This window comes from Lottia gigantea, assembly GCF_000327385.1.
Source record: "Lottia gigantea unplaced genomic scaffold LOTGIsca_43, whole genome shotgun sequence".
Taxonomy (NCBI): Eukaryota; Metazoa; Mollusca; class Gastropoda; family Lottiidae; genus Lottia; species Lottia gigantea.
This window is the reverse complement of record NW_008709504.1, coordinates 967,967-1,028,798: the sequence shown is the minus strand read 5'-3', so window position 1 is coordinate 1,028,798 and position 60,832 is coordinate 967,967. Positions and strand designations below refer to the sequence as shown.

General features: G+C 33.1%; 9 protein-coding genes across 9 annotated transcripts in view; 5 read left to right on the top strand and 4 right to left on the bottom strand.

Moving 5' to 3' along the window:
* Positions 1–3,648: 3,648 nt before the first annotated feature.
* Positions 3,649–4,355, bottom strand: LOTGIDRAFT_69719 (hypothetical protein; the record flags this gene model as incomplete). Its single annotated transcript, XM_009060500.1, has 3 exons — positions 3,649–3,781; positions 3,881–3,951; positions 4,284–4,355. Coding segments are annotated over 3 exons (276 nt in total), but the record flags the coding sequence as incomplete, so codon positions are not given.
* A 1,971-nt stretch (positions 4,356–6,326) lies between these two features.
* LOTGIDRAFT_217928 (hypothetical protein) lies at positions 6,327–12,945 on the top strand. The gene is made up of 9 exons (XM_009060566.1): positions 6,327–6,459; positions 6,612–6,798; positions 6,972–7,106; positions 7,356–7,499; positions 8,111–8,314; positions 8,461–8,657; positions 8,815–8,885; positions 11,551–11,637; positions 11,731–12,945. Exons 2-9 carry the CDS (start codon positions 6,660–6,662, stop codon positions 12,260–12,262), a joined length of 1,509 nt encoding a protein of 502 aa, XP_009058814.1. The 5' UTR covers positions 6,327–6,459; positions 6,612–6,659; the 3' UTR covers positions 12,263–12,945.
* A 2,039-nt stretch (positions 12,946–14,984) lies between these two features.
* Positions 14,985–15,260, top strand: LOTGIDRAFT_123347 (hypothetical protein; the record flags this gene model as incomplete). Its single annotated transcript, XM_009060565.1, has 1 exon — positions 14,985–15,260. A coding segment is annotated over one exon (276 nt), but the record flags the coding sequence as incomplete, so codon positions are not given.
* A 1,395-nt stretch (positions 15,261–16,655) lies between these two features.
* On the bottom strand, positions 16,656–23,458 carry LOTGIDRAFT_191932 (hypothetical protein; the record flags this gene model as incomplete). The annotated part of the gene is made up of 4 exons (XM_009060564.1): positions 16,656–17,381; positions 17,606–17,693; positions 17,911–18,017; positions 23,322–23,458. 4 exons carry the CDS (start codon positions 23,456–23,458, stop codon positions 17,198–17,200), a joined length of 516 nt encoding a protein of 171 aa, XP_009058812.1. The 3' UTR covers positions 16,656–17,197.
* Positions 23,459–23,974: 516 nt separating this feature from the next.
* On the top strand, positions 23,975–27,729 carry LOTGIDRAFT_233771 (hypothetical protein). The gene is made up of 8 exons (XM_009060563.1): positions 23,975–24,316; positions 24,785–25,134; positions 25,264–25,755; positions 25,882–26,046; positions 26,195–26,443; positions 26,680–26,922; positions 27,284–27,325; positions 27,432–27,729. The coding sequence occupies exons 1-8, from the start codon at positions 24,217–24,219 to the stop codon at positions 27,546–27,548; spliced, it is 1,758 nt and encodes a 585-aa protein (XP_009058811.1). The 5' UTR covers positions 23,975–24,216; the 3' UTR covers positions 27,549–27,729.
* Positions 27,730–27,900: 171 nt separating this feature from the next.
* On the bottom strand, positions 27,901–31,945 carry LOTGIDRAFT_217923 (hypothetical protein). The gene is made up of 5 exons (XM_009060562.1): positions 31,760–31,945; positions 31,489–31,510; positions 29,448–29,706; positions 29,031–29,248; positions 27,901–28,571 (listed from the first exon to the last, which is right to left on the bottom strand). The coding sequence occupies exons 1-5, from the start codon at positions 31,780–31,782 to the stop codon at positions 28,389–28,391; spliced, it is 705 nt and encodes a 234-aa protein (XP_009058810.1). The 5' UTR covers positions 31,783–31,945; the 3' UTR covers positions 27,901–28,388.
* Positions 31,946–34,497: 2,552 nt separating this feature from the next.
* LOTGIDRAFT_164069 (hypothetical protein) lies at positions 34,498–35,725 on the top strand (the record flags this gene model as incomplete). Its single annotated transcript, XM_009060561.1, has 3 exons — positions 34,498–34,603; positions 34,757–34,911; positions 35,306–35,725. The coding sequence occupies 3 exons, from the start codon at positions 34,498–34,500 to the stop codon at positions 35,723–35,725; spliced, it is 681 nt and encodes a 226-aa protein (XP_009058809.1).
* A 7,666-nt stretch (positions 35,726–43,391) lies between these two features.
* Positions 43,392–44,375, bottom strand: LOTGIDRAFT_164067 (hypothetical protein; the record flags this gene model as incomplete). Its single annotated transcript, XM_009060560.1, has 4 exons — positions 43,392–43,492; positions 43,754–43,837; positions 44,046–44,132; positions 44,234–44,375. The coding sequence occupies 4 exons, from the start codon at positions 44,373–44,375 to the stop codon at positions 43,392–43,394; spliced, it is 414 nt and encodes a 137-aa protein (XP_009058808.1).
* A 6,640-nt stretch (positions 44,376–51,015) lies between these two features.
* LOTGIDRAFT_123253 (hypothetical protein) overlaps positions 51,016–60,832 on the top strand; it is a gene marked incomplete at both ends in the record, with an annotated part of 26,684 nt that continues 16,867 nt past the window's right edge. Inside the window, 7 exons of the mRNA XM_009060559.1 lie at positions 51,016–51,105; positions 51,388–51,539; positions 51,669–51,825; positions 52,644–52,731; positions 52,859–52,909; positions 54,453–54,511; positions 55,338–55,409. Of these exons, the coding sequence (XP_009058807.1) occupies positions 51,016–51,105; positions 51,388–51,539; positions 51,669–51,825; positions 52,644–52,731; positions 52,859–52,909; positions 54,453–54,511; positions 55,338–55,409 (669 nt within the window). The remainder of the gene's footprint in view (positions 51,106–51,387; positions 51,540–51,668; positions 51,826–52,643; positions 52,732–52,858; positions 52,910–54,452; positions 54,512–55,337; positions 55,410–60,832) is intronic.

The window sequence follows — 60,832 nt, the reverse complement described above, 5'->3', positions numbered from 1 at the left end:
GCAATTCATTCCCCCACCAGCTGAAAGTGGTATGTCCAAGTTATCCAATTATGTGAGTTCAAAGACAACTGACTTGAACAATGAAAGCATGAGAACTAAGGTGGAAGAGGTGAAAAATGTCAATAGACGAAGAGGTGCTTCCAACCCTAACGTGATAAGGGTGGCTTTGGATGGTCGGTACAATTGTCTGACCATAGGACACAGCAAGAAACCCGGAGCATCCCAATCAATCGGCATTGCTTGTGAGACAAACACAGATAAGAAATATATCATAAGTGCTGTGTTGCAAAATAAACTTTATTGGAATGGAGCGTGGCTAAGAAACACAGGCATTACTGTCAACTGTCCAGGACACGAGGGATGCACAGCAAATCTGACAAGACATGCACCTTTTTTCTGAGAGAGAAATGGGGAGAATAATTGGTGAAGATTTATCTATTCAAGGGGTGCTCATCAAATTTGCCACAACAGACGGAGATTCAACGTCAGCTACCGGAATTGAAGAGGCAATGAGAACTTTACATCCTATGTGGAAAGTTGAAAGACTAGCTGACCCAGCCCATCTTAGTGCATCTCAGTTTCGCCAATGTTTTAAGGTTAATTTTAGCGACGGAATGTTCAGAGGCAAAACAAAAGTTGAAAAAACAAATCAAAAGAAAACTTTGAGCCAGGACATAAAATCTAGGTGTAGCCTTGTGATCAAAGAGATGTACTCTACTTACTGCGGAGATGTGGACAAACTGAAAAAAACTGAAAATACTACAAGCAACTGTTATGTGCTACGATGAAGACTGTTCCAAGTGCCGTTCCAACTCCGTGGTCTGTAGTGGCGGTCACAGCAACAACTGGTGGAATCGATCCATGTTTCTGGCTTCAAACAACTTAACGAGCCTGGAAATGAATGACAATGATAAGTTTCTGTTAAATGAACTTTCGAAAATAAGATTAATTGAGGAAGCCATTGACAAACCAATAAATCGATCCATAAAAATTTTGCTTCCAAAGAGTGTCAAATATGGAAGAAATGCTATGGGGCAGCTATCATCGACTATTCTTCGATCAAATATTGGGATAAAGGAGGCAACACAGAAAAAAGCAGAGTTTATAGGGTCAAAATAGTCCCCTAAGAGTTAACAAGCACTAAGCAGTATTAAGAAAAAATCAGTGTTCCATAGAGATTATGAAACAAGACCAATGAACAATGAATTTGCAAAATATAAAAACTTCAATTCAACTGACAGTGGGTACAGAAAAGGACAATTAGACAAAATTTTACCTAGTGCTTTGCAGCAGTTGGATGATTATTCACATTCGAAATGATATTTAAATGTATAATTTGCCTTGAAATGAAAAAAAAAGAAAAATCAGTCTTTTTCATAATAACGTGTTCTCTTTTATACTACAACTCCAAAATCTGGCAACATAAGTGTCAAAGCCAGCACTAAACTAAACTAAAAAATAAATGACCTTACCAGACAGGACTCATATAAAAATTGAAAGAAGATTTCTTAAAATAGCCTGGACTACATTCCTATACAATCATTTGCATAAAATGTTTTAGTGGAGTGAGTTCATATGAATGTAGTCCAGGCTATTTTTAGAAATCTTCTTTCTCTCCCCCTTTTGGGGTTTTCGCATGCCTATTTTTGGGTAATTTTTGGTCTAGATTTGGAATGTCTGAAATTGCATTATCTTTCAGATTTGGTGAGATGATGGAAGACCTAAAGGCTGAAGGCTAATTCTAAAGATAGCTTGCGTTGCAAGGTAACATACGCCCACTGGCAGCTGTCAGAAATAATAAAACAGTCTTTAGTGACTAAAGTACGAATTTTCTCATATTGAAGAAATTATTTATGCTGAATAATTCCACAAAATTTTTTAAAATCAAAACTGCAATAACCCAAATACAACAAACAATTAAATCACACAGCTCTAATCAAGGGCAAAAAACAACTTTTGACGCGTGTTTACAAAGTCAAGGGCAATAACTCAAAAAATGTTCATCAAAAATATCTCTTGTTAGAACTTGTCCGAAATCTTATCAATTCCAATAATCACACCAAGTTTCATCAGATTCGGTTGAAAACTGTAGCTTCTATTGTGCTCACGAACAAATTTTGAAGCGTTTTTACAAAGTCAAGGGCAATAACTCGAAAACCATTCATCAAAAATGCATCAAGTTAGAACCTGTCCGAGATCTTATCAATTCCAATGATTACACCAAGTTTCATCAGAATCGGATGAAAACTGTAGCGTCAATCCTGCTCACGAACTATTTTTATTAACAAATTCTGACGCGTTTTTACAAAGTCAAGGGCAACAACTCAAAAACCGTTCATTGAAAAAGCGTCAAGTTAGCACTTGTCCGAGATCTTATCAATTCCAATGATCACACCAAGTTTCATCAGAATCGGATGAAAACTGTAGCTTCAATCCTGCTCACGAACTATTTTTTAACAAATTACGACGCGTTTTAACAAAGTCAAGGGCAATAACTCCAAAACCGTTCATCGAAAATGCGTCAAGTTAGAACTTGTCTGAGATCTTATCAATTCCAATGATCACACCAAGTTTCATCAGAATCGGATGAAAACTGTAGCTTCAAACCTGCTCACGAACAATTTTTAACAAATTCCAAGGCGTTCTAAGTCAAGGGCAATATCTCAAAAACCGTTCATCGAAAATATGTCAAATTCGAACTTGACCGAGATCTTATCAATCTAAAGCATCACAGCAAGTTTTATCAAAATCATACATAAACTGTAGTCTCTATAGTGCTCACAAGAAATGTTGATGGACGGACCGACGGACAGGGGCGATGACAATATACGACCACATATTCATGTGGGTGTATAAAAATAGTCGTTTGGTAATGTGCCAAACTCTAGCGGATGAGTATAACCGGTAGTAGTCTACTTTCAATTTTAGTAGCTCCAAATTTTTTTATGGTCATCATATATTGAATTTTTTAGGAGACATTGAGAATTGGTCAGGCTTTCATTCGATATATTGGTAAGCTTCCAACAAATTTCTGGAAAAAGTTGTAGAAGGTTGAATTTCTTGTTTTAACATGGGAAGAGATGGCAAATGAATTAGTGGAGTGAGTCCATATTTGAACGTAGGTAACTCTATTTTACACAATACAAAGAAGGTAGAATAGGGCAAAGAGAATAAAGAGGAGAGTGTTTTTATAGAAATATTTATTATATTATAAAGTGACTTGTATTTCTATATCACACATTGTATCTATTGTCTCTAATTTCATTAATTTATTTAATTTCACCAATCAACCATTAACAATCACTGATATCATATTCTACCATTTACTATCCAATCAACCTCTTCTAGCTATAGCATTCTAAAGAGAAATAAAATATAGTTATATATAAGATGTAATTCTGATTCAGTTTAACAAGAAGATATATAACTTGTAATAGAGACATACATTCCTTTCACTGTCATTATTTCTATCATTACCTGACAAACAACAATAAAAACAAATACTATACTTACTAATCTAGCCCTTTCAACAAATACTATACTTACTAATCTAGCTCTTTCAGCAAATACTATACTTACTAATCTAGCTCTTTCAACAAATACTATACTTACTAATCTAGCTCTTTCAACAAATACTATACTTACTAATCTAGCTCTCTCAACACAAGATGTAAAGGCCCCCACTTCTTTCCAACAGTTTAAAGTTTGTTGAGGTTTGGAAGAATAACAATTATAAACTTTCCCCTGGATATCATCACATACTGGGCTTCCCGTTTGCTTTCTGAAAACAGATAATAACAGAATAATTCATTTTAACTTACATGTACTGCTTCTTGTAATATTTTATTTGTAACTACTATAATATAAGTAAATAACTTACAAGAATTTCTGTTCTACTTCTTGAACAGCCTTGGCAAACTGCTCTGTTGTTATTTTCTGTAGCTGGGCATTCTGAAATAAGAAGACAAAAACAAGATTGACTGGAAAGTGTGGTTCATAATCAATTCTGACTGGTATTTATTAATAGTCCTAATGTTCAATTAAATTAGATTAGATAGATAGATAGAGATAGAGAGATAGGATAGATAGATAGATAGATTAGATAGATAGATAGATATGATAGGATAGATTAGATAGGTAGGATGGATGGGATAGATAGATAGATAGATAGATAGATAGATAGATAGATAGATAGATAGGATAGATAGGATAGATAGATAGATAGATAGATAGATAGAGATAGGATAGATAGGATAGATAGGATAGATAGATAGGATAGATACCTTGGCTTCAAGCTGTTTTAATTTTTCTTGATAAAAAGCTTCAACTTCTTGAATGGCTTTTTTTGTATCTTGTGATGGTACTGGATAGTAGACTGGTCTATCAATCTATCAATAGAATATAACATACCACTCATTATCATTAAATCAACAATGATTTGATTTGAACACTACAACTTTTCATAAAGGACTATAAAGATAGCTTGCGTTGCAAGATAACATACGCCCACTGGCAGCTGTCAGAAATAATAAAACAGTCTTTAGTGACTAAAGTACGAATTTTCTCATATTGAAGAAATTATTTATGCTGAATAATTAAACAAAATTTTTTAAAATCAATATCAATAACCCAAATACAACAAACAATTAAATCACACAGCTCTAATCAAGGGCAAAAAACAACTTTTGACGCGTCTTTACAAAGTCAAGGGCAATAACTCAAAAAATGTTCATCAAAAATATCTCTTGTTAGAACTTGTCCGAGATCTTATCAATTCCAATGATCACACCAAGTTTCATGAGAATCAGTTCAAAACTGTACCTTCAATCCTGCTCACGAACTGCTTTTAACAAATTTCGACTCATTTTAACAAAGTCAAGAGCAATAACTCAAAAACCGTTCATCGAAAATGCGTCAAGTTAGAACTAGTCTGAGATCTTATGAATTTCAATGATCACACCAAGTTTCATCAGAATCGGATGAAAACTGTAGCTTCAATCCTGCTCACAAACAATTTTTTAACAAATTTCAAGTCATTCTAAGTCAAGGGCAATATCTCAAAAACCGTTCATCGAAAATATGTCAAATTCAAACTTGACCGAGATCTTATCAATCTAAAGCATCACACCAAGTTTTATCAATATCAGATAAAAACTGTAATCTCTATAGTGCTCACAAGAAATGTTGACCGACAGACCGACGGACAGGGGCGACGACAATATACGACCACATATTCATGTGGGCATATAAAAACTGTAGTCTCTATAGTGCTCACAACAAATGTTGACGGACGGACCGACGGACAGGGTCGACGACAATATACGACCACATATTCATGTGGGCATATAAAAACTGTAGTCTCTATAGTGCTCACAACAAATGTTGACGGACGGACCGACGGACAGGGGCGACGACAATATACGACCACATATTCATGTGGGCATATAAAAACTGTAGTCTCTATAGTGCTCACAACAAATGTTGACGGACGGACCGACGGACAGGGGCGACGGCAATATACGATGACATATTCATGTGGGCGGATAAAAACACTGTCAGAAGATAAAAAACTTCAGTGACTTACATAAACTTCTTTAGCTTTATTTGGTTTAGAATCTGTAAGAAAGAATGATGATATTACAAGTTATTATTAAGTTATTGGTAGACATGTAAATATAATTTCTAAATCTTGTTTTTATAGTTGAATGAAATATTGAAATGAATTAAAATGTTTGTGTTGAAATAAAAACAAACTTAACTTTATTAATGACAATTATAATTAAAACTGTACCAACCTGGTTTCACTTGAGGTTTGCTCTTTCCCTTGCCATCTTGTTGTTGTTCCTGTTGTTGTTTTGGAGGTGACTGCTTGGGGTTGGGTATGGACTGAACTTCAGGCTGGCCTTTTAATCTTCTTACTACAGAATCGGACACCTGGTGTTTATAAATGGAATATTAATTTTAAAGAATACAATTATTAACATTTTAAACGAATATATACAGTTTATATGAAACAATAAAACTCAATGTCAACAATCATGATGAAACTACTGGTGGCATTGCCGCAAATACCTGAAATAGAAAAAAAAAAAACAATTACTGCTCTCGGACTCGCCAAGTTTCTAGATATCAAAAAAGAAAGGGGACAATTGAAACTGTTACAAATGAAAGCGTTGATATTTTTCTTGACGTGTTATTGTTTATGTTAAATTCTGAACAGCAGAACATACTTCAATAACCGAGTCTTCTACAATTAATTTTCGTGTACTTTCGCCAGCTCCCATCTTGAACGGAAACGGAAGTTCCTCGCTGTAGTATCTGACGCGAGTATGAAGTGTCAGACTAAAAATATAATTTTTTTTGGCATATTTCGTTTTAAAAACTGATTTATTGGTGTGACTGGGAACTTGAATTTATAGTTTCTTGGAAATTTAATCTTTTAAGATTACGTTTACTATGGTAAGTATCCAGAAAGCTACTAGAGATGGTAAAATTTATAGGCGAAACGTTATAAACGCCCCTCCCCTCTAACTTGTCAAATCTGAAACTGTCTGTGTCTTGTAAAATTCTCCAAATGAATGATTTGCTGTTTGCTATATTGTTTATTATAGATCATGATTTTTATCTACAAGTGAAGGGAATTAAGAAAAAACTAGAAAATGGCTGACACAGGAAATATTATGGAGGGATTTCTATGTCCAATGTGTATGAAAGATTTTGGAACTGTTTCTCAACTACAAGAACATTTTGAAGTTGCTCATTCTTCGGAAGATAAAGCTGTTTTTCAGTCGTTAAAAGGTAAAAATTGGTTTTGATGTTTTTTTTCTCCCTGGTACACCAACTTAGGTTTTGAGGTAATTTCAATGGTGATTCTAGGTGATGAAAGCTTACTAATTTATAACTTATTTTCAACAAATATTATAAAATCTAGTATGATTGTCTGTTTATAGGGTAAATAATTGTATTTACAGGGTTTTTTGATAAAGCTAAGAAGAGAATATTGGGTGATCGAGAAAATGAGTTTGGTGAAAATAGTTCAAGTGATTCCAGTCCTAATTTAAATCTTTCTGGATTCGATCCAACATGGTGGGAGTTTCAAGAGCTGGGTAAGTTTTACCAAGTAGACAAGTGATTGAGTACTGGCAGACGACAATTACTGGCTACTCACTAAACTATCTCAATGTCCTGGCAGTTGACAATTATTGGATGAGCTAGTATAGTGGACTAAGATCCATGTGATGTACCAGTACTCAGTAGACTGCTAGGTATAAATCTATCTGAATACAATACAGTACAGAGCTGGAAAAAATTATATTCTGATGTGTGAATAAAACATTGGAAATTATTTATTTCAGGTTGCGTTCGGAATCATACCGATGCCTTTAAAGCGGTACGCGATGCCAGGATTGATCATTTCGTGGTAGAAACTAACAAACTTTTAATTAGATTAGATAAATTATTGGACCCAGAAGCACCGAAAGAGGCCAGTAAAAGAAAGGGTATAGTAAACATGTTTTCAGACATTCTTGGTATGTATATATTCACACCAGAATATATAGGCTTGAAACTTGCTAGCATGGTGATGGTATACAGTTAGATAATTTACCTATAGAAAACTTACTAACAACTAGCTAACAACAAATATTTTATATATTTGACTGGATGGATTGTTTCTAGTTTAAAACAATCAGAGTTTATTTGTTTGGCTTTTAGAGGTTATCAAGTTTGTGCATGTATTTTGGTGTGAAGGACTATTAAATTTATTAATCATGTCTGATGATTTCCACCTTATTTAAAGAATTTGAAAAGATTAAACCTGTGATATTTATATTGATAACAATTTAGTATTTACTAATCAAACTAAATATTCCATAAAAACATTTATTTATTGATTAATTTAATATTTGTGATGAATATTTATAGAAACTATTTGAGTATTAATCTCAATGAGAAACCTATTGACATACTTGAAAAATTTTAACAGAATTTTAATGTCAAATAGCTGAAACTTTATTTTAAGTTTATTTAGAAAGGATTCATAATCTTTTCTATTCATAAATTCTTTTACAAACAATAGGAGAATTAATCAGATCCACTATTTCTCTTGCAGGATTTGAGAAGTCTGTGGTTCCGTGGGTACCAGATGGAGCGGTGCCATGTTGTTTATCTTGTGAGGAATCGTTTAATATCATGCGAAGGAAGCACCACTGCCGTCTGTGTGGGGGAATTATGTGTAATAAATGTTCAGAGTTTTTAACTTTAACTTATGCTCGTAAGTTTTTTGTTTTTACTGAATATTTTCTGGCTCTAATAGGTATATATATATATATATAAATATATATAAATAAGTATAAATATTTGTGTATTATATGCTGTATAATATAAATATTATGTTTCCGGCAAGTTAGTTCATCTGTTTTTTTTTTTATTTGAAATTTAATATTATTTTAGAGAAGCTAGTCAACCCAGCAGTAACGTTTGAAGGAGAAAGTGGGTTTTTAAAACGTTCCGACAGCAGTACCAGTTTAAATTCTCTGATGGGTCTGGAAGCCGAGGGCCACATGAGAGTTTGTAAAACTTGTCGTAAATTATTAGAACGAAGAGATCAGATGGTGGAACAGCGAAATATTAAACCAAACTTCGTTGTTTTATATGAGGTCAGTGTTCAGATTTTTCAGGTTTTGATAATATTTATCAAGATCAAGTTTTATTTCAGTTCAGTAATAAATCAAAAAGATTAGTGAACTTGTTGATGGCTAAATACCACAAACCCTGGCTGATAAATTCTCTTAAATTATTTTATGTTTTTTGCAGAAAATGCAAGAATGTATGAGTAATGCCAACGATCTGATACCCCAATATTTACCCATGGTTGATTCTTTAAGGTAAGAGTTATATTCCCCAATATTTACCCATGGTTGATTCTTTAAGGTAAGAGTTATATTCCCCAATACTTACCCATGGTTGATTCTTTAAGGTAGGCTGCCATTTTCTTGTTTTCTATAAATTACCTTTTTATGATTAACTATCAATTAAAAACTGTATAGAGTTACCTCCCTTCAATCATTCAGCTCTCTATAACCCCGGTGGTTTAACTCTTACAACAGGAGAATGTTACCTCTTGTTTCTACAATATGTTTTACTGTGAGACTATGACCAATTGTTATCAAGCTGTAGTATAATAATAATAATAACTAGAACCGTTAAAACGGTACCGAAGCAGTGCGCATCCAACCTGATACATCGATAAAACGTTGCATTTTAAAGTCACAATGGGATTTCTACGTTCTGTAGTGAAAAGGCGCATGAATTTGATACCATTCAGTCGAATTTTTTAAATAGCTGTAAAGTTAAAAGTTCAATTCGCACAACAAAAATGAAAATATGTTTGGAAAGGTCTCGTAAAGTACAATAACTTGTGTTACGGTCAAGAGGACAACAAAGGTCAAATAAAAGAGAATATAAGCCTTAAAAGTGTTGAATATTGCTGTTTTGGGACGTCTGTAAAAGCGGAAATATATGTCAGACGTCAAAGATAAAAGTATGAATGGACAATTGGACATCATAGATCAATGAACTTTGACCTTTTATAAATTGTAAAACCTATTCCCTTTTTTAAAGTAAAAGGCCCAAACAAAATGTAACTCTATCACTTATTGTCCCATATTGTGATTTATTTTTATGTAAAATTTCGATGGTGACAAATGTAAACTTTGCGAGTTATAACAATTTGAAATATGTAAGGTAAAAGTAACCCGGATTTGCCACGCCCACTTAAAAAATTTTGTGTTGTCTGTAATAATGTGTACAATGCTAAATAATGTTCAAAATTTCAAGTGTTTACAATTATTAGCTCATGAGATTCGTAGTTAAAAGTATTTTTAAGGCAACGGTGACTGTCGGTGGATTATAGACACTGTTAAAATTACGCACAGTTACTATAGAAGTCAATACAAAATTTTCAAATTCTAAAAAGCACAATTTTATTCAAAATACCAAGTGTTATATATCATTTGAAAGAGTAGATTGCGTGTAATAAGGACATAAGAGAAATTTTCATGTAAATTAGGTCAGAGCTCTTCAAAGTTAAAAATCGCAATTTTCAATTGGCTGTAGAACCGGAAGTAAACGATGCACAACAAAAGTGATATATCTCGTAATGGGCAACAACTTTTGTTCAGGTCAACAAAGGTCAAATAAAAGTAATATGAGCCTTTGAAGTTTCGAAAATTGCTGTTTTCGGACGTCTGCCAAAACGAAAGTATTTATCGGACATCAAAGATCAAATTAAGAATGGTCATCCTAAATCAATGACCTTTGACCATACAATGGTTAAGGTCATTTATGTTAAAGATCAAAAAAGAAAATTTTTAAAATTGTTAAACTTATTCCCTTTTTTAAAGTAAAGAACGCAAACAACTGTAATCTTATCACAAATTGTCGTAAGTAGTGACCTATTTTCATGCAAAATTTTTAGGGTAACAATTAGAAACTTATGGAGTTATGACCATTGCAAATATTTCAGGTACAGTAAATGCACACCAAATGTGCCACGCCCACTTTAAAAATTTTAATTTGTGTGTGATGATGTGTACATTGTTAAATAATGTTCAAAATTTCAAGTGTTTACAATCATTAGATCATGAGATAATTAAAAGTTTTTTAAGGCAACGGTGACTGTCGGTAAATTATAGACACCGTGATTTTACGCACAGTTACTATAGAAGTCAGCACAAAATTTTCAATTTTTAAAACGCGCAATTTTGATCAAAATATCAAGTGTGATATATCACCAAAAAGGAGATTTCATGCACTCTAACAATATATAAGAATTTTTGTCGTATGTTAATTAGGTCACGTGACAGAGCTCTTCAAAGTTCAAAATCGTGATTTTCAAATGGCTGTAGAATCGGAAGTTAACGATGCACAACAAACGTGAGGATATCAACGGATATATCTCAGAAGGGGCAACAACTTTTGTTCAGGTCACAAGGTCACCAAAGGTCAAAGTCACTAGATATGAGCCTTAATAGTTTTGACAATTACGGAAATAAAAAAAATACAAAGCCCAAATTCAAAAATCGGCTTCCCATGTTTTGTTAGCAATCGATTGTAGTTTACATAAACATCAAATTTATGCACATCCAATTTTACCCTGAGGCCCCATTATGAGTTTTACAAAAATGAGTCATTTCAAGATGGCATCTTACTCAATACTTCCGGGTCAAATTTTTTCATTCCGAAATATTTACAGGGACAATTATAGCTATTTGCAAAAAGAATTTTTCAAATATCTACAAAATTTCGTAAGTTAAAATTTCAAGTTTGGGGGCGAATGACGTCAAAACCGGAAGTGATATCTAAATTTTTAAAGCAGATTTTCAATTGCAATCAAAATGTCTATCTACATGTAAATTTTCAGATCGATTGCAAAAAAATTGTGGAAGTTTAAAAAATGCTCTAAATAAAATCTCCAAAAGTCAGCAACAAAAGTCAAGTCAATTTGAAAACAATGCAGTGTGTTCGAATAATATTAAAACTATATTGCAGCATGGGAGAAGCTACATACAGTTTAAAAGAAGCTGAATTATTACGAACTAAATTGATTAGATTATATGACGCTGTGGATCAGATCAGGTAAGGATTATCTTTTTCTATTTAGAAAGATTATTTACAGGAGAGAGATTATTTCTCTTACAGTGGATTGATTGAGATGTTTATATATTTCAGTAAGAAGATTCAGAATCTAGAAATTAAACCTGATTCTCCCAGTGCCTTTAAACAACAACAATTACAGAAAGCTATTCGAATGTCTGCTAGCGGATTTATGCAGGAAAATCTAATGGGTTTACAGGCTCTTCCTACTTCAGAACAATATCAAGAACTTCAAGCTAAACGCCGGGCTGAGGTTCAACGAAAAATTGCTGCCGAAAGGCAAGCAGCCATGGAGGCTCAAAATCGTGAACGTTTTAATCAAGAAGAAAGTGAAAAACCTGGCAAAATTTTATCAATCGGTAAAAAATTAGGACACGTTCGGAATGACTCTCAAGATAGTGTAGGTCGCGGCTGGAAACCAACTGAAGAAGGTTCTAAAGTGAGTAAAGTGGGTGATCCAATGCTTCAACAAATGGAGATTATTCGAGGTTATATCAAACAGGCCAGAGAAGCTAAACGGTGGGACGAGATGGAAATGTTAGAACATAATTTAAAAGATCTTAAAGATGAATATTATCGTCAACAAGCTCAAAACTTTCAATCGTGATCATCCTGTCTGTTTTTGTTTTAGGGTATTCTAGTTTTAATAGCTTCAAGCAAAATTTGATAAATACAAGCTGATTGTAATTATTGGTTCAGGCAACCAATTAATACTGCACCTTATATTATCTCATGTTATATTAACTTGACGCCTGTAATATTGTGATTCTAATAGGGATTTTTGTTTTAATCTGTTTTATATTTTTACTTGCTATAACTATTATTGAACGGTTTGTTCATAAAAATTAAATAAATATAGAAAGTTCAAACAATAATGATATTATTGGTATGAATATTATAGCCATTATAAATAATTGTTTTCATGTTTTGAGTGTTATTGTAGCCAAGGGCATTAATTCAATTATGTATTCTGATTATCCAGGTTGTTAGGTTGCTACCCAATTTTATATATTCAGTATTTTAAACTCTATGGTCACAACTAATAATATTTTGCATTTAGTGATAGTAACATGCCTATTTAATCAATATCAATCACCCTGTTCAGACCTGTATTGACCTGTACATGTGTTGATGACTAATTAAGTGATACAGGTTGATACAGGAAGATAGCAGTATGAGTTCAATTCTATAAAAGGTTGTTCACTGATTGTGCAATTCCCCAGTCCTGTTTCTATCTTATATCTTATTGTATTTTTATTTGGTGCGAAATAAAACACCACTTTATTTCTTCAGAGTTATTGATACCATCTATTCTGAATTGAAGGTCCAGGTTTTAATGGAGACTTTTATCAATTTCCTCACAGGTCTTCATTATACCAAAATTCCTCTCTAACTATAATATCAGTCATACTTTATACCAGATTAATACAAACAATACTGTACATGCCATATGGGATAAGCGAACAGTTCCCTCCAATGATCGAAGCTGAGAGTAAAAAACTATACCCAGTGCTCAAACAGCTAAAGTCTAGCGGTCAGAATGTAAGAATGGTAAGAGATAAACTTTTTGTAAATGGAGAATTATTTGACTCTAACAGACATTGTAATTTGTTGCAACAGCAATACCCTCCTACAACCCCAATTAGACTACCTCAATGTGTTACCCGACAACAAGCCCCTACAACTCCGATTAGGCAACCAAGGCTAATCCAGACCCAAATCCAATGCAGCAATATCGAGGCCATTGGAGTAGGCAACAAGCCGCCCTTCGAAACGCCCTAAGCCACCAAGTTTGTCTATTGAGGTGCACCCAACAGTATTCTCAACCCCACATGAACAATAGGACAACACAGAGAGTTCCGGTTCAAAGCTACGTATATTATCTTGGAATGTAGGAAAGGGACTAAAATTAAAGAAGCTGAATGATGTAGAATTTAGAAAAGCTCTACGTTCGAATGATGTTATATGTTTATATGAGTGCTGGTAGGAAAAAAATAATGATGAGGATTGTATAGAACTATCAGATTATAAATCATATGTGTTTCCTAGAGTGAATGGTGAAGGGGGTGGGGTAGTTATTTTTATTGCAAACAATGTTGAATCCCAATGCACGATAATTGATAATATAGATCACACTATATTTGCTATCAAAATCGCAAGTTCCTCCCCTGAACATAAGGATATTGTGGTAATAGCATGTTATATCCCCCCAGTTAATAGTCCTTATTACCAAGATGCAGAATATTTTAAACTTCTAACATTATTAATTTCAAAATATAATGATGAATTTATTGTTATAGTAGAACTTCGAGTAAGGAAGATTTTATTTCAGATGATAAATTGAGTAAGACAAGTTTTGAGTTATTGGACAAAGTCTGTCCTTATATTCCAGATTTTAATATATCTCTTAAGGAAAGATGTAATATGGACGACGTTGTTAATCAGTACGGTAGAGAACTTTTGACCTTATGCAAATCCACAGGTTTACGAATTCTTAATGGTAGACATCAGGAAAAAAAATTTGGATCTTTTACATTTTTTAATTCAAAGGGTGCAAGTACGATTGATTACTTATTGGCCAATTCGTAATTTTATTTCTGGAAAGTTTAACGAATTTTCGGACCACTCTCCATTGAAATTTAGTTTTGAAAACCAAAAATGTATAGCAAAACAAATTAATAATGTTAATAATGATCCCTTAAGAATATTTAAATGGAACAATGATAATATTGATGACATAACGAGAGCTGTAAATACCAATCAATCTATACTCGATGATATTTGTTCAGTTTCAGACCTTAATCAGAGTAACATCGACACCAGTGTTGAACTTTTCTCTAACAAACTCAGTGATCTTATTAAACCCTTTTGTTCCAAGAATGTTAGTATGGCAAAAAAACATAACACAACTCAAAAACCATGGTTCAATGACTTGTGTAAATCAAAATATCACAGTTATAAAAGTTCATTATTTGCATTTAATAGAAATAAATCTAAAGACAATCATGATATATTGATACAAGATAAGTCACATTACAAAAAACTAGAAAGAAAACTAGGATGTTATTTAACACAAAATGGAAACATGGTAAATATCATGAGGAAAAAATAACCCAAAACTATTTTATAAATTGTTCCAAAAACGCAAATCAAGAGCTTCGTGTTGCATTCAATCGAAAGAATTTTATGATCATTTTAATAAAATGAACTCACTTTCAACCGATATCTGTATTAATGATGAAGTCAGGTATTTTGTAAATGAACATGATTCAAATCCAATAAATGCCGAATCTATCCACCCAGAATAAGACGAGTTTGTAACTGAGGAAGAAATAAGAATTGCTATAAATGATTTGAAACTGAACAAAGCTACAGGCATTGATAACATACCTAATGAAATTTTGATTTATTGTAAAAATGTTTTAATGTCAAGTTTAATACGTTTATTTAATAATATTTTAGATTTGGGATGCTATCCATCCTCATGGAATAAAGGTTGTATAATACCTGTTTTTAAAAAAGGTGATGTAAATAATCCAGATAATTATAGAGGTATAACGTTAGTTGGCTGTATTGGCAAGCTCTTTACTTTACATATTAAATAAGCGTATTTTAGATTACGATAAGAAATACAATATCTCCCCTACCCAATTTGGTTTTCGAAAGAAATTATCAAAAACGAATGCTATTTACGTACTCCAAACATTGATCAACAAAACACTTAGATCCAAAAAACGTCTTTATTGTTGCTTCATTGATTATTCTAAATGTTTTGATTTAATTCAAAGAGTAAATTTGTGGTACAAGCTAATCAAAGAAGGGGTAGATGGTAAAGTATTGAGAATTATAAGATCTTTGTATAGTAATGTCAAATGTTGTGTTAAGTCAAATGAAAGTATTTCAGATTTTTTTGATTGTAAGAATGGATTATATCAAGGTGAAATTCTTTCTCAACTTTTTTTTCCAATTTATGTGAATGACTGTGAGTCTTCGTTTATTCAAAATGGTGGCCCTTCATTAACTTTAGACACTCTTAATTTATTTCTTTTAATGTATGCAGATGACAAAGTGTTATTTTCAGAAACCATTACAGGACTTCAAGAATTATTAGACTCTTTACAATCATATACATCTAAATGGAATCTTACTGTCAACATCAACAAAACCAAAGTTGTAATTTTTAGGAATAGTGGAAAAATTAAACAAAATGAAGTTTGGTATTTTAATAATAATAAATTAGAAACTGTTGATGAATTTAACTACCTTGGTATGCTTTTAAACTTTAATGGAAAATTTCTAAAAACACAAAAAAGATTGGGAGAACAAGAGAGAAAAGCTCTTTTCGCTATTTTAAATATATGCAACAATAATTATTTTAATATTGAAACTATGTTACATGTTTTTGATTCTTATGTTAGTAGTATTCTTAATTATAGTTGTGAAATTTGGGGCTTTCATAAAGGTAGAGATATAGAAATTGTTCATTTATTATTTTTAAAAACTATTCTCACAGTAAAACGTTCAACAATGAATGCCATGATATATTACGAGCTCGGTAGATTTCCTTTGTATATAATACGATTTTGTAGAATTTTTAAATATTGGTTAAAGCTTTTAAATTCAGAAAATATTTTATTGAAATCCTGCTTAATAGATAGTTATAAACATAGTGATATTTGGCTTTTAAATATTAAAGAAAATTTATACAAAATTGGTCTTGGACACATTTGGGAAAATCCGCAACTCTATTTACATTCATTTTCACTTATTAAAGAAACAATTTTCGATAACTTTAAACAAGAATGTCATGAACTTATATGTGATTATCCAAAAGGTACATTATACATCAATCTAGTCAATAGATTCAACCATACCTCACCAAGCCAGTATATAAATTTCATCTTTTGAATATTGTAAAAATACGTTTATCTGTGAACTCCTTACGGAAAGATTTTGTCAATTCTGTTTATCAAATAATCTCAATGAGTTCCACTTTATTTTGCTATGTCCTTTGTACCATGAATATAGATGTAAATATATTAAACATTATTATTATAATTATCCCAATATGTACAAACTTATCAAACTTCTTTCGTCAAAAAACTCTTCATTATTGAAAAAACTATTCATTTATTTAAAATTATCAATTAATAAACGAAATGAATTTTTATCAAATATGTGAAGCTCTCTGTGTAACATTATGCATGTATATACGTTTGTGTTGTATGTATTTGTATATTTGTGTTTGTATTTGTATGTATTCTGTATATTTGTGCTTGTTTATTTGTTTGTATTTTTATCCGATGAGTAGAAATACTCAAGGAAAATAAAGAACATTTGTACAGTTGACAGACATCACTACACAATTAACTGATTAACTGATGATTTGACTGTAATAGTCAGTCTATTGGCTGGCTGTGGACTAGTGATATCTAAACAGAATTCCTTAATCACTAATTTCATGATGAAATTTGATTATAAATCTATATGATTATCTAAACTAACCCTGACCCTTAGTCACTAGTCTCTGATATCCAGTACATCACTGTGCCTCTTCTACATCCTTCTTCTGGTATTTATGTTTGCCTCTCATTTCTTTAGGAAGTGGAACCCATCCTGGGCAGGGAACATGTCCTGGAACTTCACAGATACAATATCTTGAACAACCGTAACCAATCAGATTTTTTGTATATGTTTTACCATCATCATATCTTTGGCTCTTATCACTGAAATTAAGAAATAAGTTTAGTATGGAGTTACTTCCCTTCTATAGCAAACTGTTTTTCTGATCATCAATAGCCTGTAGCACACTTGGAGCACCTTGCTGTGTGCAATGATGAACATTTTTACTTTCAACCAAATTACAGATTTTTTGTGTGAAAAATTGCAAACTATAATATTGTGATGAACTGTGAAAACTAAGTGTCTGTTAGATACAAAACAAACTAACGTGTTTCTTCCAGCAATTCTCTGAAGATGTTCAATAATTTCATCTTTACCCCTCGAATCACAATCAACTAACATTCTCTCACCGTTATCTAAAATTATATTACTCAAATTACTGGAAAATCAACCAAATTTATCAATCAGTAATCAGAAAATTTTATTACCACCTCTTTAGCTTGAATGTTTCAATTCTTTTATAACTATCAACAAAATATAGTGATAAAAACTTACCAAAATATAGAGTGATAAACACCTACCAAAATATAGAGTGATAAAAACTTACCAAAATAAAGAGTGATAAAAACTTACCAAAATATAGAGTGATAAAAGGTGTTGGTGTCATATTTTTAAAAGTAACAATCTGAACATATGGATGTGTAAACTGAAGTTGAGAAAGGTGCCAGTAGACAAACTCTCTGAAATAATTCAAACCACTCTAATATTAACATTCATTTTATTTCTGGCTTACAATATATAAATCAAACAAGACAGACTTGTCAGCCATAATATGACTCATAGTAAGACATGAAAATCTGTCTCATTGTAAGACATGAAAATCTGTCTCATTGTAAGACATGATAATCTGTTTCATTACAAGACATGATAATTTGTCTCATTGTAAGACATGATAATCTGTCTCATTGTAAGACATGATAATCTGTCTCATTGTAATCTGTCTCATTGTAAGACATGAAAATCTGTCTCATTGTAAGACATGATAATGTGACTCATTGTAAGACATGATAATCTGTCTCATTGTAAGACATGATAATCTGTCTCATTGTAAGACATGATAATCTGTCTCATTGTAAGATATGATAATCTGATTCAGTACAATGTTTCTAGTCTAGATTGAGGTCCATATTGAGTCTTTATAGTGTAATGAATAAAACGAATCTCAATGAAAGCACTGGTCAAGATACAGAGTGATCTCCTAAAAGGGCATGTAGTGGTTTCCTCCCTTTACAAGTTCCTCCCTAGTGGTTTCCCCCCAGTGGTTTCCACCTCTTTTCAATCCTAGTGGTTTCCTCCCCCATTCTAAGTGGTTTCCTCCCCTAATTAACTTATAATAAACTAATTAAAAACCTGTTAATCTTTATCAATTATTGTGATGGATTAACATAATATCAGGAAGCCACTGGAATAAATTGCATTGTTATTCTTCGATAGATATAACATTTTATCTAACTCTATTCAAATTTGACTTGTTCAACATTGCTGAATTGTGTTGAAATTACAATATTCTTGTAAGACCATGAATAATAGTAATATAAGTAATTTTATTTAATGTCACAAATCATTAAAATATAAATAAGCTTATATAAAGAATGAAAGGCATATGAGACACATAACAATTAATTTTTTTTTTTAATAATCCAATACACAAGTTAATATCCAGTTGAAATTGAACATTATAAGACCAAACCAATAATGGTTGCCTAAAAAAATTAACTCTTTATTTGTTTCAGGCAATCGTGTATACAACACATATAATTACTGAAAAATATAAAAAAAAAATAATTTGAACTAGAACTGTTTTAATAACATTACTGATGCAGGGCATGTTACGACATTCAGGTACATACAAAGATAGTCTATTGCAATTACATTGATGTAAATACTTTTCTGCATCTCTAAATTCAAAAATCCAAAAGTGCATAGAGTTTAATGTGTATTGACTAGGAATAAAAGAATATTTGTCAATTGATAAAGACTAAGTTTCATGAAATCCGGATAAGAAATAAGAAAATTGGTAATGCGCATGCACACAACAAAAATTGGTTATTTCCATTGAATTTGTAATTGGATTATACACATACCTAGCAAGTTTGATTAAATTCGGATAAGAAGTAAGAAAGTTTGTAATGCGCATGCGCACAACAAAAATTCAATATATCCATCAAATTTAGAATTGGATTGTACACATATATACCAAGTGTGGTGAAATTCGGATAAGAAATAAGAAAGTTGGTAATGCGCATGCGCACAACAAAAATTAATATTTCCATCAAATTTAGAATTGGGTTATACACATACATTCCAAGTTTGATGTAAATCGGATAATAAATAAGAAAGTTGGCAATGCGCATGCGCACTACGCAAATTCGATATATCCATCAAATTTAGAATTGGATTATACACATACATACCAGGTTTGGTGAAAATCGGGTAAGAAATAAAAAAGTTGGAAAATTAAGTGGGGGTATGCCTTTAATGTGCTTTCATAAGCCCAACTTACAGTATAACACGGTTCAATCCATCCTAGAGATTATTTATATACCTTAACTGGACACAAAACATTTTAAAGAAATATAGAAGGGAGGGTGTCTTTAAAACTACTTAAACTTTGATTTATATTGGGGTTGATAGCCGGGTTAATCTAATTAGCCGATTTATCTAATAATAGTCCCATGTTAAGTGAATGGGTTTTCGAATTTGCATGTAAGCATACATGTTATATATCACTGGAAAGCTCAAGATCTCAGCATTTTGAATCCGACAGAATTATTTCTCTACTTCTAATAGGGCACATGTTAGGACACTTTAAAGATGCAGACTCAACTTTCAGTGACACACATACAACCGGAACCACGTGTCAGACATAAAAAAAAATCATGTAAAAGCTGAAGTCAATAGTAATTTTTAATGTAAATATCAACGTCATCCGAGGCCAAGTTCCTTTGATAGACGCGTTAAAAGTTTGAAGGAAATTGCAACATTTCCTTTAATGTGACTTTGACACGATCAAATGCCATATAAATTAAATCCATTAATAATCTGAAAGTAGTATGTCGCTAAATCAATTAGGGTTTGAGATACAGCACTGCAAAAATGCCAAATTGACCATATTTAGACCCCTATAAAATCAGAATTTGTTGTTTGACCCCAAAGGTCAAAAGGTCATGAGAAGGTCAAGGACAGCCTTTATCACCATGGTCAATATAAAGGTCATCAAAGATCAAGGTCATGAGTTATAGGCCTTCAAACTTTGGAAAAAAACATCAGGTTGTACAAAAAAGGCAAAACCGAAAATCAAAATTATGCTTCCTAAGGATTGTAGATGGACATTAAACGTATCGTATGACACAAAAATTACGCAACTCAGATGAAAAATGGCCTCTGAATAGCAATTTCTGCAAAATGAGGCAAACCAAAATTCGTTTTACATTCAAGCTGGGATTAGCCACGAGTTACGAAACGCCACGAAGTCCGTTTTCCTGTACCTGTTGCTGTTTCCGAGAAAACCGGCCTGCGCTGGACAAAAAAAAAAAAAAAAAAAATCAATACGAAAACAAAGCGAAGCGAACGCCCTGCAAAAAAAACTAGAACTGTTCTAATAACAGTACTGATGCAGGGCGGGTTACGACATACGAAGATAGTCTATTGCAATTACATTGATGTAAATACTTTTCTGCATCTCTAAATGCAAATATCCAAAAGTGCCTGGAGTTTAAAGTATATTGACTAGGAATAAAAGAATGTTTGTCAATTAATAAAGACCAAGTTTCATGAAATCCGGATAAGAAATAAGAAAATTGGTAATGCCCATGCACACAACAAAAATAGGTTATTTCCATTGAATTTATAATTGGTTTAAACACATACCTACCAAGTTTGATTAAATTCGGATAAGAAGTAAGAAAGTTTGTAATGCGTATGCGCACAACAAAAATTCAATATTTCCATCAAATTTAGCATTAGATTGTACACATACATACCAAGTTTGCTGAAATTCGGATAAGAAATAAGGAAGTTGGTAATGCGCATGCGCACAACAAAAATTAATATTTCCATCAAATCTAGAATTGGATTATACACATACGTACCAATTTTGATGAAATTCGGACAAGAAATAAGAAAGTTGGTAATGCGCATGCGCACAACAAAAATTAATATTTCCATCAAATTTAGAATTGGGTTATACACATACATTCCAAGTTTGATGAAAATCGGTTAATAAATAATAAAGTTGGCAATGCGCATGCGCACTACGCAAATTCGTTATATCCATCAAATTTAGATTTCGATTATACACATGCATACCAAGTTTGATGAAATTCGGATAAGAAATAAGAATGTTGGCAATGCGCATGCGCAGTACGCAAATTGGATATATCCATCAAATATAGAATTGGATTATACACATACATACCAAGTTTGGTGAAATTTGGATAAAAAATAAGAAAGTTGGGAAATTAAGTGGGGGTATCCCTTTAATGTGCTTCTACAAGCTTTACTTACAGTATAACAAGGTTCAATCCATCCTAGAACCTATTTATATAGCTTAAATGGACGCTAAACATTTTAAAGAAATATAAAAGGGAGGGTGTCTTTAAAACTACTTAAACTTTGATTTATATTGGGGTTGACAGCCAGGTTACTCTAATTAGCCGATTTATCTAATAATAGTCCCATGTTAAGTGAATGGGGTTTTGAATTTGCATGTAAGGCATGCATGTTTTATATCACTGGAAAGCTCAGAATCTCTACATTACAAAATCGAAAGAATTATCGCCATATCTCTATTAGGGACCCAGATATAGCACTGTAAAGACTCAAAATGGTCCATTTTTAGACCCCTGTAAAATCGGAAAGGGTTGTCTGACCCCAAAGGTCAAAAGGTCATCAGATAGACAAGGTCACATATTATCATCGTAGTACATATGAAGGTCATCAAAGGTCAAGGTCATGAGATATACGCGTTCAAACTTTGAAAAAAAACATCCGGTTGTACAAAAAAGGCAAAACCGAAAATCAAAATTATGCTGCCTAAGGATTGTAGACGGACTTAAAACGTATCGTTTGACACAAAAGGTACGCAAATCAGATGAAAAATGGTCTCTGAATAGCAATTTCTGCAAATGAGGCAAACCAAAATGGCGGCCAACATGTTACTTTCGGTGCGGATTTTTTTAGTTTAATAAGTTTGTATTAAGACTGGTAATATAATGCATATGTTATTTTTGACATAACTCAATTCCACCGGAAGTGATACCACCGGAAGTACTAACATCGAAACCGGAAGTGATAAAAAAAATTTGAATGTGTACTTTTATGTCTGTATGCTGGCGGTCTACACCACGTAAGTTTCAAGTCAATCCGTCCGATAACAACCGAAATTGTATTTTTCGATTAATTTCGGCAAAAAAAGTATGCAACGAATTTTCGAAAATCGAAAATTTTGAACTGCTATCATTTGTCCGTACAAGAAATACGATGCAGAAAACCCGATCAAAATCGGTTGATAAACACGCCCTCTAGAGTCCATTTTCCGTTTGTTGCAACGTTGCGTAATGTTGCTCAGAAAGTTTTCGTTTTACATTTAAACTGTGATCAGCCACGAGTAACAAAACGCCATAAAGTCCGTTTTCCCGTACCTATTGCCGTTGCTGAGAAAACCGGCCTGCCGTGGACGAAAAAAAAAAAAAAAAAAATCAATTCGAAAACAAAGCAGGGCGTTCGCTTACGAACGCCCTGCAATAAGGGAAAATGTAACTACAGGTTTCTGTATCTAAAATGAAAAAAAATATGTTATTAAATCTAATTCTCCTTCTTTACATACCCTCAGCTTACATATACATATATAGGGGAGGAAACCACTGGGGGGAAACCACTAGGGTGGAAATTGTAAAGGGGGGAAACCATTATGGGAAGAACTTGTAAAGGGGGAAAACCACTGTAAGCCCCTAAAATGTAACATATCTGTAAAAAGCCCTTACGATATTCCCTTGCTGGTTTTACTTGGAACATTATAGTTGAGTGTCACAATTTGAACATTGTCTTTAAAATGAATTCTTCCACCTCGCAGGTAATTTAATGTTCGCCTAATGGCACCAGATCCTTTCATAAAAGGCATGGTGGCTGGTTCTGATAGTTATGGTAGTGGTAGCTTTGAAGGGATAGACTAAATAATTTAATTCCTGTGTAAAAACGACACACCAGCTGTGACAGTCAACTACGGTAAAAAGGTAGTAATTGGATTTTAGTTATCGGTATTTTTTTTTTTTAAATATTTGGTGTAAAGGGGAAAGTTTTAAGGCATTTTTTAAGAAAACATGTTCAACAAACTACACGAACCGCCATGACCGGAAGTTGCATGTTTTCAAGGTCAGATAACTCTTGTTTGACCTTCACATTTAAAATGACAGTATTCAGGTTTTTTGTTGATCACGTTTCATAGATTCAAAGTTTAAAGATTAATTTGACTTCTTTCGATTTTGGTAATTTTTAAGAGAGGTTTAAAATAGAATAATTTGTTTGTTTTTTAATATAAAGTAACCGCAATGTTTTTTCTGAAGATTAATTTTTGATAATGTGGCTTTAAGTTCCTCAATAATATTTCTCGATCAACCAGACCAGACAATTTCTATTCCGCGCTGAAAACTTGGAAAAGTTTGATGAAATTTCTCATTGAAAATTATTTTGTTTCATATTTTACTCTTCAGTTTTTAATCTTCTATCCATCAAAAACAATTCAATTGAATTCCGTTTGTTATTTTAATATCAAAACTATTTTTCCCGGGGAACTGGAAAAGGATTGGTTGGCATCAAAATAGCAGACGAAATTTTGGCATTCAGCAGTGATTCAGAACTCACGTGCCAGGGAAAGACGAAATGGCTTCCAAGGACATTACCAAAGTTGTTTTAGCTGGCACTGCGGTGGTTGGTTTGGTTGTGATTTATTATTTATATACTAAAAGATCAAAATTACAAGGTATGGGTAGAGATTGATTTTTTAGCCCCAGACCCAGGCTAGACCTAACAATTTTCAACAGAAGACTGAAGTTGCTTTTCCAGGCTCGCCTCTATTCCAGTTGTCTTGAGTTTATCTTGAGGTTTCCAAACCCCAGGGCAAAGCTATCAAGGAAGTAGAGTAGGGGAGGGAAGAGGATTGTTCTTTATAAAATTGTTATCAATGAGTCTATAGTGTATAGAATAACCTACAGAGTAAAATATGAACTGTAAGTTCTAAAACCACAGATAGATATAACAATAAGGAAACATTTAAATAAAATGACAATGTCAAAGAGCAAAGTCATATTATTGATACCAATTACATATATTAAATAGAGAACAAGGAAATTTCAACAAGATCCCCGTGTATTATAAAATTCCTGCTATGATTGTCAACTGACAATGATTAGAGTAGAAATATGAAAACTAATCTATAATGATATTCCAGATGGTGATAAAAAACAAGGCACTAAAACTAAAGAAAAATCGCCAGTAAAGATACCCCAGACTCAAACTGCTGATAAACAGGATGTTCCGGAGAAAAAACCAGAACTGGGTCAGACTAAACCAAAACCAGAATCAAAAATTCCACAGAAGATTCAGAGTAAGGCACAAGGTGTCGTGAAGCCATCGTTGTCTGAAGGAAGCCCTGCAGTATCCAAACCAGAATTAACTCACCATCAGGATGATATCAAGGCTGGAGGTGAAACTGTTACTATAAATAAGAAAGATCAGGAAATACAGAATACAGAACCAGTTAAAAAAACAGAATTATCAGCTGAACAACCAAAGGAAGAGGTAATAATATTGGTTTATTAGAACAATATTGTCACTTTTATTCTAGGTATAAAAAATATAATACTATGTCAAACATTTACCACATACCAAAATAATTGATATTGAATTTTGTTAATTTATAATCTGTAGATAGTAAGTCCTGTAGTAGAGAAGAAAAAAGAATCAACTGCAACTCCTGTAGCTGCTGTACAACCAGTCCCACCGCAACCTTCAACAGTAGAACAACAACAACTCATCCAGGAATCCGACAGACAAGTATATAATGCACACAATTCACAGGAAGTTTCTATCAAGAGTGAAGCCAGCATCATACTGAATTCTCCTCCTGTTTCTCAACAAACTGTCACTACTATAAATAAAACTTCTTCCACAGAAAACAGTACAGAATCTCCAGTAAAAACTGATGAGAATGGAATCGAAGCCCCACCACAAGCTGCCTCTAAACCTGGACTGGATGTAGAGAGAATTACCCAGGCTATACAACTAGCTAATAGCAACCCTGGCAGTATTGATAAAGAAACTCTTGATACGTTAGTTATGTTACTGAGACAGAAAGACATCCCCTTACTTCAAGCCTCGTTAGACTGTATCGTACGCTGTGGGGCTTACTCTCAAAATCAGGTCAGTTCCAATATTTATTTAGACAATCACCAACTGTATTCTAGCCGATAGAATTAGAGAGAAGATAAAATAACTGTAAAATAAGGCTTGTGGTTTGGTTTAAATCAGATTGTTTTATATTTTCAGAGTTTATTACGAGAGAGTGGATGTATTCAAGAATTGACGATATTATTGCAGATCCATGCCGTGGCAGCCAGAACTGGTTCAGAGACATCTCAGAAACTCCTGGGGTCTCTAAATAATGCTATCATTAACCTGTGTATGGATATACAGAACCAGGCCAGATTAGAGGTAATCTATCTATATATGTAGCTATAAATGATTGCTGAATCTTCCATCATACTTTACAGTGTTGACTAAACTAAGCTGAAGTGAATTCAGAGTTAAGATGCGATTTCTTGTGAAATATATGGTAACTTCAATATTCTGTATTATCTAGGTGTGTATACCAGTTCTGATAGATTTAATAACGTATGAGAGAAGTCCAGAAGATGTTCAGTTGATGTCGTTAAAATCTCTAACTAATCTCTCCACTACGCCGTCTTATCATGATCAATATATGGTAGCCATTCCTCGTCTCTACAGCATGATGGATGGTATAAACTCCAGTATTCGCCTACAAGCTGTTAAAGTTCTAGTGAATTTATCCTGCAACCCTGAAATCATCCCAGCTTTACTAGAATCCAAGGTAAATATAACATGACATTGTTTCTTCTAGGGGTATATTGTTATAAATTAAATAGTCCTATTGTTACCAACTATGTTCTATCAGTATACATTGTCAAATTTATCTTTTTTTTATTTACAGTGGAGTGTGGTGATCCATTCATGTCACCAGTTTTAGCATGTTTCTATTTGTTTTCTAGGCATTGAAATGATAGTTGTAATGTATTGGTATATTTTGGTATTCTTTCTAATCTACAGACACCCAGATTGTTGTTGAAATGTTTGGAACCACAAACAGATTCTATTCTCTTACTACGAGTTGTCACTTTAATGGTTAATCTAGTCTCCTGTATCAAGGAAGGAAAGATAACTGAAGAACAACTTCCAGCGCTTGATAATCCTGCCAATGCTGGTACTATCTATATGACGTTATTTGGTGAGAATGAGTCAGCAGAGTTGAAGATGAGAATACAGAATTTAACTCGACATTCAACTGATAATGTCAGTAAACAGGCTATTAGATTGGTTGAATATATCAAATAGATTACTATTAGTCAAAGGTCAAACTGAATGTTGATATGTCTTAACTCGAGTACTGTCTTCAATCTAAATATGTTAGATCTATGACATACTTGCACAGTATTTTACTTTCTTAAAGGTTAGAAAAACTTTTTGTTCTATCTTGGTCATATTATCTTTGTCAAATCAAATGTAAATCTGTCCATTATTGGTATACTAAGCTGTATGGAGAGAGGTTATCTAAAGCTGTATTTCATGTTACTATATATGTTATACAGTGTTTATTATATTAATATGTTAAGAGAATGAATATATAATATATCAGTGTGTGTTTATATTGTAGTGTGTGTGTGATTATATTGTAGTGTTTGTGTGTGAGAGAGAGGTGTGTTATTATATATCATGTAGAAAGTTGTATAACACAATTAAAATTAAACAACGATTTATAAGATGGAAAAATGCAAAAATATATAGTTAATGATCTTTTCTAGTCAAATAGTAGCCAGTGTGGCAGTTGTCATGATGGTTTGAAATTTAAAGATAGATTTTTTCTTCCATTGCAAGTTAGTAAACAATTTAGCCAAGTGATCTGTATGATGATTGGTTAAAACTCTAGGGGAAATACTTGAGATTATTGAAATTACTGATCATGAAACTTAAATTTCCGAGTTAGCAACACCTGTTTAATTGTTTTTATGTTTATTAAGTTATTGTATTAATGAGTTTGAAGATGAAATATTATTATAGTTTATTTTTAATAAATAGTGCCTATACTATACTATAAAACTGATGTTTGTGTATTTAAACTATCATTTAGACAGAGTTTTAAAAACTTGCTGATTTTATTGTGAATATAACAAGTAAAATATGTCTGAAGGACAAGTCATCTAAAGCCCAATGTTGGTTACTCTAACTATACATGACTGGTAAATCAAGAACCCTGATCAATAATGAAATACCAATGGTGAAATATTTTTATTGTTATGAGATAAACTATGAAGGAATGATAAAAACAGGCACACACGGTGATAAACATACAATATCATCTAAAACCATTGATTACCAATATTACAGAATATAAACTAAAATATTAACAACTTTATATATATGTGTGTTTTCTATAACTATTTGACTAGTTCAATATGTCATAGATATCTCCTGAATATAAAGACTGAACCTGTGTTTATCATAATAAAAAATGATAAACCTAATAAGTATTATACTATTATTCAAATTATTACCTAATAAGTAGATCAAATAATTAAAGCTTTAAATATCAAAATCTCTAGGAATAGAAATTATTCCTGAATCACTATTGGTTGAAAATACTTTGCTGCCATTTCTACTAATTAGATCATATGTACATAAATGTTGAAACAGAAACTATTTAAACAATTCCACTAAAGATATTCTTCTTTGAGCATATATAGATTAAAAAGGCACAGAATTTAATATCGTCCTATATAACCTTTAATAAATGGTAAACCAGTTCCTGTTTCTTTCTGATAGTCTACATAATGTTCTCCAAAAAAATTTAACAATGAGATTTCTTCCTCGTGGATCCTCTGTCTAAAAAATCTCCAGGAAACGATGGTATAACCTACTAGACATATCGGATTACACAGAATTATCTAAAAAATAAATATAAGTCTATTATTTTCTTTGATAAATACAGGCTTACAATCATACAAACTTCTGATAATTCTCAACAAACTGTATTCATTTACTGCTGGTTTGTTGGACATTAATTATAGTTTACATCCAAATATTCTGTTCTTGATAGGCTAAATGAAAATCTGTTTACCTTGCAGTGTGCTATGAGGGAAATGTTGCTGAAGAAGCATCCTTAGTATACTTGTTTTTAGGGGTCAGGGGTTATGTACATGCACAGCCTGTAGAAGGTTGGGAACTAGGCCTGTAGAAGGTTAGGAACCGGGGCTGTAGAAGATACGGCCTTCGTGTATTAAACACAGAGGACTTTTCTTTTTAGCCCCTCCAACATGCATCAATGACAAGATGGAAACCTGGTTGTTTAATACATGTATTAGACCTACCCTCCACATTGATAAAAAGCTAAATATAGAACTGACCTGTGTGCCAATACTCCAATAAAACCAACCAACATACGAAGGATGTCTAAAATATTGGTAAACACCATGCGTGACTAGCTGATGATCGTGTTGTTTGATATGTTGAACATAATGATTAAAATTACTTCTAGCTGTTATCATACTAGTTTTACGTAAAACCTCTCCTCCTATTACTAATATTAACCCTAGTATACTCAACCATTTAAACTGTTTTAACCCTGTAATAAGTAAAAATATATATATATTATGCATTCGAGAATCAATCTTTGTCATTAAAACTTGTTCATGTTTGAAACCATAATACAGGCACTACCAATATATATCCTGTTCTTGAAAATCAGCTGCTGACCTATTATATATCTATATATAAATTTATAAACAGTAATATCAAAGTTAGGTAGATGTTAATATACATACCAGGAAATACCAACCATTCCAGCGTGAATTCTGTCCAACTAGCCACGGCAGCTATTTTATATTCACGACTGTGGTCTAGTAAATATGACTCTAAAGTTAAAGATCTTGAGTTCGTCACTGACGTAGTGTAATATTCTGACCAATGAAAGAAGCTTAAAGCTGTTAGATACCAGCCAAAATGTGTCCATGTTGTATTGGAGAAGCTGATTAATAGACCTATACCAAAAGCATTTCCTAATAATCCAGCTCGCACGCCAATCTGTAATATATTAATAATATTAAAATATTAGAAATCATATGATTAAATCATGGCAGAGGGGAGTGAAGAACTTAATCTAATGCTAGCTGTCAGTCATTATGTCACATGACTGAGGAATACTTGTTCAATAATTTTCCCTTTCTGATTGGATGAAAGGCTGGGTTTGTTTCTAATAAGAATTGCAGCAAGTATCTAAACCAAGTCGAACCCTTAAACAATTCTTATGAACTACACCAGTTTTTCATCCGATCAGCATTGGCTAATTTTTCTAGTAAGTGGGATTTATTTCATGAAGAGTTTCTCAATCACGCATCCGCACTAGTAAAAGGATTTCCCGCACTGTTCAGTGTTCACAAAGGAAAGGAATGGAGTTTTACGTCCTACTTTTCTGCACCATGTGGGCTAATGAAGACGGGTCAGTGTTCACAGCAGAACTTCTTGCCATTAGGGACGCAGTAGTATGGCTGTCCGTCAATCACACGGAGCATGCCACGATTCTACCCAACTCGCTAAGCAGCCTCCAATCTATTTTTCTCACCACTTCTAATTGCAGGTCAGAAGTTATTTCAGAAATAAGAATGATCCACAACTACCAAACCAACAACGACCAGAAGATTGAATTAGTATGGGTTCCATCACACGTCTCCATTCCTGGCAATGATCAAGCAGACCATTGTGCCAAGGAAAGTCTGAGTCTGGAGGATATCAAGCCTGTAGAATACTCCTATTCGGAATTCTGCAGTATCGTATCTTCTAGGATCAACCAGAAATGGGCCGACATGTTACGGAACCTCGACACCGCAAGATACCAGATTGATCCGAAGATACCAAACCAAACCATCCATCTGTAGCCATCTGCAAAGTGGCAACCAGACTCCGGACCAACAACGTACTACGAGACCATCAGTTCAATGCCATCAAATGTCGCTACGGCCACGTTGCCACAAGGTCGCATGTCCTTATTCAATGCATTGAACTGAAACCCGCTTGTAAGGCACTGCTAGAGTACCTGGAAACCAACGGCATACCACTCACCATACAGAATGTTTTGGCTCCACCCACGGACCACTAGTATACGATAATGGAACTAGTCTTCCATTTTATAACCAAATCTGTCTTGAACAGATAGGCTAAGTTTTTATACTCAAAGTTTCTTAACACTTTTTAATTATATCCAATTAATTTAACAAGTTTCATTGCATCAGAGAACATCCTTCCCCCTTTTGTTGAAAGCTTCCCCCTCCCCCTCCCTCTTCCCACTTCCTTTTTTTTTTTATTCAGGTCTTCTAGTTTTCCAACAGATAACAGATAATCTAACCAAACCATTCGACTACCAATCAACAAAAAATACCATGATCAGAACGAGTTTGGAAGAATGAAGGAGACCGAGTAACTCATGCCACACCATCCAGTTCCGAGTTTCACCGCCATGTCATTCGACCCGACCAGGTCTAACGAAGAATCAACAACCAAACCAACAACACAGAATCATCCAATTTGATCCAATCCAAGCGAACGTTAACTTGTCATCTACCTACCTACCTCTCAATCACGTGACAGCTGGAGTCTCAGATTCAGGTGAAAAAACTCAGTCAATTTTTAAAGACAAAAACAGACTTATCTAGTTTCGACCAGATTTAGATAAACAAAACTCACTGGTTTAAACCAGATTTTAACATTTAAACTAGTTAGAACCAGATTTATCTGACCAGATTTAAACCAGTTTAAACCGCCTCGGTCACTCGACCACCGTCCAAACCAAAAACAATTCAGACAACTTACCTTGTATAAGTTTGGCGCGTCTCTATAAAGAAAATAAATAACTATGTGAGAAATAACAACGTAAACTAAGGATAGAACTGGTGGGAAGTTTTCCCACAAATAGTGTGTTGATTTGCTGATATGACCGAAAAGAAAGAGACACGCTACAGCAGCCGAAAAGAGAAAACAGGAGAGACTTGTTCGACTCTGCCTGGACAGCGCCATTGTTGTAGTAACGCAGACAGAGACATCAGTAGAATTTCATTGGTTAAAAATAGACACGTAAACAAACCTAGTTTTGATTATTCTAGTCATTTTCTTGTCATTGTTGGACAATCAAGACTATAATAAACTGAAAGTAGAATTCAGACGACAGTTAAATTCTCTAGTGAGAGACAGAGCCGTATACGGCTCTGGTGAGAGATGTGATTTATATAGCAATAGTCATTTCAAAAGAGTCGAGAAACTCCGGCCAATTTTTGTGGCCGATGGATACACTAATTTTTTGGATTGATTGTAATTGTTGTAATTAAATCAAAAAACGAAAATTTGTAATTCATTTCTTATTCAAATAAAGCCTCTAAAATGTCGTGTAATGAATAGAATCATTACATAGTTATCAAAATTTCTTTGGCCAGTGACGGATAGCCAATATGGATAATATAAAATGGCAAATTTTTTCCTATGGTCTGCTATGGAATTATGACATTTTTGGTGCAAGTGAGGTCCTGAGATGCCAATCTAACATATTTAGGTGTACAATGGGGAGAAATGCTCTTTATTCCTATAATTTCTCAAATATGGCCAGTGAAGAATATCCAATATAGCGGACTGGCCAGTCAAAGACGAAGCCCCTACATGGCCAATTTTTGCACAGACCACAGTAATGGGGATGGGGCAGACTTTTGGATGGAATTGGCACGAACTCAATCAAATGGTGCCTTCCGACATGTGAATATAGCTAAAATTCCAATATAATGGTATTTTCATGCCTAACTGTGTTACTGGCCAGTCAATGACGAAGCCTATACATGGCCAATTTTTGATAAATGGCCAATTTTTTCCGATGTTCTACTTCGGAATTATGCATATAATTTTTGGTGCCAGTTAGGTCCTGAGATGCCAATCTAACATACTTAGGTGTACAATGGGGAGAAATGCTCTTTATTCCTATAATTTCGCAAATATGGCCAGTGACGAATATCCAATATGGCGGACTGGCCAGTCAAAGAAGAAGCCCCTACATATCCAATTTTTGCACGGTCCACAGTAATGGGGTAGGGGCAGATTTTTTGGATGGAATTGGCACAAACTCAATCACATATTGCCTTCAGACATGTGAATATCTTCAAAATTCCAACATAATGGTATTTTCATGCATAACTCTGTCACTGGCCAGTCAATGACGAAGCCCCTACATGGCCAATTTTTGAAATATGGCAAATTTTTTCCTATGATCTGCTATGGAATTATGAATGGAATTTTTGGTGCCAGGGAGGTCCCGAGATGCCAATCTAACATATTTAGGTGTACAATGGCCATATTTGAGAAATTATAGGAATAAAGAGCATTTCTCTCCATTTTTTGATTGATTTAACACATTTTATTGATCATACAAATGGATGGGATGCAAGTTGGGAAAAATCCTCTCCAGATAATAATTTCATGTTATGGAAGATTACATTACAATAATTTCAATTTAGTGACACATAACATATTTAACAGGAATCGAGAAAGGTAACATATATACAATGTAACTGCCTTTAAGAACGATACATCAACCAGGAACAACGCATCAGTCAATTATCGAAGTAAAAGAAGACATTGGCCTTATACAAACCTATGTGATTGTTTTATGTATTGCATTGCATGATTAAGAATTTTGGAGTTCAATTCATAATTACCACGAGGATCACCCCATAATAAAATATTTAAACTAAAAATTCTAGGATCAATGAGATCATCGAATAATTTTTGCCGTTGTTCAGAATACAAAGGACAATGAAAAAAGAAATGATTAGCATCTTCTATTGATAGACCGCAAGAACATGTTGCATCATCAACTATGATAAAATTGACTAGATCAGATTTTAGCGCACTACATCCATGACGAATCTTGGTTATAAGAATATTTTCACGTCTTGGTCCATTGTAGAAAAAGCTCGGGGCATTATCAACTGGTCTCTTTTTCAAGTTATATTTAAGTGAGTTCAAATTATCAGTCGATTTTATGTTTTCATCAAGATTATTCCAGTCACGAATAGTAATTGAAAAGAACGAATTGAGAGCTATATTAATTCTCGAAGAGGGTGTTTGAATGTCGTTTATATAATGTTTATCAGTAGAATTAATTTCATTTAAAATATCTGATAAATAATCTGGTGCCGAGCCATTTACGATTTAAAAAAATGATATAAGACGCCTATTTTTCCGTCGAAGACTTAGTAAGGGTAATCCCGTTTCAAAATATAAGGATTATCTACTTGCATACTTAGGTAATACCGTAATAATTCGTGTGGCTTCAAGTTGAAGTTTCTCAAGTTTTTCACTATCACTTTGACTACATCCATCCCAGACCTCACAACAATACTCAAGTATTGACCTAATATAAGTTTTATATATATTTAGAAGCGTTTTTCGTGTCAATTGATACTTTAAACTTCTTAAAATATTTAATAATTTTGATGCTGATTTACAAAGATTTTCAATATGAAGCGACCATTTGGCATCGGAAGAAAAGGAAACTCCTAAGTGTTTATGATAGTTTACTATTTCTAGCTTTTTACCACCAAAATATATATTTGGATTTTCAAAGTGGACTTTATTAGTAAACAAGACAACTTTGGTCTTATCAGGATTATAGTATAGATTATATTGTATAGTATAGTTGGATGGTAAGGACGTGTGTTAAAATCCTCCGAGAATCAGTGATCCGTGAAAGCTTAGACGCTATATTTTTTTAAGTTTATGGATATACAAGTACACTTTTTGTGAATAAATTAGAAATAATTGACTTTTTTATCCTGTGGAATGCAAGGTAACCAGGATATTACTTTAAAACGGAGAAGAACGAGTGAAGGTGAAACGCCTAAACCAGATTCAAAGAACCACAAAGTGGCTGATAATTTAGAAGAAGGTAAATGTTCGCAAAGTAGTATGGAACTTTTATCAAAGCAAATGCAGATTCTTATCGGAAGTATGTCAGAAATGAAGGTAAACCAAGAAAAGATTTGTGAAAAGATTGAAAATAAAATTGACAATCTGAAAGATGAATTATTATGTATTATAGACTCAAAAGTGACATTATATGACGAATTGTCAATAGGTATCTCAGCAGAGAGAGTCCGAATTAGTGAAGTAGTTAACAATGTGAGGCGATTAGAAGACAGAATATCAGTAGTGGAGAAAAGTGTTCATGAACAATTAGAGAGACGATGTACTAGAGTCAGTTAAAATAACAGATGTGAAACGGTTTAACTCGAAATCGAAACCAGGTATAGTGAAAATCACACTTGAAAGTATAGAGCATAGAAACAATGTATTATCGCATAAACGTAGATTGTCAAAAACAGGTCACTATAATGTATTCATTTCAAGGTCAAAAAGTTTCACAGAGCGCTTAATTGAAAAGAATTCAAGAGAGATTGTTAAACACCTACCAAATAACAAACAATTGAGAGTGAACTCAAATGGATCTATCTTCACAAAATCGAACAAAATTAACTTTATAGCTATATACAGATACGTCCTATGAAAAGAATTTAAAAGTTTTAACACTTTAATTATTTTAATTATTTGTGGATTAAAATCAAAATTATTGCCAAATGACTTTGAACAGTACATAGCCGATTATGATTTAGTGTGTCTAAGTGAAACTAAAACTAACTCATTGGATTTAATTGAAATTGATGGTTTCAGAGCAATACTGAAATCTAGAAAGAGTTGTAAGAGGCGTGCAGGTGGTGTTGCTTTACTTGTTAAGGAGGATGTTTTTGACTATTTGAAATTATATAAAACTGATGATGACTTCTCGCTGTGGTTCTCACTGGAAAATAGTCCTTTTGGACAAGAATTACTATTCTGTATTGCCTATATTCCTCCGTGTAATTCTAGCTATAGTTCGTCTCAAATGTTTGATTCATTGGAGGAGAATTATATTTGTACTAGTCAAACTAAATTCTGTCTAATGGGAGACTTTAATGCTAGATCTGGTGAAATAAATGACTTTCTTATAAACGAAGATTTTGATGACAGATAATTAGACGAATATATGAAAGAGAAGATTGAATCAAATTCAAGGCTTGAATCCTATGGCTTGTCCCTGTTCAGGCGAAATGAAGATAAAACAGTGAATACTTATGGAGAACGTCTTATAGAACTGTGCATAAACTTAGGAATCTTTATAGTGAATGGAAGATGTGGTGTGGGAAATAACATTGGATCTACTACATGTGCCGGCTGCTCAGTCGTTGATTATGTGATTTGTTCTTCAGACGTATTTAAGTGCGTATCGGACTTCTCAGTATGTGAATTTAACCCAGTACTCTCGGATAAACACAGTCCAATTTCAATGTCTCTAAAATCGTTTTCAAGCAGAGAGCAGCAGAACGTAACCAATGCTATAGAATTCAACAGAATAAGCTGGGATCAAGATAAGTCTCTGGATTTTTCTAATTCTATCGATAGAAATAAATTAGACACCATAATTGATGAACTTAATAACCACACTATGAAATGTACCAGTCAAACGGATATGGATGAAATGACATAATATTGGAGAGCTGTTTCGTTCAAGTGCAAAGTCAATTAACATTTCTAAAAAGGTGAAAATCGGAACGCCGAAGTCTCAAAAACGGCATTGTGAAAACAAGCCTTGGTTCAACGAAAAGTGTGAGTATAAAAGAAATGATTTTTTTGCTGCTCAAAATAGATACCAATCTGATCATTCTGACTGTAACAAAACCAAACTTAAAGAAGCCAGTGCATCATACAAGAGACAGTTGAAGTTAGAATATTCAATCTACAACAGAAAATTTAATGACAAACTTAAACACCTTAAACGATCAGACACGAAGGAGTATTGTTTGGAACAAAATGTATTCAAAGGAGTTTGATTGTGCTATTGGTGTAAGACAAGGAGAAAATTTATCCCCGCTATTGTTTTCGATATATTTAAAAGATTTAGAATCTTTTTTGTCCTATCGTTATTCAGGTATTACTCTTAAAGAATATGATTTCGAGCAAGTAGGTGTATTTCTGAAAATATTTGCATTACTTTATGCAGATGATACAATTGTTTTAGCTGAATCAGAATCTGAATTGCAGGCCGGGGTAGATGCCATGCTAGAATATTGTAAAACTTATGAGCTAAATATAAATACCTCAAAAACAAAAATAATGGTTTTCTCAAAAGGTAAAATCAGAAACAAACCTATTATCAAATATGGAGAAGAAGTTATTGAAGTTGTCGATAATTATGTATATTTAGGTATAGTGTTTAATTATAATGGTCTTTTCAACAAAGCAAAACTAGCATTATATAATAAAGCTTCAGAAGCCATGTTCTATCTTTTACAGAAAGGAAGAAAACTTAATTTAGATATAGACACGCAATTGCACTTGTTTGAATGTATGGTCATTCCAATCTTACTGTACGGCTGTGAAATCTGGGGTTGCCTCGAAGATGCCACAATTGAGAGACTACAATTACGTTTTTGTAAACTCTTACTCGGCACGAAACAGTCAACCCCAAATTGCATGGTTTACGGAGAATTGGGCATATTTCCTTTGTTAATTCATATTAAATGTAAAATGATATGTTTTTGGTATAATGTAGTAACAAGTCAAGTCATGAAACTGTCATCAGAATTATATAAAATTATGTTACATTCTAATATAAACTCATAGTGGATTACTTACATCAAGCAAATTCTAAATGATAGTGATTTATCATATGTCTGGAACAACCAAGCAAGTGGCATTGATAAAAAATGGTTAAAGTATTCACTAGAATCGAGACTTAAAGACCAGTATATCCAAGAATGGTCTCAAAAGATTAGTTATAGCAAAAAATGCCTTAATTATAGAATATTTAAGTGAAACTTTCAATTTGAAAAATTATTTAGTAACTTTATACCCTTCAATCAGACGTTCCTATTGTAGATTTCGTTGCAGAAGTTATCGCTTGCCAGTAGAATCTGGTATATTCATAAATATACCTAGAAATGAAAGAATCTACCCATTGTGCTCTGATTCAGAAATAGGAGATTAATTCCATTGTATCTTTAAATGTCCATTCTTTAACTTCGAGAAAAATAAGTATTTTAAAGCTTATTATAGAAAGTTTCCAGCTGCCCTAAAGATGCAGCATTTGTTTACATGCAAAGATTCAGAACTCCGGAAATTATGTAAATTTGTTGATATTATTGTTAAAAAATTTGATAATATGTAAGTTTACTATTAAGAAATTATGTACCATAATCTATGAAATGGATCGATGATATTGTAAATATTTTTGTACTTATTGTCCAAGTATTGTTAAAAAAAAATTTCTATGTCTCATAACGAGATGCTATGAAATAAAGTTATTATTATTATTAAACTTAACTAACCAGTCCCTGGCCCAATTTTGCTAAATCAGAATTGATAGAATGTTCAATATCTGGAATGCAGGATTTGTTGCAACCAATAGCAGTATCATCTGCAAATAATCTTGAGAGATTTTGAAGAGTATCTTGAACATCATTCAGGTAAATCAAAAATAAAAAGGGTCCCAAGACCGAGCCTTGAGGTACTCCAGATATTAAATATTTTTCAGAGGATGTCGAATTTTCTATAATAACACTTTGTCGACGACCATGAACATAACTATTTAACCAACTCAATATATTTGCACAAATGCCATATTTTTCTAACTTAAAGCTCAGACCTCGGAGATAAACTTTGTCGAAAGCTTTGGAAATGTCTCAGAAAGTGTGGCAAGAAAATTGTTTTTCATCAATCGCTTTCACCACATCGTGATTTACCTCAATTAGTTGAAATACAGGAGAATACGAAGGTCTAAAACCAGACTGGTATTTATAAAATAAATTGTTAGTATTAAAATAATCATATAGATCATTAAAAACAATTCTCTCAAAAATTTTACTTAATGAACTAAGCAAGGAAATTGGTCTGTAGTTAGTTACCTAAGACTTTTTACCTTTCTTAAACATTGGCATCACCAAAGCTTTTTTCCAAACGTCAGGAAATATTCCCTCCTTTAATGAAAGATTAAAAATGAGCGTCAACGGTATAGTGATAGTATCAATGGTGTTTTTTAAAAGTGTGTGGCTTATATTGTCAAATCCATTTTCTTTTTTTTCTTTTTTTAATCACGTCTTGAACTGTTTTCTCAGTCACTATTGTACACCTAATTGGCATCTCATGACCTCACTGGCACCAAAAATATCATTCATAATTCCTAAGTAGACCATCGGAAAAAATTGGCCATTTATCAAAAATTGACCATATATAGGCTTCGTCATTGACTGGCCAGTAACACAGACATGAAAATACCATTATATTGGAATTTTAGCGATATTCACAGGTCGGAAGGAACCATGTGATTGAGTTTGTGCCAATTCCATCCAAAAGTCTGCCCCACCCCCATTACTGTGGACTGTGCAAAAATTGGCCATGTAGGGGCTTCGTCTTTGACTGGCCAGTCCGCCATATTGGATATTCGTCACTGGCCATATTTGAGAAATTATAGGAATAAAGAGCATTTCTCCCCATCTTGTACACCTAAATATGTTAGATTGGTACCTCAGTATCTCACTGGCACCAAAAATGTCATTCATTATTCCATAGCAGATCATTTTTTTTTTTTTTTATTTTTTTTTTTTAGATTATTGAGGAGACAGGTCGTGTTCTAAGTAGCAGTAGAGTGAAGTCAAGTGTGACGAAATTTGGATTGTATTTATCATCAGAACATTTTGTCTTCAACCAAACGTTTTTTTACAATATTTGTAAATGATTTATTCAGTATGGGAACTGATCTGGGCACCTGGAGGATTATTATAGGACAATACTTTCATAAAATAGCATTAAATTTAATTTAAATCTCATAAAATATCACTCGGAAATCTGACACTGTCTGTGATGTTAATAGTAAATGTAATGCTACTGCTAAGTGGTGATGTGGAATCTAACCCGGGCCCAAATACTAGACAAGGACAATTGACAAATAGTGGCCAAATTGTGTATCCAGAACGGAATGAGTTGACAGATTAAGTGTCCTGTATCCAATCCCTGAAACAAGAAATTTGCGAGATAAGAGCAGAAGTTAGGGATCTTAATATAAAAGAAGAAGTTTCCAAACTAAAACAAGATGTTACTACATTAACTGAAGAAAATAGTGAAATTCGCGAAACCTTAGAATCTGTTCAAAACAGAGATAGACAAAAGAATTTAATATTTTACGGATTGAAAGAAACAACAACCGAGAGATCTTCAGATCGTGAGAAGTTAATACGAGAGGTGATAGGTGGTGAACTGGGATTAATAGGTAGTGATAATGATTCAATGTTGCAAATAGACAGAATTTATCGAATCGGAAAGAAAAACGGTAATCACACTAGACCTATTTTAGTTGTTTTCAATAGGCTTAAGGACAGAGATAATATATTACATGAAGCGAAGCGAAAGTTCATAGGGTCATCTGAGTTAAAAGTCTCAGAAGATTTCACAAAATCTGTTAGAAACAAACGTAAAGAACTTACACCACACCTGATCAATTCAATCAAAGAAAATAAGAAAGCCACTCTAAAATTTGATAGACTTATAATAGAAAGTAAATCTTATATCATTGACAAAACAACAAAGGAGTTAAAACTTTGTATAACAATGACAAATAGCAATCCAGAGAACATCAACCCCCTAATAACAATAAAAAATATTCCTAACATTAAAGACAAATCTGAACACAGTATCAAAATTATCTCATGGAACTGCCAAAGTTTGGGCAGACATTTTGAGAATCTGGGAACTGAACTGAACTATCTATATACGATATCGTGGGTATTAGTGAGACATGGTTGTATAAAGCCCCAACTGAGTTATTCTTAAGTGACCACGAACAATTTGTATCATGAGGCAAGAAATCCCAACATGGAGGAATTATTGTATTTATCAAACGAAGTCTTATAAAAGGTACATTGCGAGTCTTGAGTTTGACCGAGGATGCTGTGATACTTCTACTAGACAAGTCTTTTTTTGGTTTTCCAAAAGACCGTCATTGTAAATGACAGTCTCGACCATATATCTTCGGAAAACATCTAACCTACTGCCACATTTGATCTACCACGCACCAATGCTGATTTCAGAGTCAACAACTTCGGTCGACAACTAATAACTCTCTGCAAAAAAATCAGTATACACATAGTGAATGGACGATTCCCTGGCGATCTAAATGGGTGTTTTACTGGACACGCCAACAACGGATCAAGTATACCGTGGACTATTTTGTGGCATCGTCTGAACTATTCCCTTTCATTGTCGATTTTTGTGTATTGACTATAGACGACTCAGATCACTTCCCGATTCAGTGTGTTATCAAAATTGAAAACCCATTAAACGAGGAACCAACTGGAGAAATGGTTGAGTTAACTCAACGATTCAAAATAAAATGGAATGATGAACATAAAGATACTTTCCTCCGTTCATTGGAAAATGAATTATCAGATATATCTTTCCTTGGGGTCGACGTTAATCTGCTATGCAACAAGGTGATAAGTGCTGTTCAAAATTCAACTGCAAAAATTACCCTTTCAACCCGTAGAAAACTAGAAAAAGCAATACCTAAACCATCATGGTGGTCATTTGAGTGTGAAGACGCTAAAATTAAATAGCATAAACTTCTAAACCAATATAGGCGATGTAGGGGTAGCGAGGAACTTAAAAGTCATAAAGCTGCCAAAAACAAATTCTAGGGTATATGTGATGATGCTAAAAATAAATATTCTGACAATTTAAAATCCAATCTTTCCTCACAGTTAAATTCCATATATCGATAGGACTTGTCCTGTCTGTCGCCATGGCTATGTTGAAGACGAATATCATTTTATCATGATTTGTCCAAAATATAACGAATTAAGACATTTGTATATAAGCCAGTATATTAATTTCATATGTACACAAACTTTTATTTCCCTGATGTCTACAAAAAAACCCGAGGCCCTAATGAACTTATCAAAATACATATACTTTGCCTAAACGCTTCGACTACAAATACTCTCCCCTTGATTGATTAACAATATATTTGAATTATATTATTTATAATTGTAACTATTTAAATTGTATATATTAGTATTTTATTGTATTGAATTGTATATATTATCATTAAATGAATTGAATTGTATAAAATTAAAATGAATGTAAATTGTTCTATGGGCATGAGCACTGTACAATTATAATATTTGAATGTTTATAAACTTACCTTGACAGTGTGCCTTAAAAACATGTAAATAAAGATTATTATTATTATCATAGGAAAAATTGGCCATATTTCAAAAATTGACTGGCCAGTAATAGAGTTAGGCATGAAAATACCATTATGTTGGAATTTTAGCGATATTCACGGGTCTGAAGGCACTATGTGATTAAGTTTGTGTCAATTCCATCCAAAAATCTGCCCAATCCCTATTACTGTGGACTGTGCAAAAATTGGCCATGTAGGGGCTTCGTCTTTGACTGGCCAGTCAATGGATATCCATTTCTGGCCATATTTTAGAAATAATAGGAATAAACACCATTTTTCCGCATTGTACACCTAAATATGTTAGATTGGCATCTCAAGACCTCACTGGCACCAAAAATGTTATTCATAATTCCTAAGTAGACCATCGGAAAAAATTGGCCATTTATAAAAAATTGGCCATGTATAGGCTTCGTCATTGACTGGCCAGTAACACAGTTAGGCATGAAAATACCATTATGTCGGAATTTTGGAGATATTCACAGGTCGGAAGGCACTATGTGATTGAGTTTGTGCCAATTCCATCCAAAAATCTGCCCCACCCCCATTACTATGGACCGTGCAAATATTGGCCATGTAGGGGCTTCGTCTTTGACTGGCCAGTCCGCCATATTGGATATCCATCACTGGCCATATTTGAGAAATTATAGGAATAAAGAGCATTTCTCCCCATTGTACACCTAAATATGTTAGATTGGCATCTCAGATCTTCACTGGCACCAAAAATTTCATTCATATTTCTATCGGAAAAAATTGGCCATATTTTAAAATATTTTAAACAGTTAACCAAGAAAAATTCCATTATATTGAATTTTTTGTTGATATTAACGTTCCTGATTGCACAATCTTTATCTCAAGATGTGACATTCTATTGAAAAAATGTACTATGAGCCTATGAGAGATATAGAGAATATCGTTTTTTGTCATAATATTGTAATTTATAATTCAATTCTTTCCTTTGTACACAGCCACTATCCGGCCATAAAAATTGTCAAATCCATGCCAAATTAAGGCTATATTATTTTATTACATCTAGGCGTGTGTTCCTGAAGGCACGAAGCTGAGTGGGAAACAGCACAATAAATAGAGATAACATAATATCATTTATACAATTAGCAACACATCATTTATTTCCATTAATTTCATATTATAAACTCTGCAAAGCTACACGTCACTTCCGGAAATTATTTCTACAGTTAGCACACTAACCCTTGATACACGATCCAATCTGTCCCCTTTATACATTCTCCCCGCGAGACGCTGCATTTTGCTAAAAGCAGCTTTATGACAGATTAACAAGCGTGTTATTTCAGCACTTAATTCCACTCTTTGTCTCGTTGGACGCATTAATTAACTAGCTAGAGACTGTAAGTTAGTGTTTGATTCTAGGGTTCTGTGGGGGTATGGGCTAGGTACACAAACTGGATTGTATACCCACATTGAGGTAATAATTACACAAAGCTGTTAGCAGGAACGAATTACCCCAATTGGAAACAATTTTATTCTTTGCTGAAAAGAAAATCATTATAATCAGAGGTTTTATTTTATAACCAAACCAAAATAGAATCAATAATATACTCAAAAAAGCCTGTATGAAATCTAAAACAATATATTAATCTCTTGCGCACACCTTTTCCGTGTCATCTTGATAAAATTCATCAAACTTGAAGGTTGGATCCTGATTTTGATTTGAAAAGTTCCGATTGTAAACAATTCATTTTCTTCTTATAAATTTCTAGGCAATGATATTAAAACTATTAAAACACAAACCTTTTATTTCTTCAATAAATTTTCTGATGATTGGAAAGAAAAACGTGAAGGGAGTTGTCGATCTTTTATTATATTGACTATATTCTGAAAGTAAAAAGAAAATACTAATTTAAAGCGACAGTTTCTTATGACTAAAACTAATGACGAATGGATATAAAGAAATGTGTTTATATTTTTGGGTTTTTTTTAGTTTTTTTTTTCTTTTGTTTGAATAAAAATTATCAAGCAAAAAGATATTTTGTACATCCGGGGACGATTCAAAATATAAACATTACTTCTTTAAAAAACTTACTATTAATATAGTAAACTTTATCTTGGTAACTGTGGGTAACTGTATCTGTTTTATCATTATCAGCTGAATTTCTATAATAATTTATATCTGAAATAGATAAAAAAATTAATTTTCAAAAATCAATGAGGCTGAAATTATTCTGTTACATTTTTAACCTACATTAAAATTTAAAATAAGACAATACTTACAATGGTTATTATAAAATCTGTCGTGAAAATATTTTCTGTAAAACTTCGTATCAGAGATCTGTTCTGTTGTATTAACAGCTGTAGTGTTCAGAATGAATCCTGTCATTAGAAACACAGCCGTTACAAATTCCATTCGAAACATGTTGATAGCTTTCAGATTAAACCACGAAATTCAAGTTTGATTCTAACTGACGACTACAAATTCTGTTTAATGATTTTCTTCCGAAGTCTCAAGTTTTGCAAAGTTTAAGATTTTCGATCTACAATATCCAATCAATGAAAATCAACTGAAATAATATTTTCTGGAGTCTGTGGTTTTATCCTAACACAATTCTTAAAGAAATTCTGACGTCATATACATTTTTTTTAATTTTGGATGAATCCGTTTCCTCTGTATTATATGAAATATATATATTTGTCTGTTATCATTACAATCTGTTATCCGTCATCCCACCAGCATTTTACCATCGTTTAGAATTTATCATTAAAGAAGCTATCCCATGTGGAAAGTGGAAAGTTTCTATCTGCTTTAACAGCAAGATTATTGTCATAATCCGCTCAAGTTCTTCCAGGCTGAAATGAACCATAAACTTTTGAAATTGAAGTATTAAATGAGGTGTATTTGCTTGGATCTTGTATATTTCTTGATTGTAAATCTATCTGGTACGGCTTCTTGAAAGAATATCGCATCGTATGATCCAGAGACACGGAAAGCCCGACAGGTATTTACCAATCACACCCCGTTTAACATCAGAGTTTTATCTACCAATCTGACACGATTTTTTAAACTTATAAAACAGTTTTAAAAATTGAAGGTTGTATTTTATCGATATGATCAATGAATAAATATTATTATAATAATTAAACTCGAGTAGGATCTTTGTCTCGTCATTTCATGTAGAAATTCAAATATAGTTTATAGATAGCTTGTCCTATCGTCATAAAACTATTAGCGTGATATAAACACTGGGTTGATACCTGGGAGATTCCTGGTCATTCAATCCCTAAACATTACACAGCAAATATACATCTACAAACACGTTTTCATTATGTCTTGACGAGATGTCGGATAGCCCTAACTTTAGTCTAACAAGTCCAAAAAACAATATATATATTAGGAAATTTTTATAGCAATTTGTAGTTATATCAAGCTTTTCAATATTTCTAATAAAAATATATTTAAGCACTTTTTAAATCAGGCCTATGGTTCGTATCATCCAGAAATAGTGGACGAAACATCCCATTACATTTGATATAACGAAACGACTCGACTCGATCATCGGGACAGAAAATTACTGGAAGTAGGTCACGTGATATACCGGAAATACAGCCATAATAAACAAGTTGAAAAGTTTCGATAAAAAAAATTGCACAAGTGTCATGAATTTGTCATCCAGTATGAAATAATTGATCGGGAATGTAAAGTTTAATATGATCAGGACATGAAGGAGAGAAATAATCCAACATGGACAACCTGGGAAATGGTAAGATAGCCAAACTTTTGATAGTATAGATAGGGTGTCAAATGAAAACAAACTGAAAATTGACTCCAAAATATGCATTTTACTAAATAAGAAAATAATGACACTACAGTTACAGATCTTATGTCTATATGATTCATTAATTGATTATACTTGTTGGTGGCAAAAGTTTGTCCCAATTTTCAGCTAACCCTTATGGCAGCTACTGTAGTCTATTCAGTCTATTCATTCTTTCTTACTGGACTGGTATAAATCTGTCTTCTTTTTATTTATGAATATTAGTATTATTGTTCTATAGTGTAGGGTAGGGTGTATAATGTTATATAATATAAGGAAGAAAATGTACAGTGTATAGTAGCTGTGTTGGTAGGTTTAAGGAAGATGAAGTTGTACAGTAGAGAGTAGCAAGTGGTGTAGTAATAACAGGAAATATTGAAAGTGTTACTATAAATAAACTCAGTATGATAATGCCCCCTGGTCTAGTATAGAGAGACTATAAATATTCAATTTGTGACCTGATACCCTTAATTGTACTAATAATACAGACCACAGTTAGTTCTCTCTTACACCCCTTTCTCATCCCCCGATTGATTGGCATATTTTTCATATCATTCAAAGATATTTTAATTTTTAAAATAGTTTGAATTAAAGTAAAAATATTTACTTTTATTTAACTATATTTCAGTATCGGTGAAGAAATGTCCACCAGAAAAAAATCAGTCTGGAAAATTGACAGTTGGTGATTCTAATGGAAGAGGGGAAAGACAGATATCACCTAAGTATGTATTTTTCTTTTTTAATTTTGATTTTCTAACAGGATTCACTCCTAGTATTTTTAAGCTGACTATGGAATAAAATTAGAAAGTTGAATCTAAAGTTTGTATTATAGACTGGAGTAAATGACACACTAACCTAGTGAAATATGAAGTTTGACCTGTACTCAGGTCAGCATGGTAGACTAGATTGTATGGTTTAACTGTATAGAGTAAAGTGTTTTTATCTATATGAGGAAGTCAGAATAATAAAACTATGATCAAAGTCTCTTCTCCTGTTTGTTACGTTCTATTTAAACTGTAATTAAAACACTGGATCTAACTAGTCATTTTCCATCATCCACTGAGTGATAAATTGGGTCTAACTAAAAACCATCTATTTATTGTGATGTTGTTGTTAATTTCAGACCGTCTCCTGGTGGAGGAAGACCCAGGCCTCCTCGACCTACTAAACCCCCTATTGCTCAAAAACCTGCTATACCAGCCAAACCAACTCTTAGTCCATCAAAAACTAGTCAAAATGGTATGAATACTTTCTTTATTTACTAGAGTAGTTCTATTAGTTTATTTATAGACCTTGTCCGTCATTAGTACATTCATTCATTCATTCATTAGTTTAATTATAGACCTTGCCTGTCATTAGTACATTCATTCATTAGTTTAATTATATACCTTGCTTGTCATTAGGACATTCATTCATTAGTTTAATTTTAGACCTTCTCTTTCATTAGTACATTCATTCATTAGTTTAATTATAGACCTTCTCTTTCATTAGTACATTCATTCATTAGTTTAATTATAGACCTTCTCTTTCATTAGTACATTCATTCATTAGTTTAATTATAGACCTTGTCTGTCACTAGTACATTCATTCATTAGTTTAATTATAGACCTTGCCTGTCATTAGTACATTCATTCATTTAAACTGAGACCCCTTCTATCATTTATTCATCCCTGTGTATTCATTCATTCATCCCTATTTGTATTAATTCATTCAGTATAAGTATAAAGTATACAAGGAAAGTATAAAGGGAAAGTATGTCTGTATATTGTTTATATGTTAATTTATCCAATGAGGAAAAGAGATAAGTATAAATTTCTAAATTCATTTCAATTTTTTAAAGAAGGTAGTTAATTAATAAAAATGTCTGAATTTTGATTTATAATTCCCTTTAAATACTAGAGAGTGTGAGTATAGTAAATTCTTGTTGTTTTAATGAGTAGCAAACAAAAACAGTATAAAATATGAACAGTTCAGTTAAACTCTGTTTAGGTTCTGGAATGTTTCGATATCATTTGAGTTTAAGTATCTTGACATTTCCTAAATACATTGTACACTGCATGGTGTTGGCAATCTTCATTAGTTTATTTAAGTGCTAATCAGTAGGACTCAAAAACTTCATTTCATTTCACTTTGAATATAAACATTAAGTATATGACCTCACCCACCTGTTAATAGCTGTATTTTACTGACTTCCAGTAGTGATTTTGTGTAAGTAATAGTATGAGGTAGGATGGTACAGGTAGTTTTTTTGGGGTGAAACATTGCCAGGTGACATCTTTTTAAAGATAGAAACTTATATTTTGAATAAGTTATAATGGCTTGACAGTTTAGGATATCAGACAACAGAATGCTGATAGAAAGTTGGTACAATGTTTTGTTTTCTAGTTTAAGTCAGGGCTTGTGAGAAAAGTTGTATTCTGTAGTTTTTAAAAGATTTTGTACTATAAGTCTATAAATTGTATAAGATCTGTTGATTTCGACTGTAACCTGACATTCACTAGGAAAATAACAAATTAAATGAGGTCTTCATAGGAGGTGGTCTAGGGTAAGTTTTTTTTTAGAATCACAAAAAAACTTTTCTATTAATAATATCATCTTACTAATTTCAGATTCTCCAAAATCACCCCCACCCCCTCTACCAGCCACGCCACCCAGGGGCAATATCAAGGGATCACCTGGTATTAAAGCTTCACCCTGTAGGACACCGAAAGTTTTACCCAAAAAATTCAAACCTAATGATTCACAATCAGCCAATCAAAAAGAAGAGACTGCTGCCAATGAAAGTTCAGAGGTCACATCAAAATCAACACCAAACGGAAAAGTTTGTACTGGCGAGACTGTTACTAAGGCGGATAACTCTAAAGTAGAAAAAACAATCACCTCCCCAGCGTCGGTTACAAAATCTAAAAGAAATGTTTATAGGATAAAGACTTGCCCTAACTCTAAAGAAACTGTGATCGATTTCCCTTCCAAAGCCAGTCAGGTTAAAGGTCAACAAGAGAGTGTGTCAGGTCAGGTTAAAGGTCAACAAGAGAGTGTGGTGTCAAGTCATGTGGATGCAGCTGTAGTAAAAGATGAAGACAATAGTGCTATATTGAAGGTAGATGTACCAGATGTACTAGAAATTGTAAATAATAAGGAAATTGAGAATAAATCGGGTGAGAGTGCAATAGAGACTGATAATAGTTCATTTTTTACCCATTCAGAACATTTATATAGTGAAATACCAGAAACTGTTACTCCAAGATCAAAAACACGACAGAAAAATATTACCACGGAAACGGAAGACAAGGATGTTAAAAACAATAATATTGAAACTGATGACCTTGACAAACGATTAAAATCACCCTCAATGGAGGATATTGAATGTAAACTACCTTCACGACCAGTGCCAAAAGTTCGGAACAGTCTTGGAAAATTTCGTCAGGAAAGTGATTCAGATCTGTCAAGTGATTCTTCGTATTTGACGGAAATGATGGGATGCAGAACGGAGGTGCTGGATATTTCTATGAAATCCCCAAGTAAGAGTGAAAGTTTGACGGACAGTAACGTGTCAATGTCGTTGTCTCTCACATCACAAGATACACAAAGTTTTGAAACTTCCGTATCCTCCATTTCTACAGACAATCTCAGCGTTATTTCAAAAACAGAAAGTCTGGAAGTGTCGTCTGCTCAACAGGAAAATACCGAGGAAAAGGAAGCAAAACTTCCTCATTTAGCTCAGAATTCTCCAGAAGAAACTTGTGATATGTTAAAGGAAATCGAGGCTCTACTGAACAAAAAATTGGCAGATGCAGAAACATTAAACAACACATCAGATCTGAAATTGGAGCCACCAGAATATTGCGAGCCACCAGTAGAGGATGTTCAAGAATTAGAAAATGGAGACAAATCAAAACAAGTAGTGCCTCGACGTCATTCGATGGACCCAACTAGTTTTGAGAAAACACAAGCAGACCGGTCTCAATCTAGGTGTTCTATGTCTTCCACCCCAGTACCACCCCCACGCCCAAAACGAGCTGCATCAAAAATTTTTCGACACATAGATCTGGAATCTATTAGTGGAGGATCCACAGAAAGTCTGGATTCTAATTGTAGTGATGCAGGGACTCGTAAGAAATGTCCACCAAAACCCAAACGAACAACTTTACCACGAGTTGGTCGTAGTCAGTCTGATGTTACAGGAATGAGAAGTCTTGTGGATGAAAAAGCCAAGCCTCCCCCAGTGCCAAAACGCCCAGTCTTCCCCACCCCTGATAAACCGCCTCCCCTTCCCCCCAGAAATAAACCACAAGATCTTCCAGACACTAATAGTATGTCATCATCTGAGGATGTCTCTAAGGTTAACAGACAAGCTGGATTGATCAAATCTGCTCTAAAATCTACTCAACCACAGACTCCTGACTCTAAACCAACCTCAGATACTAAACCAACCCCAGTCAGGAAAGCACCCCCTCCCCCTGAAAACCCCCCTTCACTTTCAAGATTAAAAAATCATCCCTCAAAATCAAAACTCTCCAAACAAAAGTCAACAACAGAATCTCCAAAAAATGAAAATACTCCTAAATTATCCAATCAGGAATCAAAGGGATTTTTAGTGACGGACATTGATCCACTGATTACAGGCGAAACAGTGGAAATTGATCTAGACACGACAGTTCCTCTTCACAATGTCTCTAAAGTCTCATCAGATCACGATTATCACGAAATACCAGACAACCTGGTTCGTGATGAACCTCCTTCACCAGTTTCTCGTGATAAATCACCATCAATTCACGAATTGGAATCAGGAACGAAAGAAACTACGCCTCCTCCACAATTGCCACCCAGAAATTACAGTGAATCTTTAAAAGACCTGATGAAAGAGTCTATAGATCGGTTGTCTGAGTCCAGTGGGTCTATAAAAAGTTCAAATCCGAGTATTGATCAAAGTTGTGAAGGAGAGAAAATAGATGATGGTTACAGTAAAAGTTCTAAACAGAATAAATCAGGATCTTCGACACCAAAATCAGATAAATCACGACCAGTCAGTGGTGTTAGTGGACAGAGTAGTTATTCTGAAAGTGGTTCTTTAGAAAATAATCAGAATGATTCATCAGGGTCTGAATCAGAAGAAGATGAGGAAGTTATGGTAAGTTACATCACTAGATTGTTACTTGTTGATTGATAAAAGAAAACCTATATTTTGTTTTCACCTGTTATAATGTTTACAATATAAGTTGTTCTTGACTGTCATTCCAGGATGCTAAGAGAAACAGGAAAGCGTTTTTAACAGCAAAAGAAATAATGACATCTGAAATGGTGTTTGTTGATGTTCTTAAACTGCTCAATGTGGTACGACATTTTTTTCATCTTTCTCAATTGTATTTATTATGTTATTTATTATGTTTATTTATTATGTTATTTATTATGTTATTTATTATGTTATTTATTATGTTTATTAATTGGCAATCTTTTTAGGAGTACTCAAACTCTTTTAGTATTTCATGTTGATTTTCTGTAAATTTCTAGTGTTATTTAATTTGCTGTACATCTTCAGTGGTCAATAAGGTAAATCTCTAGTGTTATTCTTACCATCAGAATGTTAAACTTCCTATTTATCTTGTTATTTTTCAGGATTTTCGAGTGGCAATGTCGAAAGCTACAGAACAATCTGATAAACCGGTTATTTCAAACGAAGTGCTCAATAAAATCCTTGACTTTTTACCACAATTACAAAATTTTAACGAGGATTTGCTACGGGACTTAAACGAAAGAATTCAAAAGTGGTAAGTTTAAATTGATTTTGATAGACTATAACATGGTAAAAGATATCATTTGAATCTGTGTATGACCCATACCGTAGGAAATTCTCATTTACATTCTTATTTAAACTCATCCTTTATTTTTTTTTTTAGGGAAGAACACCAGAAAGTAGCTGATATATTCGTAAAGAAGGGACCATTTTTAAAGATGTATTCAAGTTATATCAAGAATTTTAAGAATTCAACATCCATTTTAGATGATAATATGAAAAAGAATCCAGTTTTCGCTGCTGCTGTTAGACAATTTGAGGTATGGTTGATTTAATATTAAAATAACAGCTAAAATATACTGAATATTTTTGTTAGACATTGTTAGATATGTGGACTCTCTGAAAGGGATACTGAATAGACATTGTTAGATATGTGGACTCTCTGAAAGGGATACTGAATAGACATTGTTTGATATGTGGACTCTCTGAAAGGGATACTGAATAGACATTGTTAGATATGTGGACTCTCTGAAAGGGATACTGAATAGACATTGTTTGATATGTGGACTCTCTGAAAGGGATACTGAATAGACATTGTTAGATATGTGGACTCTCAGAAAGGGATACTGAATAGACATTGTTAGATATGAGGACTCTCTGAAAGGGATACTGAATAGACATTGTTAGATATGTGGACTCTCAGAAAGGGATACTGAATAGACATTGTTAGATAAGTGGACTTTCTGAAAGGAATACTGAATAGACATTGTTAGATATGTGGGCTATCTGAAAGGGATACTGAATAGACATTGTTAGAAAAGTGGACTTTCTGAAAGGGATACTGAATAGACATTGTTAGATATGTGGACTCTCTGAAAGGGATACTGAATAGACATTGTTAGATATGTGGACTCTCTGAAAGGGATACTGAATAGACATTGTTAGATATGTGGACTCTCTGTAACATCAGGTATGAACGAGTCCTGTAAAAGGTTGCCTATGGAATATTATTGGAAATCTATGTTCTTTTATCAGTCAGGTAGATTCATGATTTATTAAGGGGACGTTTTGATCTATTTAGCTGATATTGTTCTGACTGAAGACAATTTAAATTTATTTCATGTTTAAAATATTTCAGTCTAGTCCACGGTGTGCCAGTCTAGCTTTAAAACATCACATGTTAAAACCAATTCAGAGAATTCCACAATATAGACTCTTGTTACAAGGTAGTGTTGAAATTATTATTATTATAATTATTATTATTATTATTATTATTATTATTAGGGCCCCCTACTATTTTATAATATTTATATCAAGTATTAGAAATAAAGTTATATTTTGGTTTTATTTCAGATTATTTAAAACATTTAAAAACAGATTCTCCTGATTATCAGAATACTATTAGTAAGTTATTATTATTATTTGATTAAAGTTGTGATGTACCATCATGACGTGTAATTCTATGTAATAAAATATGAAGAGTCCAAACAAGTATGTGTTCAACCAAACCTTGATATGTATATTCTACCAGATATTTTACTCCTGTTATTATTGTTCATGTTCTTCTTATATATTACTTTCTAGATGCGTTGAAGATTGTTAGTAAAGTGTTTGTTTATATTACTTTCTAGATGCATTGAAGATTGTTAGTAAAATGTTCGTTTATATTATTTTCTAGACGCGTTGAACATTGTTAGTAAAGTGTTTGTTTTTATTACTTTCTAGATGCGTTGAAGATTGTTAGTAAAGTGTTTGTTTATATTACTTTCTAGATGCGTTGAACATTGTTAGTAAAGTGTTTGTTTTTATTACTTTCTAGATGCGTTGAAGATTGTTAGTAAAGTGTTTGTTTATATTACTTTCTAGATGCGTTGAACATTGTTAGTAAAGTGTTTGTTTATATGACTTTCTAGATGTGTTGAAGATTGTTAGTAAAGTGTTTGTTTATGTTACTTTCTAGATGCGTTGAACATTGTTAGTAAAGTGTTTGTTTATATTACTTTCTAGATGCGTTGAACATTGTTAGTAAAGTATTTGTTTATATTACTTTCTAGATGCGTTGAAGATTGTTAGTAAAGTGTTTGTTTATATTACTTTCTAGATGCGTTGAAGATTGTTAGTAAAGTGTTTGTTTATATTACTTTCTAGATGCATTGAAGATTGTTAGTAAAATGTTCGTTTATATTATTTTCTAGACGCGTTGAACATTGTTAGTAAAGTGTTTGTTTTTATTACTTTCTAGATGCATTGAAGATTGTTAGTAAAGTGTTTGTTTATATTACTTTCTAGATGCGTTGAACATTGTTAGTAAAGTGTTTGTTTTTATTACTTTCTAGATGTGTTGATGATTGTTAGTAAAGTGTTTGTTTATATTGCTTTCTAGATGCGTTGAAGATTGTTAGTAAAGTGTTTGTTTATATTAATTTCAAGATGCGTTGAACATTGTTAGTAAAGTGTTTGTTTAGATTACTTTCTAGATGCGTTGAAGATTGTTAGCAAAGTGTTTGTTTATATTACTTTCTAGATGTGTTGAAGAATGTTAGTAAAGTGTTTGTTTATATTACCTTCCAGATGCGTTGAAGATTGTTAGTAAAGTGTTTGTTTATATTACTTTCTAGATGCGTTGAAGATTGTTAGTAAAGTGTTTGTTTATATTATTTTCTAGATGCGTTGAAGATTGTTAGCAAAGTGTTTGTTTATATTAATTTCAAGATGCGTTGAACATTGTTAGTAAAGTGTTTGTTTATATTACTTTCTAGATGCGTTGAAGATTGTTAGCAAAGTGTTTGTTTATATTACTTTCTAGATGTGTTGAAGAATGTTAGTAAAGTGTTTGTTTATATTACTTTCCAGATGCGTTGAAGATTGTTAGTAAAGTGTTTGTTTATATTACTTTCTAGATGCGTTGAAGATTGTTAGTAAAGTGTTTGTTTATATTATTTTCTAGATGCATTGAAGATTGTTAGTAAAGTAGCCGACCATGCTGATCAAAGTACAAGACAAGGGGTAAGTGAAGATTTACAAAATCGAAAAAAAAATCTTCTCTTAAGATATTGTTGACTTATTTATAAGTTAAGTTATTATTTATTTAAGTTAAAAGGGAAGGAGTGATTATTTTGTAAGTTAAGTTATTATTTAAAAGTTAACTTAAGAGGGAAGGAGTGATTATTTTATAAGTTATTATTTATAAGTTAACTTAAGAGGGAAGGTGTGATTAATTTTATATGCCCACATGAATATTGTCGTCGCCCCTGTCAGTCGGTCCGTCCGTCAACATTTCTTGTGAGCACTATAGAGACTACAGTTTTCATCTGATATTGATATTGACTTGGTGTGATGCTTTAGATTGATAAGATCTCGGTCAAGTTCGAATTTGACATATTTTCGATGAACGGTTTTTGAGATATTGCCCTTGACTTAGAACGCCTTGAAATTTGTTAGAAATAGTTTGTGAGCAGGATTGAAGCTACAGTTTTCAACCGATTCTGATGAAACTTGGTGTAATCATTGGAATTGATAAGATCTCAGACAAGTTCTAAATTGACGCATTTTCATTGAACGGTTTTTTAGTTATTTGCCTTTGACTTTGTAAAAACGCGTCAAAATTTGTTAAAAATAGTTTGTGAGCAGGATTGAAGCTACAGTTTTCAACAGATTCTGATGAAACTTGGTGTAATCATTGGAATTCATAAGATCTCGGACAAACCCTAACTTGACGCATTTTCGATGAACGGTTTTTGAGTTATTGCCCTTGACTTTGTTAAAACGGGTCAATATTTGTTAAGTTAAGTTATTATTTATTTAAGTTACAACTATATCATTGTATTTATAGGATGATGTACAGAAACTAATGGAAATTCAAAACGCTCTGATTGGTCAGTTTGAGGTCATACAACCAGGCCGGGTCAGTAGATTATATTTTTATACGCCCACATGAATATGTGGTCGTACATTGTCGTCGCCCCTGTCCGTCGGTCCGTCCGTCAACATTTCTTGTGAGCACTATAGAGACTACAGTTATTATCTGATTTTGATAAAACTTGGTGTGATGCTTTAGATTGATAAGATCTCTGTCAAGTTCGAATTTGACATATTTTCGATGAACGGTTTTTGAGATATTGCCCTTGACTTAGAACGCCTTGAAATTTGTTAAAAATTGTTTGGAGCAGGATTGAAGGTACAGTTTTCATCCGATTCTGATGAAACTTGGTGTGATCTTTGGAATTCTTAAGATCTCGGACAAGTTCTAACTTGACGCTTTTTGAGTTATTGCCCTTGACTAGTAGTGTATGAGCTTATATATTGGTCGCATGGGGATTCCCCATTCCATTTCATTTCATGGGGAAAATGCGACCAATATATAAGCTCCCAAAAAAGACCTAAACTCCCTACATTTCATGAATTCTTACAGCAAAACACCCTACATTTCATGAAATTCTTACACTAAAAAAATACCCTTCATTTCATAAATTCTTACACTAAAAGACCTAAACTCCCTATAAATTATTACACCAAAAAACACCTTCAATCAATTTCCTACATTCCATCAAAAAAAAAGCATATTAAAAATACCCTTATATAAAAATAACTTCCTTGTTTCGCTTAACATCCGGTATTTTAATAGCCTCGTTTTAAATAATGTTATTTTTAGTCTAGAAACTTCTAGAAAAGGGAGATAACTCTTTATTGGATAAAAAAAATACAGACCACAATTTCTTCGTTAAATTAACTCATTTAAAAATAGGATGAGTTTAATTCTAAAACACAAACAACACAAATTCGAAGATTATTCGGGCGACGGTATCTTTTCTTCATTATTTTCTCTAGGTAAAACAATAATTCCAAAAGTAGCTAGCTTTGTTTCAAAAAACAAATCACTCATTTCAACCAGAGCGAAAGCCATCGGCTCAATCGCGGAAGCGGGCTACAGTATAAGCGACACAGTGAATTTGAAAGAATAGAGCTAATAAGAAAACTGCGAAACAGGAGATTAGAAGAAAGGAAAGGAAAAGGTTTTAAAGTTATAGGATAAAAATGATAGTCGCTCACACTCCAAAAACTTATTTTGGTTAAAGAGATATACAAAAATCATTGGGTTCTCTTCCTGGATTTCCATGGGCGAAATATTCCGCAGAAAAACATCTTCCCGGTCATAATTACACTGGTCCAGGTACTAGGTTAGATCTGCGATTAGACGAAAACGATAAAGCCAAACCAGGGGAAGAACCAGTCAATAGAGTTGACGCCGCTGCGCTTAAACACGACATACTATACAGAAACAAAGACATAAACTTCAGACACGAAGCAGACAGACAAATGATAATCGAACTTGAAAATATTCCAAATCCAACTTTCAAAAAGAGAATGCAAAGAGTATTAATCATTAAACTGTTAAAAGCAAAGATGAAATTGGGTATGGGATTAGCAGATGAAATTCATAAAGAATTTAGAAAAACTAAAAACTTTTTAAAAGTTAAAGTATTTGAAAAAGATGTAATATGGTCAGCCGATTTAATTAATATGCCAGTCGAAAGAGGATATAAATATTGCTTAACAGTTATAGATTTGTATACGAGATAAACAAAACAGGATTATCAGTCAAACACGCATTTGAAACGATTATGAAACAATCTAACCGACATCCAGAAAAACTGTGGGTAGATAAAGGAAGTGAATTTTATAAAAAAATATGAAATCTCTGGGATTTGAAATTTACAGTACACATAATGAAGGTAAAGCTGTAGTTATTGAGAGATATAATAGAACTCTAAAAAATAAATTATTCAAAAAATTCACGGAATTGAAATCTCAAAAATGGCTTAAAATATTACCAGAGGTTGTAGATGAATACAATAATAAAATTCATTCATCTATAGGTGTCACACCAACACAAGCCTCGAGTAATCCAAATATTATAAAGTCAATTAACGCGCAACATAACTACGAAAATAAAATAAAGAATTTAAATATCAAACCCAAATTTAAAGTCGGAGATCGAGTTTGTATTTTCAAATATAAAAGTAAATTCGAAAAAGGTTACGTTGGATACTGGACAAACGAAATATTCATCGTTGATAAAGTAAACACCACATTACCTCCGACATTTGAATTAATCGATCAAGACAAAGAACAAATCATAGGAAGGTTTTATCAAAACGAACTTCAAAAAACCGACTTTTAAAAATGAATAGTTTTCTCGATGAATATGGAACTGATACAACCACAAACTTTTAACTTATGAGATGGGAGAATGAGTTAAATATATCACTGTTTTATTATTGTATGAGAGATGAAATAATGATCTCAAATATAAGAATGGTAAATTTTACACTATAACAAATATACATACTTCCGATCAAAAATGAGTTCATCATTCTGCTTTGTACAAAGACTCTTCAAATGACTTATATTTCTTTGATTCTGATGGATTAGAACCAACTGAAGAGATAATGCAATTGACTAATAAACCAATCAAATGTTCTTCCTTTCAAATTCAATTACTGGGACAAAAGTTTTGTTGTCAGCTTTCACTTTGGGTTTTATATCAGTTGAGTTTAGGAAAACAATTCGAAGAAATTGTAATAAATTTAACTCAATAAAAATGGCAGATAAGTCTGGATTAGTTTCTTTATCTTTAGAAACTAAAAAACTACACTACAGCTTGGATAAATAAAGCGAAACCTTATTTTGTGGATCAAATTGGAGACACACTTCAAGGTGATTTAGATATGAACAATTTTACCATAACTAATTTAAAATCTCCGATAATGACGCCATTCACAAGAAATATTTACGGGAACAAATAAATTCAATTGAAGTAAAAAAAAACCATTTAGAAGATAAAATAAGTAATGTTAAAAGATTCTTCAAACGTCAACTAAATAAAAAAAATTTTATTAATGATTTTAAAAACTACAACAAGAGGTTAAAGGTTTAATAAGTTTTATTCAAAAAGAATTGGTCAACGTAGCGAATAAAACTGAGTTACAAAATTTAATTTCATTAATATCTAAATTAGAGGATAAGATTGGAAATTAGACATTCAACAATTAATAGATAACATTCCAGATGAAAATGAAGATACGTTTCAACAGGAATTAAATGCTCTGGAAACTAAACTTAACAGTGAATTCCAAAAAGAACTAAGAAATATTAAACTACAAAATAGCAAAATTAAGACCTATATTCAACAACAAATACAAAACATAGATGATAGCGAAATCAAAACCTATATTCAACAACAAATACAGAACATTGATGATAGTGTTATTCAACAACAGATAACCACTATTAATAACCTAGTTTTGAAACAGGATAAAAATATAGTCACATTAGAAAAGCAAATCAAGCAAGAAAATAAATCATATTATTTCAATCTTCCATTTGTAAGTTTTAGACGTGACGATGATGCTTCTATTACTGATAATATTGATAGATCAAGAGAGTATGAATATAAAAAATATGGATTTACAGTAAATATAAGAGTATATTCTGGTGAAGATGGTATTATTAACCTCCCCTCAGGTCTTTTTGATATGGTTGAATTTCGTCAATCAAGACAATTTATTTTCCAAGGAAAAGTTATAATTGAAATAACTTTTCCTTTTCAGGTAAAAGTTGAATCAATATTCTTCAGACAAAACTTTAGTTTATATAAAAAATTTAACGCTCAAACAGTTCTTTAGTTTATCAATGGTGGATACAGTGTAGAAATATGAAATTAACGAAGAAAACAGCAAGCCTCGTCAGTTAAATGAAATTAAAACGAGTGGAAAATATATAGACAGGTTTAGAATGTTAATCATACCAGATAAAGAAGAAGATGAATTTACATTGAGTCATTTTGATATGTTATTGGAAACGGAAACTCTAGCATCAACAAGTATAATTAGAAATCCAGAACCACAAAAAGAAGGAAATATGAGTTATGAGTTTTTACGAACATTTTGAATATACGAGATAAGAATGGGCGAGGCGACCAGTTATCCCTAGTTATCAGTGACTAGTTTCGTACTTGGGTGTACTCTTCAGACTGATTAATAAAACTCACTCTTCGGGGTTCTATTTATACTGTTCAGATAGCGGGGTGTCTAACGGGGTTTAACGGGGTTTCTTTTTAACGGGGTTAGTTTTAACGGGGTCTAAAAACCGGAGTTAGTTAACGGGGTTTGTTTTACCGGGGTTTAACGGGGTTAGTTCTACCGGGGTTAACGGGATTGATTTCTTACCGGGGTTAACGGGGTCTGTTTTTACCGGGGTTTCTTTTAACGGGGTTACCGGGGTGGATTTTATACCGGGGTTGATTTGAGCCAAGGATGCCGGTTTTTTGCAGGCTTAATTGGATCCAGTGCAGGGGAAGGGATGAAGTACCTAGAATAGGCTGTCTGGGTTAAGACGGGCCGTGTGTGTAGGAAGTGGAAAAAAAGAGTTTTTGGAAAAGAGGGGACAGAATACAAAGTAAGAAGTCTGTAAAAAGATTTATTGAAGAAGAAGACTGTTGATGAGTTCATCGTGGAATAGGTCTTCGTTGGTCAACTGGCATAGCAGTACAGGATCATCACGAGGGATTCGGAATCTTGCATCTGACACTCGATCGCGGTTCGACCAGATGTCGCTCCTGCAAGTTGCGGAGGTTTCCCAGCATTCTGTTGGGAAGGGTGCACCAAGTAGGTTTGGTGACCCTGCCTCTCAGTTTGACGCGCCAATGATATCAATCGGGTCAGTTCTTTTCCACTGATTTTGTGGCGGGAAGAGGAATCCCGGGCTTAGCTGTCCAGTGTTATCTTGTGCCACGAATATAGTTTCCGTGGAACAGGTTGTGGAGATCGAGTGAGAATCTCCATTGGCTTCCTCTTCTTCCATAGCCATAGGCCCGATGGTGTCATGGATGGCTTGGTCCAGGAGGTCCGTGGGCTGGGTTATTTTATCAGCTGTAGTTTTATCTGTAGTTTTCCGGCAAGAGTGTCTCTTCAAATATTCTTTCCTGCGGAAAGGTTTTCCGCATGTGGTACAGTAAATGAATGTGGGGAAATGTCTTTCTTGTACATGTCTGGAAAGGTGGCACTTCTTAGAGAAGGTCTTCTCGCAGAGTTTGCAGGCATCCATTGTTCTAGATAGAGATACGTTGACGTTGGATACTGGATTATGACGTTAAAAGGAACTGACATGTGTAGGACGGTGAAATGGCCATCCGGTAAGGAACAGATTTGGAAGGGCTGTGAGGGGGTTCCGTAAGGGGGGGAGTGAGAGGGTGGGGAGGCTAACAAGATAAATCCAAAGTTGGAACACCCAGGGAGATAAATTGTAAAACAAAAAGAAAAAAGGGGG

Excerpts from the sequence above, each read along its gene's own strand:
- LOTGIDRAFT_217928 (XM_009060566.1), top strand. The coding sequence starts at position 6,660 with ATGGCTGACACAGGAAATATTATGGAGGGATTTCTATGTCCAATGTGT. Across the intron at positions 6,799-6,971 it reads TGTTTTTCAGTCGTTAAAAG|GGTTTTTTGATAAAGCTAAG; the intron begins GTAAAAATTGGT and ends TTGTATTTACAG. Across the intron at positions 8,886-11,550 it reads CCCATGGTTGATTCTTTAAG|CATGGGAGAAGCTACATACA; the intron begins GTAAGAGTTATA and ends ACTATATTGCAG.
- LOTGIDRAFT_217923 (XM_009060562.1), bottom strand. The coding sequence starts at position 31,782 with ATGACTAGAATAATCAAAACTAG. Across the intron at positions 31,511-31,759 it reads ACTAGAATAATCAAAACTAG|AGACGCGCCAAACTTATACA; the intron begins GTTTGTTTACGT and ends TTTTCTTTATAG. Across the intron at positions 29,249-29,447 it reads GGAATGGTTGGTATTTCCTG|GGTTAAAACAGTTTAAATGG; the intron begins GTATGTATATTA and ends TACTTATTACAG.
- LOTGIDRAFT_233771 (XM_009060563.1), top strand. The coding sequence starts at position 24,217 with ATGGCTTCCAAGGACATTACCAAAGTTGTTTTAGCTGGCACTGCGGTG. Across the intron at positions 26,047-26,194 it reads AGAACCAGGCCAGATTAGAG|GTGTGTATACCAGTTCTGAT; the intron begins GTAATCTATCTA and ends TGTATTATCTAG. Across the intron at positions 26,923-27,283 it reads CTCGACATTCAACTGATAAT|TGTGTGTGTGATTATATTGT; the intron begins GTCAGTAAACAG and ends TTTATATTGTAG.